This window comes from Primulina eburnea, chromosome 6, assembly GCF_022965805.1.
Source record: "Primulina eburnea isolate SZY01 chromosome 6, ASM2296580v1, whole genome shotgun sequence".
Lineage (NCBI taxonomy): Eukaryota > Viridiplantae > Streptophyta > Magnoliopsida > Lamiales > Gesneriaceae > Primulina > Primulina eburnea.
This window is the reverse complement of record NC_133106.1, coordinates 2,117,355-2,189,443: the sequence shown is the minus strand read 5'-3', so window position 1 is coordinate 2,189,443 and position 72,089 is coordinate 2,117,355. Positions and strand designations below refer to the sequence as shown.

The window sequence follows — 72,089 nt, the reverse complement described above, 5'->3', positions numbered from 1 at the left end:
GTATTGAGGGATACCGGTGCTTCACATATTTTTATTTCTGGAAGATTTGCGTTGATGTATGCATTATCTGTTGAATCCCTAGTTACTGTAGTATTTGTTTCTATTCCTTTGGGAAAAGATCTTGTATCAGCAATTTCTGTTAGATCTTGTATACTACAGTAGGATGAGAAGGAGATCGAGTTAGATTGTGTGGTAGATGATATTGTACTGGTGTTCTATGATTTTGGAACTGCATTACTGATATTGTATGCTGATCAGTACAGAGCTACCATAGATTAGTTCCAGAAGATGGTGAGAATCAGATCTGAGATGACCAAGAGATGAATATTGTACGATAAGAATTCTAGACTGAGAATTCCTTTGATATTCGTACTATGACTCGATTATTACAAGAATGAGCATAGTAACTCCTTATGTATTCAGTTGATTTACTGAAGTTGAGTCTATCATTGGCTGATTTACCAATGATAAGAAAGTTCTCGATGTTTTCTCTGATAAGACTTCAGATCTGATTCCAATCAGCGAGATTGATTTTAGCTTTGAACTGATATTAGAAACGGTTGATATGGTGAATCCTGATTGAGACAGATTGCATTCAGGATGTGTTATATCTGAAGATGATATATTTGCTGATTTAAGCAGAGTTAAACCGTGATTAGTCAGCCGAGGTTGACATCAGTGTCAGACAGTTGCGGTTTATGAGTTTAGCATGTTTTGAATCTGATTGAATATTGATGTCATTCTGAATACGTGTTTGAGACAAATTGTAGACAATGGAGATTATATTGTACCGTCCGAACCAGAGCTGATTTTGAAACATTAAGCAGATCAAGAAGTTGATTAGAATGTTTAGAACTTAATATCGATAGTCAGAACAGAGTGTCGATCAGAATATCAAGTAAGTAATACTGTATTGTATATTAATAACTGACTTGTTAGTGCCTGATATTTCTAATTTGAAATGACAGAATTGTCAGAAGGGTGCAATACTTGATTCAGTAGGCATCCTGATAGCAGAAAATGTTTTGATAGAAACATATGAGATTAGATAAGACAGAGTTTGGACTGAAATGTCTGAACTACAGACAGATAAAGATAGAAAGAAATCAAACCAAGAGATTGGTTAGATAATTTATCGATTCCTGAATGGAAATGAGATTATATTTCCAAGGATATCGTAAGAAAATTACTGCATTCCTCTTGGAATTGAGTATGGATTGAGTTAGGAATGACAGACTGACCCAGTCTGCGAGTGCTAACTCGTACATGAAAATGTACAAATATGATATATGACTGAGATTTTGTCAGAAAAGTAATTAGATTACACGGAGTGTTGAGAATTGATTATATTAGACCGGGATTTTGGTTGATTTTGAATAGTATTCACTATCTGACGGACAGTCAGAGTGGAGTATCCAGATTCCAGAACATAGGCTTAGAATTGTAGAGTTTGATTTAACACTAATTGGCAGGATTTATTGCCATGTTGTGAGTTTTTATATCAGTATGGGAATGACACTATTAGACACGATGTACGTTAAGAGGTACAGATTCCCTCTTTACTAAAATAATATCTCTGAGGTTCCTGAGATTCGACCTGACATGATCAGAGATATGACTGAAAAGATGAAGTTAATTCAGAAGAAAATGAAAATAGCTCATGATAATCAGACTGAATAGGCCAACGTCGGACGATGACTGTTGGTAACTTAGATTAAAGATCGAATATATCTCGGATTGAGATAAACTGACTTAATAACAGTTGATGGTGTTGAGCTGTTACGAACGGTTAGATGAGTATATACAGATGTTGTATAACCGGTATTGCGAGATTGACTTTATCAGAGCTATTTGTAGAAATAGAATTTGATATAAGATTGAGATCTCAAAACAGATTTATTGAGATGAGTTTCTGATTTAAACTCTGTATACATATCTTCTGACATATCTGAATTGATTACTTATGAGTTCGAGGACGAACTCAGATCTAAGAGGGGGAGAAATTTAATGCCCGAGAAATTATCACGGTTAATCAAGGATTATTGATTTATAATTTACCGTGATTACGAAAGGGCCAACTGAGACACGATTTAAGATAATGGGTGGCCATTTATTTTGAATTTCAGAGTGTGTTGCCGAAGCAACACCGCACCCGCGGCCTTGCATGTACCGCACCCGCGGTGCATGGACAGAAACTTGGTCAGTTTTATTGAAGGGTGACCGCACCCCGGTGCAAGCATTACCGCACCCGCGGTCTTGTAATTGCAAAATGGATAAGAATGCCGAAGCATGAGCGCACCCGCGGTGTGACGTGCAGCAAGGAAAATGAGACACGTTTCTTGCATGCGATTTTGATATATATATGTAAGAATTGCTCGAAATCAGAAGGAGAAAGAGGAGGAAATCGAGAAGAAGGCTTCCGAGGAAGGAAGAAAAATCCTTACGCCTTTTGCGAGAAATCCGTCCGTCTGATTTTGAATCCGACTTCGGTATCGAGTTCCTAGCAACGTAGGCTACTACAGGACGTAAGTTTTATTACGTTTTGACATGTCTTGAAATTATGATGTTGTTAGAATTGAATACACGTCATATATGTTGTTCTTGACATGTTAGACAGCGTAGAATCGAAGTCAGATTAAGAAACGGACTGAATATGAACTTGTTATGATTTTCAGAATGAGATTGAATAAGAATTGATATCCAGATTGAGTGATTATCGATATCTCATAGACTTGATATCTGCCTGATATGATATGGCTGGATATATTGAAATTATGCCGTTGAAACAGAATTTGATTGAATTCTGATTTTATCCAGTATTGATTGAGTGGTGTATTGATACCATACCCTCGATATTGTTATTTTCAGACTGAGTATTGACAGGCTTGTGGTTCGAGACTTCGACAGAGCCAGGGTATCAAAAAGAAAGGTATAAATTAATGTTGTGTTAGGATTGCACAACTCGAGGAAGGTTTGACTCGAGTTTCCCTAAATCACATACTTAGTTTATTACATTGATGCTTGTAATTGATGAGATTGATGATTGTTGTCTATTGATTTATAGACACTGCATGTAATGACTGCTGATTCGCTAGTCATTGATTGATTTGCTTAGATACTGACTGTATGTATTGATTTCTGAGTCGTTGAGTCATAGGCTGATTCGCCTAGTCACCGGCTGATTCGTCGGTTATTGACTGATTCGTCTAATCTTAAGCTGATTCGCTTAATTACAGGCTGAGTTGTCTGATTATTGGCTGATTCGCCTAATTACCGGCTGATTCGTCGGGTTATTGATTAAGTCGTCAGTTCTGTGGATGATTCGCCCAGACACTGGAGATATTAATTATATCGATGCCGTTTAGGGATTGATTCATTCCTATCGACTGAGATTCGATATAATTACCTATATCCAGACATCGGGATCCCTAGGATAGAGTTGAGTCGAGTCTGAGACGACGCGTCAGTGGAGTCGAGTCTGAGACGACGCGTCGGTTGAGTTGAGTCTGATACGACATGTTGATTTACATTGTTTATATCATTCATGATTATTGAATGTTTGATATTGATTTATGTTTCTGATTTGAGACATGTTATGAGTAATTCTTATATGCTTTCGTATGTGCTTTTATATGATTGCATGTGTACATTGTTTATACTAGGATATTTATATCTCACCGGAGTTATCCGGCTGCTGTCTTGTTTTGTATGTGTGCATGACAACAGGTGGGGCTGGATCAGGGTCAAGAAAAGGATGAGAGAAGATTAGATAGCGTGGAGATCCGGGCTTCGAAGTAACATAGGATTCAGCAATGATATGTAGTTGAACCTAGTTGAATTCTTGTAGATAACGCAAGATTTGTATGTTCATGTTTAATATGTAATTTGAGTAAATTACATTACGTTTCCGCTTTGTTTTTAAAAAAAAAAAAAATTTAGACCCTGTTTTATAATTGATTAATTAGTCCCAAACATGATTAAGAACTTGATTAGCGTCCGGGTCCCCACACTTATGGTATAGTGGAAATCAAGAGTTTGGATACTGATAAAACATATCGATTGAAGATTTTACATGAAGATGAAAGCGCGTCCCAACTATTAGAAAGCGAGTTGGAAAAACCCCAATATTCTGAAATTTGATGGGACGAAGAATGTCGAGCATAACGACATTAAAAAATTGCGCTTTTGGGAGGCAACCCAAATTTTAGTTCTTGTTTTTTTTTATTTTGTTCCAGTAGAGGTTTTCGCACAAGGCGTGGCCACGCCTTGTTGAAATACCTCTACTGAATTTTAGTTCTTGTTTTTTTATTTTGTTCCAGTAGAGGTTTTTGCACAAGGCATGGCCACGTCTTGTTGAAACAACTCTACTGCTATAAAAAAATCGTTCCAGTAGAGGTTTTCGCATAAGGCGTGGACACGCCTTGTTGAAATACATCTACTGCTGGGAACATATCTTTTTTTAAAATAAATAACTAAATAATAAATAAAAAAATAAAAAAAGGGACCAACACGTAGAAGATGTGTTCGGCTAAGGCGTGATCATGCCCTACCCGAACACCTCTTCTGATACCCACAATACAAAAGGGGTTTGCAAATAGATAGTGACTAATAAAATTGAAATCACGTTTCCCCTCTCCTCCCCCTAATTTCGTTTCTCCTTCCCAAACTTGTTGCAGTTGTTTTTCTTCACGCCGTATCCCTCGTCGACCTCCAGCTCTCGTTTCTCCACAATAGTGCCGGCTCGCAGCTTTCACCCTCAACTTCACTCCTCCGCCCTCCCTCTCTGGGTTCTGCACACACAGCCACGGCGAATAACTTTCATCTGCAAACCATCCCACTTTGCACAGCAGTACCTTTACACTTCGCTCCTCCTGCTCGTGCACGACCGCCGCCCCCATCTCGGTTTTGCACAGCAACATCGCACTACAGCCGCACTACTCTAGGTGAATTCTTTTCTACCCTATCATATTTCGATTATCGTTGTTTGCACGATGTTTGGTTTATTTATTCGTTTCACTATCAATTGGGTATCATCGTGTGCGCCTATTCTTCCTGGCTTAAATTGTGATTGTGCCGTGTTTGTTGTTGGTAGTGGGATAATTGTGTGGAGTGTATAATTTGTTGATAGAATGCAGCGGGGTTCTCAAGAATCGAATAAGACAGTTGGCACCCCCAAGTTCTTCGTCGGGGCAAAAAAGGGCTAGGATGGGGAAATGGATGAATTTGTTACCACCATCTGAATCAGATTTGAATGGTCATTTGACATTCACCAAAAAAGTTGAAAAAGATAGATATAAGGCATTGTGTAACAAAAGAATCATTCCAGGCAAGTATATTCACCACCCTACCATAGAATTTTTGAATATTAAAAATGGAGTGCTTTATTTGAGTCGCAACATTGGGTGGGAATCATATTTTTCTGTCTTATCTCCTTCTTATACAGAACTTGTGCGTGAATTTTATGCTACTTTTGAGTTGGTCAAGCCTGAAAGTTTCACACTTTCCAGTCAATGAGTAGTTCGTTTTAGGTTAATGGGACACACTTTCAAACTTTCAATCAATTAATTTAACATTGCTTTTGGTTTTATTGAAAATGGTTTTGCAAAAACTGATGAATATTTGAATACTGCGTGTGATTTTCATGACCAATTTAATCTCATTGCCCTTTATGGAGCTATGTCCACACAGAACGATTACGACCCGAGTAAATGCAATGATTATTACTTGCATAGCCCAGAGTGAAAATACATTCACATATTCTTTGCTTTTACTTTTTCGGGTCGAAAAGATTCCGGGGGTGTGTTAACAAAAGCAGAATTGTTTTTCTTGTGGTGCATGCAAAACATAATAAGAGTTAATTTGGGTTTTTGGTTGGATTCTCAATTTGCTGGTGTCGTTGCTCATAAACGCCATTTGATTCTTGGTTCATTGATCACTGCATTAGCTGTCAACCTGAAGTTGATTGATCTTGATAATAATGATCTTCATGTTGCTTGTCATATGCTTCCTCTTGATTTGTGTTGTTTAGAGACTATGGGATTGATAGAACAAGTGCATGGAGTTTTTTTCTTTTTGTCCACCAGGTCCAGTGACTACACGACCCGGCCACCAAAATTCTTAATCTGAAGGTCCGGACGAACCTTTGGACTCACGTTCACCTCCACACACATCTGCTACTCCATCACGAAGGCGTATCGACGTAGAAATAGATGAGATCAAGCAGCAATTAACCAGAATGGAACAGAATCAGTTGGCATTCTACAGACACATGGCATTCAAATCACCGTTTCCCCCACCCCAGCAATAGATGATGTCTTTTTACGATGCTCAACAGTTTTCAGGAGAGTTCTCTAACTTTTCATACTATTTTATCGTTTTAGTTGAGCATCTATTTTTTGTAATTGAGGACAATGTCAAGTTTAGGTTTGGGAGTTTTTGATGTTTTGATTTGATTGTGAGAAGTTTGACTTGACTGTGTGATTTTTCTTATTTGATTTTTAGTATGTTTATTTAATTTTTTTTTGCATTTTGGGTTAAATTAAACAAATAGTGACGTTGTTAGTTCCAAGCACCTAGCACCTAGTTCATTTGTTATCTCTTTCTTTTAAATCATGATTGCCTCCGATGCGAATAAAAAAAATGATGTTTTCTTTGCGTGAAAATGTTTTTGCATTCTCACTTTTGCATTATGAATAAGTTGCTCTTGATGATAATTAAAGAGGATAAGTTTGTGGGATTTAACACAATTGCTACTTTTTTTGGTGAGCTTTGAGCCAATGAGCAATCAAGATATCATGCTTCATTTTCTTTGATTGTGTGTTGTCATTGGTTTGTTAATTTTTTTAGAATTTGCATTGTTATACAAGTCTTTGTCAACACTTTGTGGTGGATTATGTGCATAGAAAAAATGATAAGGGCATTAGGTTCAAACCATTTTCTTTCGCATCATCTGAGCCGTTCTTTGAGCCTACCCTGATTCATAGACCCCTAGTGAACCAAGTTTGAGCCTCAGCCTTTTTCTTTGAATAAAAATAACCACATTACAAGCCGTGATAAATCTTTTTTGTTGGTTATCCCCCTTACTGAACCTTGAATTGGAGAATAATGTAATTTTTTTACAAATAGCATCACTCAATCCAAAATAGTGCGAATTGTTGGGATTTAGTCAATCTTGAATCCTTATAGTCCCTGCTACAAAAAAAAAATCAAAAGAAAAAAAAAAGAAAGAGAAAGAAGAGAAGTAGACGAAGTGAGAAAGAAAAGAAGAAAATAAAAAAAAAACAACAAAAAATTGATCTTGATCGTTATAATGAGATATAAGAGTTTTTGGATACATTTTTATTTTTGTGAGAAAAGTTTGTTATGGTTCCTCCAATTCCATAGCTCATTGTTTCCTTTTATTCTACCTTACCCCTAGCCACGTTACAAGCCATTTATAGCCCTTTTTGTTTGTGTATTTTAATTCATTCATTTAGTGGAAAGATGTGATTTATTTGCAAACCTATAGTAAAAAATTTCAATGCATTTGACATGATATTTTGTTGATATATATCCTAGACACTAATGAGCGGAATGAGTGAATCTTGTGAGAAGTTGTTAAATCCCATGTATTTTAATTTCTACACATTTTGATTGCAGTGATTGTTCATGATGTTATTTTTTGAGATGCTAAGAAATTAAAATGTTTTGTTGCATGAAAAATGTTTTGGATAAGTAAAGGAAGCAGAAGGAGGACGAAAATTGAGATAATGAGTTGATCTATTTTATGCTTGAGGACAAGCATCATTTAGGTGTGGGAGATTTAAATAGGTTCGTAATAGTTAGTATTTTTATTTTCATATTTTCCATTATTCCAACCTCCGATATGTTTAATTGATATATTTTTGTGTAATTTTAATGTAGGAGGAACTTTTACGGTCTTGGAGCAAGTTTGAGTTAAAAATGTGATGTTTGTCACATTTGAAGTTTCCAAAATAGAGTTTTGAAAGAGAATGGTCAAACCAGAAGAAGTCCTGGAACAAGGCGTGGCCACGCCTTGTGATTATGTTTCAGCTGCCTAAAATTGCAAGAAGGTAAAATTTTGATTTTGTAAAGATTATGCAAGAATTGAAAGAACTAATTATGGTGTCTGATTTAGTGGAAATTCTTGGAGAGAAAAACTAGATAAGATATTATCTATTATTTTATGTTTTAATATTTAGGGTTAATTAAAAAATTAGTGGGCTTTTTAGCTTAATTTTAGACCCAAATCACCCAAAATCAACTAAGAAGAGGCGGTTGACTCCACAATTCATTTTTAAAAAAACTCCTTGCTCTCCAACAACACATCACACGCACGCACATTGGAAGAAGGAGAAGACATCACACGTGAAGGCTGCGCTGGAATTTTCTTCATCATCTCTTAATTAGTTTGCACTCTCTTTTTCTATTGTTATTTAACTTTCATGGACATTGTATATCAAACTATGTTAGGCTAATTTTCTTAGTATGATTCAAGGGATAGTCTACTATTTTAATTTTATCACTGTGAGGTATTTGCACTTTAATTTATTATTCTTGTTTGCCCAAGTATTCGTTGATTTATGATTTAATTATATGAATGTTATAGTCAATTAACTGACAATTTAATTTGATGTATGATTTTCTTATACTAACCATGAATTCAGTTATCCGTAATTGTCATGAACGATTGGTACGTGAGTAGCAATAGGTTAGATGTGTGGTGCTATCATAATATGTGTAATCTAAATAAATCGACGGTACTAGATCTTCTAATTGCAGCTATCTCGGTTGTTAGATTTTAGGATGAACCGTTTTCACGAAACTAAAATGTTATCTTTATATAATATGGAACGCTATCGTGCCCAGTTGATTATTGGTAAGTTTTGACTGGATGCTGGGTTTGGTCAATTAATTTAGGAAAACACAAGAATTTTAGCGGTTATCCCTATTATTCTAAGGTTAATTGCTTGGAATAACATGAATAAATTATTGGTTAACCGATGAATAGTGAGATAATTAAATAGTAAAATCCTCTTGAATCAATATTTTCTCATAATAAATTCTTCACTTTATTCTCGTCAATTAATTTTCAATTCTAGATTCAATATTTTTCTTGCTTGGTAATTTTAGCTTTAATTATTTTATTTAGTAATTATCAAAACAAATCCCTCCTTTTTATTTTTATTATAAAAAGAAATAAATCTACCGTTCCCTGTGGATTCGACCCTACTCACCATTACAATCGTTTTTATTTAAAAGGGTAGAAATTAATTTGGTAGTCAACGACATCACATCAAATTTTGAAATCCATTTTAAATAAATTTTTGAAACATATTTTAAAATATCAGTTTTCAAATGTCATTTCTTAGAACAGCTAGCTCTGATACCAATTGAAGGATCGTTTGCAGAGCATCTTAAGGTGCTTCAAACAAAATATTCTCCAAGAGCTACAATAGCTCGTGTTCTAAGAAAGTATACACCGATGAATTAGATTGAGTTTGGTATAGAACCAAGCGGAAAACACTCGACATAATCCTTCGTTAAGTAACACTGATATATTTGTATACCATGTGTAACTGAATAACCGAAAAAGGATAGATTAGTTTTTGCATTCATCAGTTCAATTATGGTGAGAACTGAACCGATGGATGCTCTAACTAGTTAAATCAGTTTGAAAATAATAGCCAAACAGTTAAATACACAATATATATTTATGGATGTTCGAAGACTTCAACTGATCCTATGTCACCCCTTCTACCACATAGAGTAAGATTCACTAGAAGACTTTGATTAATTACACCAAGTGTAATAACCCACCCAGCTTAGAACTTACTCAATGCCTAATTGAACTCATAGACTAGACTGAATGCAGTACCTTCCAGTCAACACTTTTTTAACGTCTATGTAAGAAAGATTATATACACAAGTTTATTGTCATTGGGCAAGAGTGTATTTGAGTGGTGTTGTGTGTGTGTGTGTGTGTGTGTGTTAGAACTGATATCTTGAAAACAACCCGAAAGTGTTATCACACACTGTGGGAAATATGCTTCCAAATTAAGCTGATAACACGTTTAAGTGTTCCCTCTGGGCTGATTGCTTTTTGTAAGCTGATAAGTAAATAAACGTGTATATGCTCTATCTTGTTGTTCTTGCTAATGGTCTCGAGCTTGTATAAATAGAGGCATTGAGAACGTACTTCAAGACTCATCACATGTGATCGTTGCAGTTTTGAATGCGTTCCTTGGTATATGTGTCTTGACTTTTCTGACATGCCTTCAGGAATATCTCGGCTTTAATCTTTTTTGCAACGTCCATTATTGTACCTTTGATCGTACAGATATTTGTAACTTTGTGTGTAGCTGGAATCCACTAGGATAAGCTTGTCTTGATCTGCAACTGAATGATTCCTAACTGGTCATCTGAACTGATCTTCAGTTGGGTTGGTGAAATCAATTGACTCGTCTCGTCAGTTAAACTGATTTCACTCTTTCAGTTGAACTGGTCAGCTGGGTTCTTCATTAGTTGAACTCTTCATCAGCTGGCCAGGCTTCTGAAGGTCTTCTGCTGAACTCTTATCAGTTGGACAATCAGTTGAATTGTTCTTTAATATGTCAGTGGAACTGATTCAGTTAGGTCGATCAGTTGGTGTTTTCAGTTAACGTCTCGATAGCTTCAGTTTTACCTCGCTTAACTGATCAATTCGAAGCCTGATTATTTCCAATTACCTGTGCACTAAATTAAATCATTAGAAACAAATTAGCAAGTTTTGTTAACATCAAAATTAATATTGCGAACATGAAACGTTCCAACAATACTTCCCAAGTAAAACTAATTATTTTAAAATTTCGATACTTAGTTGGGAGCTTGTTTTGTTTTGCAACTGAATGATTCCTAACTGGTCATCTGAACTGATCTTCAGTTGGGTTGGTGAAATCAGTTGACTCGTCTCGTCAGTTAAACTGATTTCACTCTTTCAGTTGAACTGGTCAGCTGGGTTCTTCATTAGTTGAACTCTTCATCAGCTGGCCAGGCTTCTGAAGGTCTTCTGCTGAACTCTTATCAGTTGGACAATCAGTTGAATTGTTCTTTAATATGTCAGTGGAACTGATTCAGTTAGATCGATCAGTTGGTGTTTTCAGTTAACGTCTCGATAGCTTCAGTTTTACCTCGCTTAACTGATCAATTCGAAGCCTGATTATTTCCAATTACCTGTGCACTAAATTAAATCATTAGAAACAAATTAGCAAGTTTTGTTAACATCAAAATTAATATTGCGAACATGAAACGTTCCAACAATACTTCTCAAGTAAAACTAATTATTTTAAAATTTCGATACTTAGTTGGGAGCTTGTTTTGTTTTGTTTTGTTTTTTTTACAAAAAAAATATATTAAATGAGATGAATATGTCATCCAAATGCATCTTCCAAGGAAAGATAAACACTTGGTGAGCTTACATTGCATATTCGAATATCCAGTATTCAATTACATATTATGAGTATCTCATGTACCAAATCAAATATTTTCAATCTCATATTATGTACTTTTCAAATAAAAATAAGTACTTTAAAATTTCTATGCTTAGTTGAGAATTTGTTTTTTCTTTTACAAAAAAAATATTAAATGAGATGAATATTTTATCCAAATGCTTATTCCTATAAATATCAATACTTGGTGAACTTACGTTGCATGTTCGAATATCTAGTATTTTAATAAATATTGTGAGTATCTCATTTACGAAATCAAGTATTTCTAAACTCAAACTAGGTACTTCTCAAGTAAATTAAAACTAAATACTTTAAATTTTCATGATTAGTTGAGAATTTGTTTTTTTTTTTAAAATATTAAATGAGATGAATATGTCATCCAAATGTATCTTCCATAAAAATACCAACATTTGGTAAACTTACGTTGCTTATTCGAATATAAAGAATTTTAATACATATTGTAAGTATCTCATTTACGAAATCCAGTATTTGCAAACTCAAATTAAAGTACTTCTCATTTAGGGATTAAAATTAAGTATTGATATATTCAAATTAGATACTTTTTGTACTTATTTAGGTATCATATTTTAACTTCACAAATGACACATCAAAAGTCACTCAATATTAATTGAAACTATATTTTTTTCTATCCAAAAAATAATCAAAATTGAGTTTTAAAAGTGTAAAATCAAGTATATGTGAAATCAAATTAGGTAATATTTGTACCAATCTAGGTAACACGTTTTTTATTCACAAATATCATCATCAAAGAATATTCAATATTATCTTCAAACTATAAATTTTGACACACTCAATCGAATTTCAGTATTTAAAAGGTAAAATCAAGTGTTTGTGGACTCGAATTATATATTATTTGCATTAATTTATGTACCACATTTTTACTTTACGAATATCATCATCGGTGTCACTTAATATTAAGTTCAAATTATATTTGACATCTCAAATAATTGAATATGAGTATTTACGGGATAAAATCATGTATTTATAGACTCTAATTAGATACGCTTTGTATCAATTTAAGTATCACATTTTAACTTCACAAATGACACCATTAAAAGTCACTTAATATTACTTGAAACTTAAGTATTTTCCTACATATTTGAAGCACTCAAATAGCCAAATCTAATATTTGAAACCCCAAAATAGGTATTTTATCGATCAAAATAAATACTTTTCTAATTCAACAATGAGTGAGAAACTGTGTTTTTTCAAAAATTAGCTGACATGAATAAGTCTTCTTAATGCATTTTCAATTAAAAGATCTACAATTATTGAATTTATTGTGATAGCTCGAAGATCCAGTATTTTCCTACACATTTGGAATATTTAAAGAGTCAAATCAAACATTTGGAACTCCAAAATAAGTATTTTGTAGGTCAGAATAAATATTTAATCTTATTTCATGATAAGTGATGACATATGCTTTTTTAAAAAAATAGAATGACATGAATAAGTCATCCTAATGCATTTTTCATGAAAAGACCAACAATGAATGAATATATGGTGAATGCTCGAAAATATAGTATTTTCTTATATATTTAGAGTATTTAAGAGCAAAATCAAGTATCTGAAACCCTATAATAGATACTTTGTATGTCAAAATAAACATATACTTTTATTCCATGATAATTGACAAACAATATTTTTTAAAATTATATTTTAAATGGATAATAGAGATGTAATTTTTGGATAAAATAATATATTTATTTAAATAATAAAAGGAAAAATGTAAATTTTGCTGTATGAGGAGTTAAAATTAAAAATATGGATTTGTCAGGTACTGATTTTTAAAAAATTATGATTAGTTACAGAATCTTAATTGAAACATTGATAGAAGGTATTTTTCTGAAATTTACCGATATTTCAAATATATTATATGTTTACTTTCTCGACTTAATTAAAATTATTTTTCTTTGTTTTTTAAAATAATTTCAAAAATATTTGCCTTCCCAAATAATCGAATTGGTTATTTCTTGTCTTCTCTGAGCTAGGGTTTATCATCAGTTAAGCTATTCATTCACCCCATTTTTCGCCAATGCTCGATTTGTAATTGAATCCTTCACTCAAATTGAAATATTTTTCCTTTGATAAGCTTTTTAGCTTCAATTATCCCCATCGGAATCAAATGTTTCGTCGCACGATTCTATGCAGAATCTGCAAGATTCAATTCTTCGCCAATTTCTGCAGTCTTGAAAATGGTAAACGATCGCTCGTGAACTCGGGATCTGGGATTTCCCTGTCTAAAAGCGAACCGGTCTCCTCCAAAATAATATCACCTGGAAAGGAGCATGTCATCTCCTATCTGGTGAACTCTTGCGGCTTGACTCCGGAAAGGGCTGTTTCTGCTTCAGGTAAGCTGCATTTTGATAGTCCAGATAAAGCAAATGCTGTTCTGTGTTTTCTTGAAAAACATGGATTTAGCAAAACGCAAATCGCTGAGCTGATTTCTAGACGACCCCTTTTTCTTCTAGCCAATCCTGAAAAGTCGTTTCTGCCAAAGATTGAATTTTTATTGCGTTCTGCCGGGTTTTCTGAACCCGATATGGTAGAAGCCGTTGTGAAGCACCCGGCTTACTTGGCAAGAAGTCTGGAAAATCAGTTGGCTCCTGTCTATGAATACCTCGAGGGTATAGTTGGATCTAGAAAAGCTGGTATTCTTTTGAGGCGGGGGTCATGGATTTTTGATCATGGACTTGATAAGAAACTCATGGACAATGTGGCTCTGTTGAGGGAGCTTGGAGTTCCCGAAAGCTGTATTGAATTTGCTCTGTTTCATTATCCAGATGTTGTCACCCGGAAGCATGATTCATTCAAGAAAATTGTTTCTGAGATTGAAGGGATGGGTTTTAATCCTTTGAAAACAGCATTTGTAACTGCAATGCATAGCCGGACTGGGAAGGGCAACATAGATGTCTGGGAAAGATGCTATGAAGCATATAGTAACTGGGGTTGGTCGAAGGATGACATATATATGGCATTTAGGAAACATCCTAATTGTATGCTCTTGTCCGAGAAGAAAATCTCGAGATTCTTGGATTTTGTTACTAAAAAAATGGGGCGTGATTCAAGAACGATTGCACGTGTTCCATATATTATATTTTACAGTATGGAGAAGAGAATTATTCCAAGGTACTCTGTTCTTCATCACTTGTTTTTGAATGGTTTTGTTAAGAAAAACTGGAGCTTGGCTACTGTAATGTGCCCCACTGAGGAGAAATTCCTGGAAAATTACGTGATTCGATACTTAAAGGAACTGCCTCAGCTTCTTCAAATTTATAGAGGGGAGACAAGTGGTGGTGTTTAGGACATAGAGTCGTTTTCCTTTATCATGCATCATTTTGATGTTTAAGACAATACCTGACAAAATTTGATTTAAACTGAGTTTCTTCAGTAGTTTACTAGTGTTGAGCAAACTGAGAGGCTCTAGAGTAAGGTTCCTTTCCCACTTATTGCTGTATGAATAAATTTAAAACTTGCAGCATGTGATTCAAGTTAGTTCTTTTGAACAAGATGGTGCAGACTCTACGCAACCGAGTGAGTATTTGGCATTGATATGGTTACGGGGATCGACTCGAATACCATTTGTTACAATCTTGAACATGTGAAGAACACACCAACTACAAGTTCATGGTGATTATTGAATATATGTTTCGATACAACTCAATTTCTTCTTTCTAATTAGAGATTGGTGTTATATCTTTTGTTGATTTTCGTGATTAACATCGGTTGTGGTTACTCGTGGAAGGCTCATCCACGAAATCTGTAATTGATTGACTTTTATCTATTATAATATATGTATGTTTCCTAAAAAAAAAAAGAAGATCTGAAAAAAATCACCCTCATTCACTTATACATCTTAGAAATGAATTGGATTTTATGATTGGAAGATCGAAGTCGTTCACTTGTCATGTCCCGTTAAACAGTTCTATTGATTTTTCCAACCAAACAGACATTATGTTACTTCAAAAAGCATTATTTTTACGAAATTATATCTTTTTTATAATATAGAAATGTGATTATTTTCCCCTAAAAGTTTTAATTTTACAACTAAAATATAATTTTTAGTGAACATTTTATGAAAACGTTGAGCGCTTTTCGTTTACTTCTTGTTTACCTTGACAAAAAATGAAGTCGAATACATGATGATGCTGTGGAGATGGATTTATCGCTCAACGATTCAATGCTATTCAGATAATTGCAAGTGAGTTTTTTTCAGAAATGGATCTTCTACCGTGGGCATCCCCACAGTAGGGGACCGTGCCACAAATTTTTTTTAAAGCTTTTATATATATATATTTTAAATTTTTTTCGTTCATTTTTTTGGACTTTTTGTTTTAATCATTCTTCTACTCTCACTCAAAATTTTCATTTTTAAATATTTTTTACCCTTTTTAATATATATTATAATTTTTTTTTCCATTTTTGAATTTTTTGTTTTTCTCTTTCTTATTTTTTGTTTTTCTCTTTCTTATTTGTAAGACCAAGTGTTTACCACAAGTGTTCTAAAAAGCTCGTTTAAGCGCGCTTAAGCTTGAAGATCGAACAAAACGTCCTGCTTCGGAGAAAAGCGGAAAAAAACGGTTAAATTGCAGTTTGATCGAATTAAGTGTAATTAATGTGTTTAATTAAGTGTGCTTAACAATTAATCGCATCTATTTATTTTTAAATTTTTTATTTTGAAGGTATGTCTTTTTATTTTAAAATAATAAATTAGGTTTATAATTTAAATGTTTATTTTTAAATTTTAATTATGATTAAATATGTGTGATAATGATTTGACAAATATTTAGCATTTTTAATGTGTTCTAATTGCAAAAACAAATAAAGATTATAATTTTATGATTTTTATGTTTTTATAAATATGAGAATTAATGGATCAAACTTAAATTTATCATATTTATGTGTTATTTTATCTATTTATTAATTTGAGATAATTACAATTACAGTAAAGATAAAAAAATGCTTTTTCATGCTTAAACATGTGTTAATCTCGCTTAAGCTTGAAAAGCTCGGAGCTCAACATCCGTGCTTTGGGGTGGTTCACATTTTTTAGAACCTTGTTTACCACATTGATGAAAATTCGATGTTTTTTTGGTAGAATTGATTGTTGACGAAAACACACATTTTTAATTTTGTTTGAGTAATGATGAAAATGGGCGAATCAAGCGTGCGAAAATAACTAAAATTGAAACATAAAATATGTTTTACTTTCAAAACAAATGAGATAAATAAAATGTCAAAAAAAAGAGAGAGGGAAAGAAAAATTTCAAAAATGGAAAAAGAAAGAATTATATTATATTTTAAAAAGAGCAAAAAATATTTAAAATGAAAATTTTGAGTTGGAGTAAAAGAAAGATTAAAACAAAAAATCCAAAAAGGAAAAAAAATTAAAAATATATAAAAGCTTTTTTAAAAAAAATTTGTGGCACAACATCCCTTAGGACATCCGCATCCGTTGTAATTAATGTACGTTCTTAACTTTCGATCTCTTCAAAAAGTGTGGGGTCTACGAACCACATTATCATTATATTAACACTTTGTCATTATTTATACTCACTCATGTTCATTTAATATCAACTTTCATTATTTATGGGTCTCACTGTCCACTTATTCATATTTTTTAATTTTATATTAATTAAATATTTTTCTAATTTTGTTTAATAATTTGCAATAAATATTATTGAAAATAAATAATATTATTATTTTAAAAATAACTTAATTTCAATATTGATTAAAATATTATTAAAAAAATGAAAAAATAATTGGACTCTTTTGCTATATTTTTTAAACTTCTAAATTATAATTATTTAAAATAACATAATATTATTGATTTATTATTAATTAATGTTTAATAGTTTTATTGATTATTTTATGAGTGCATTTATTTAATTTTAAAAATTTATTACAAATTTGATTGAAACCGTACACATAAGAAAAAAACGGTTAAATAAAATTAAAAACAACATATAAATCGAACATTTGAAATTTGTAATAAACTGATTTCATTGATTGTTGTTGTACTCTGTCCAAATATGCTCAACTAAATCGGCACGAAGTTGGTGATGTATTTCAGAATCACGTAGTTCGGAATTTCTACGGAGATAATCATGAAATCCTCGGTTTGAGCCCTGGACAGGTTGTGCGGGTTCGTCACTTTCGTCGTTAGACCAATTTGTCACGTTATACCCTTCATCTTCAACAATCATGTTGTGCAAAATATTGCATGTTAACATAATATATTTTAATTTTTTCTGTACCAATAACGAGCTGGACCTCTAACAATCGCTAATCAAGATTGGAGCATTCTAAATGCCCGTTCAACATCTTTTCTTGCAGACTCTTGTCTTTCCTTAAACAACCTCCTTTTAGGATCCTCCAGACAAGGAAAAGCCTTCACGAAAGTAACCTATTTCGGATATATTCCATCTGTTAGATAATACATTTGTATAATGAGTGCCATTAATTGTGAAACTGATCTTCGGGGCATTTCCTTTCAAGATATTGCTGAATATGGGAGATTCGTACAACACGTTAATATCATTACGTGAACCTGCGACCCCGAAGAATGCGTGCCATATTATGGATGGCAATGGGTCGGATTTTATACATCTATCCTCATACCCATTTATTAAATTCATCTCCATACCCATCGGGTATTGAATTTCATCATCATCCACATGCCCATCGGATTATGGGATACACATACCCTACCCAAATACCCTATTATCATATACAATTGAATTTTTTCAAATTTAAATTGTTTCAATAGAGTTATGAATATTTAAAAAATTATTTAAATGATCAATATGAAAAATTATTAATGATAAAAATTTGCAAAATAAATTTTATAGAAAAAATAACAAAATATTAAAAATAGTTTATATTAGTTGAATAAAAGTACGCAATTCAATAAAAATAAAATATTTTCAATTTTTGAAGTCAAATATGAAATAAACTTACCAATGGAAAAGATGAAAAATTGAATGAAAAATAAAAGAGCGGTAAAACCTTGAAACGTAAAAGTGAAAGCGAGAGGAAGAGAAAAGAAAAAGTATCGATTTACTTGAATTTGAGAAGATGAATCTTTAATATAAATAAATATAATTACTATATATGTATGATATACTTGAATTTGAGAAGATGAATCTTTAACATAAATAAATATAATTACTATAAATATACACATATATATATATATATATTTAATTTAAACGGGTATTCGTGTCGGGTGTGGGTCGGATTATATCAAACCCGCCTCCATACCCGATTACCCAATTATTTAATCGGGTCTAAAAATCCCTCCATATCCTCTTTTATTCGGGTCGAGTATCGGATCCTCCAACGGGTTCGGAGAAAATTGCCATCCCTATGCCATATCCACAAGTCCTGATATGCGACCGCTTCAAGTACGATTGTCGGTGACCCATGACCTCTTGTAAACTGCCCTTTCCAAGCAACTGGACAATTTTTCCACTGCCAATGCATAAAATCAAGGCTACCCAACATGCCAGGGAACTTGTGCCTCTCTTCATGCATTTGAAAAGGACGTTGAATATCATCAGCATTCGGCCTTCTCAAGTATCGATCACCAAATAATTCAACTAAATTTTGGCAGAATTTGAAAAGACACTTGATAGCAGTTGATTTACCCATACGTAGGTACTCATCAAGATGGTCGGCAGGGATTCCGTAATCCAATTGATGTATAGCAGGTGTGCATTTTTGTAGTGGTGACAATCCTTTCCTTCTAGCAGCATCGTTCCTCAGTTGAAAATACATTGAATTAGCCTCAAATGCATTCACAATGTGAAGGAATAACTCTCTTCGCCTCCGAAATATTCTTCGAAATATATGATATTGATACACTGGGCTCGCGGAAAAATAATCATTGACGAGCCGCAAGTGACCGACTTCACGATTTCTTTGGATGAACCTTCTTCTTCGTCGCATCTCATTGTTACTTTCAGAAGCTTCATGTATTTTTCTGCTTAGTTCAAGCATGCATAACATAATTTCTTCTCCCGGATCATAAATTTCGTCATTAACTTCAACTTGTACTTTGTCTTTGCTTGTTGGGCTAGAGCTGCTCGAATAATGAGACATTTGTATATAAATTAGGATAGAAGAAATAAATATTGAAGCTACAACTAAAAATATGAGAATGGTAGAGAATATATATTGAGTGTGATTGATGAGTAAAAATATGTTGGATGAATGAATAAATTTGTAGAAATTGATTAGTATTTATAGTGATTTTTTATTATTATTTTATTTAACTAGACATTATAGTTTTTATTTTATAGTTTTTTTTAAAAAAATAGCCGATATATTTTTAATTTTATAATAACTAACCATTTGGTTTAATTAAACCAGATATTAGAGATTAAAATTTTATTAAAATTGAAAAATTATTTAAAAAATTATAAACACTGGTGAAATTATATGTTGTAGGTTTGAGATAAATTATTTAAACTCCTGAGAGTCAAAAAAGTTATGGAAACAATCCAATACTAAACCATAAGAAAAAAAAACTTGAATGCTAACAAAGACGAGAATTTTGGACAATTGTTTCTTGCGTACTCTATCCTATCAAGTGTGTTTATAGACAACAGAATAAAAAGAATCCTATAAACTGTTTCTTGCGTGCTCTATCCTATCAAGTTTGTTTCTTAAACCAATTTTGGAAAACGAATTACAATATTTGAAAAGAGAATTACATCAATTGAAAATTACATATTCCATTTCTCTCTAATTTGGTCACATATGTTCATGAACTATAAGCTGCTTCGGCGTCATTTGTGAAGTGTCTTTTGAAAGGATTTTGTATTCCTTAAGCAAATATTTGCTCTTTTTAGCTTCAGATTTTTTCAAAGCCGCTTTTGCTTTCATCTCCTCTATTGCAAGTTCTTTTTGTTTCCATTCAGATTCGTTCTTTTTTATGTCTGTATACTGAGTAAAACTTTCAAACATACTGTCGTATCTTGTCATATCCTCCATCGATGATTTTGCTTTGTTTTTCCCTTTTCTTTTTGCTGCCTTTTGACCAATTAGACGAATCTCTTCTTCATTTATATCTAAATCAACACTCGCATCTTTGTTCAATGAGGTGTTGCTAGCCCCGACTCTGAGTTTATCGCTTTCTTTGTACCAACCAAGTGTTCATCGGACTGTGGAGTAAACAATGGACGTGTTTTCATGATTCTCCACATATGCTCCAGATTAAATGCAACACCATTATTTTCATCACGATATTTTTCATATGCAAGCTGCATTATGTCTTCATCACTATGACCGCTTTGATAAGTATCGTAAACACTATTATAATTTGCATTGAAGTGATTTACCTTTTTTGGATTGTATCGTACCAATGAGATCGAATCACTTTTAAAGCTCTTCGACATGAACCAGCGGGACGATTGTCATTGTAGTAGCTTGCAACACGTCTCCAGGAATCATTCTCCTTCTGATCATTGCCGATGATTGGGTCATCACTCAATATGACATACGATTTTGCTAGGAGCTCGTCTTCTTCCTTTTTCCATATTATTCGCTTCTTCATACCCTCAACATCTATATCAGTATTTTGCACATTTTCGAGATCAACTCGTGTTTCACGTTTGGACAAATGAGTCTCTGGGACAAGGAGTTGGCGGTTCATTTTCGATTGGCATAACGGTGGATTGTGGATTATATAATCCATAAAATATGGCGGCATGAAATCTGGGTTGCCCATACGTTGCCAATATTCGGGAGTAGGCGGTGGATACGGAGCTCGGGAGGCATAATTTGGATGATTCGAAGGATTTTCATAACCTTGGAAATTTGAAACAAACGAGCAATTTGGAAATTGTGATGGATATTGTGTAGAAGAAATAAATCGAGGTCAACATGAAGAAGCATCTGCTTGAGGAGCTTGAATCCGGTGGGGGTGGCTCCCTCAAATAAGAGATTGGCCAGGGAAGGCAGGTTGGGGTGGAAAGGCTCGTTGAGTGGCGGGGTTCGTAGAGGAGGTGTGGATTGGGTTGCCTGAGAGGTGTCTTGATCTCCTCTTTTGTTGCTCTCGAGAAGGACAAGCTCAGGGCTTGTCATAGCTTTTCTCTTCCTCTGGATGAGAGGAACATGGTCCGCTGAATCTTTATGAGAGTTAGCTCGAACCATTTCCTTCTCATTTTGCTGCTCAACCTGAGCATATTCGTCTAGTCAGGTCACCTCCTCCTTGGCTGCAGATGATCAGGCCCTGGAAAGCGAGGGCAAGACCAATTTTTTCTTCTCAGCAACCGCTTTCCAGGCTACCGTTTTCTTTTCCTTAGCCGCTTACTTGCTCACTTCCTACGAAAGCCTCTTTCATTGTTGATTCGCCTATCAAAAACAAGAGAAAGAGAAAATTGGAGTTATTAAAAGTCAAGTATGCAATAGAAGAATAAAGAGAAATAAAGGAAAATATCGGAGTTGAAAGTTACCAGGTTGAGCGCCCAAGCTAGCTACTTCATCTACCACCCGATTTATAGGGTCCTCTACTCGGGCACTCAACCCATAAGCAATCAGATTTTCCTCTGAAATGAGGGTAGAAGAAGAGACTTTTGACCCTCCACCAATTCTTGGCTTCGGGTGTAAATGTTAGAGTAGGTGCACGTCGAGCCAAGTGTTGGTTGAATGTTCACAATGAAACTCTATGTATAAACAGTCTTTATTTTAATAATATTTGAAATTATTGTTTTAGCACTTCTTTATCTGTATACCCATGCTAGTTGCATAGATAAAGTCCTTGAATATACAAATAGTAGAAATAATATGAGATGCTCATATGATGAGTATCCTGAAACTCATATTTGTGATACTGTATATTCTAAACAGTTCCTAGTCGATTCAGCCGCCGCTAAGAAGGATATAGGGTGCTCGAGTTCGAGACTAGTATCTGCGATGTGAGTACCATGTTTCATTTGTAGGGGACATTGTGATGTCCGAGCATGCAGATAGGTGCTCCTGGTAGAGCGCACTGAACAACCTTCCATAAAGAACTTTTCAAGTGGTTCTCACTTATCGAGTGGAAACGTCCTAGTTTATGATTGTACACCATTAGTCTTTATGACCCGGGACAACATTGAGACTCTATGTTCTAGCATTACACTTTGAATTGTTTACCGACTCTCATGAGGTCATCAGGTGGCAAGGTTGGGTGTTCTGTTGAAACATATAGGAGTTGATGCATTGTAGTCGGAGATTCACCGCTTACCTTCGGGTATGTATATCCTATGTGATATCATGTGTATGTAGTTTGAAATCTCTGATCAGAATATGGTGATAATTATGAAAGGGGTTTCATAGATTACACCATCGATGCAACTACAACATGACACATAGTATCGATACATTGACAACTCTCGATATACCAATAGTTGTTGAATCGGTCGGGGTATATGAGTTGAAGGGACCGTACTGTACGCTAACCATAATTGAATGGTTCTTGCAGGCACTATCATTTGATACCTAGGGAATCATGTAAGCGATGCTGCTAGGCGTTTAACATGATTGGCTGGGTACTATCAGACTTGAGTTTTGACGTTCTTGTTATAAGGAGTTGATAAGTAAGAATGGAGCAATTGAATAAGGACATGTTTAGTCTGAATCACATGGAGATGTGAACCCACGGCTAGTTGTATCAATGAACCATTGGGGCCACACAAGTGCTAGCCTTATAGAACTCGTTGAGAAGTAAAATAGTTCAATGTGTTGAACGGCTTATAAAGGAGTTTATAAGCGTAAGAAAAATAGAAGTATGAATTCTATAAGGAGAATGTAACTTTTAATTTGAGGAAGTGTTCCTAAATTAAAAGTTGGCTAAATAAATAATGTATTTGAAAATTGTGATTTTCATAAACATTATTATGGACTAAATTAAATTAATTCAAGTGTTGAATTAATTAAACACTAGTGGGCCTAGTAGAGTCCAAATAATTAAATTACGTCCATGGATTTTTAATTGATAAAAATCAAATAACATCGCATGCATGAGAGGTGAAGGGTTGGAGATTACTTTTTCAATCTCCAATGCTTGGCATTCTAAAAGTGGTTTTAGCTTTTTACACTACCAAGACTAGTCAGCCTTCTCCCCTTCACTACTCACTTGACCGAATTGTCTCATTCATTTTTCTCAAAAATTTTCTCTCAATTTCTTCTTCAATTGTTGAGGAAAGAAAGAAAACTTCTCAAAGAAAATGCCTTACATTTTCTAGTGCAAATGTGAGGTGGATCTAGCTTGCAAGTGGTGGGCCTAATTTTGAAGGAAAGAAGGAAGCTTGTAGATCAACTCATCCCTTCAAGAGCTTAGTTGTTTGACAACTAAGTTGGAGCCAAATATCAATCTTTGAGATTGATAGGTAAAAAATTCTAAACACCCTATGTATACACACTAGTACATTAGGGTGCTCGGTTTTATTTTCAAAAACAAATTTTGAAACTTCCGTTGCGCTTTCGGGCACCTTAATCGATCCCCTTTCAAGTGGTATCAGAGCTAAGGGTACTAGTTTGTGTAGCATATACATAATATTATATTGAGGTCGATTTCTAACCGCATGAGATGTATTTTTGCAACAAAATCAAGGCCAAGACAAAGGGGATTTACGGGCTTTGTGGGCCTTGAAGTTTTTGGGCCATGAGATGGCTAACATATTTGTGAAATTTAAATGGGCTAAAATGTTTTTGGTGAAAAATGATTTTTTGCGCCCTTAAGTTTAAATTTACAAAAGTTGCGAATATTTTCTCATGAAATAAATAGTTGAAGGTGGACTTTAATTATTTATAGTAAATTGTGATTTACAAAAAATTCGGTAATAAATAAATTAATTAGAAAGTATACAAATGTGTTTGTATACTTTGTTAATTTAGTTTATAATCGTGTCGGTTAGTGATTTGATCAAGATATATAATATTGGATCAATTAATTATTGTGATAATTAATTGATGGTGGATATGTGATATTATGTATGAAGTATGATCAAAAGATCAAGCCCAATTTGCTAGATGTATACTAGGATATTTTGTGTTGAATGATTGTAATAATTATCAAATTTAAAGTGCGCTTGGTTTATGGCCCGTTCCCACCCATGAGATATATCCCTATTTGCCATGGATATTTATTTGTAAATATTAGTATAGTGGAAGATCAAGATTGGAAGATGGTGGCTTTGATGATTATGAAGATCGAAGACATGTAAATATTGGAAGCATATGTAATAGTTGCATTTGCATCCCATGCATTTCCCTAGGATTGGACCTAGGCCCGTGTTTAGCTCACACGGGCCATTAGTTTTGGGGCGATTTATCATCCTTGTTTTGTTTACTATTTATAATATATGCATGATATGTTATAAATAATGAGTATGTGCGTTATTATTATGATAATAACAAAGTTGCATGAATTCGGAAAACATACGATCAAATATGGCGAGCTTTTAAATAAAATTAATGATGAGACCTTTCAAAATTAAAAACCCTCATTTTGAATAAGATTCAAAATTAATATCAAGCCCGAAAAGGGGAATTATAAAGTTGTTTATAATTTCTATGTCTTCCATCGACAATGGGTGCATGATGAACGCTACCCGTGCTTGGGGCTCGGCTCATATTATTGGGGGACCCTGGGTGCCGGAAAGCTGTGACATCCATTGACATGGTGATGTGAACTATGTGGAACTCCTATGATTTCGGTTCATATTATTGAGGGAACTCATGGCGACCGTCCATTAAGGTTTAACATCGATGGGTAAGGCTTGACACGTAAAGATGAACAACGTCATATTATTGGGTCCTAATCAAATGTGAGACAAAAGTTTACGTAGAGGATTGCATGGAGATGCAATTGGAAACTACCTTTTAGGAATTGTGATTGGCTGATATTATTAAGGATCATAATTCGCTAATTGGACCTTGCGTACCTATTGAGGAAAGGAGTTTCCCGTTATCAGTAGAGGTTAGTGAAAATGTCAAAACAGTGGGAGCAAAAATTTATAAAGTAAAAGTCAATACTTTATATCTTACTAAATATTTTAAAATAGTCATTAACATTTACTTACTTTTCAGTACAACTTTTGACAATGTCTTCGATTCGCAATCCGCTGTTTGCTATACTCGAAAAACACGTATTAACCAGACCTAATTATCTCACTTGGCTAAGAAACCTGAAAATCGTCTTGAACTCGGAAAAGATTGCATATACACTGACTGAGTCGCCCCCTATTGAGGCTCCGACTAGCTGCACTCTTGAGGAATTGCAGACTTACAAGAATTGGTGTGACCATGACTTGAAAGCCAGGTGTTATATGCAGGCTTCTATGAATGATGAGCTATAGAGGTGTTTTGAGGATGCAAAGAATGCTGCTGACATTCATTTGCATCTCAAGGAGCTCCTTGGTGAGCAGACTCGACCTCTGAGGCATGCTACCGTCAAGGAGCTGATCACTTTGCGCATGCGAGATGGGGCCTCGATCCATGAGCATGGCCTAAAGATGATTGGGCTCGTGGACAAGCTCGTTGGTATGGATTTGATGTTGCCTTCGGAGCTGACAACCGTCGTGTTGCTGTTGTCATTGCCTAGCTCATTTGATCCTTTTGTGGTGAACTTCAACATGAACAAGATGGAGCCGACCCTTGAGGAGTTGGTGAACATGCTTGTGACCTTTGAGTCCACCATCAAGAAAGAGAAGCCGGTTCTTTATGTGGGCTCTTAATTTGGTACGAAGATTGATCCACCTGGGAAGGGAAAGAAGCGTTCTTTCCAGCGTCCCAAGAAGAACGTGCCCTTTAAGAGGCAATCTCCGAGTCCCGTTGTGGCAGCCATACCAGTGACGGCTGACAAGACTGTTGAAATTTGTCATCACTGCAAGAAGCCTGAACATTGGAGGCGTAACTGCAGGGAATATCTTTCCCAGAAGAGTTCTGGAAACGGTATGTTTTATATTGAAGTAAACATTTCAATTAACTCTACTTCTTGGGTATTGGATACCGGTTGTGACTCACATATCTGTAATGAGTTACAGGTGATGGGAAGAAGTAGAAGGCTTAGGGAAGGTGAGACCTTCTTGAGGGTGGGCGATGGAGCAAGAGTTGCTGCCAAGGCCATAGGAGATGTTTACTTGCTTTAGAACAATGATTTTAAGTTAATTTTAAGAGATGTTTTTTTTTAACCTGATTTGGTGAAAAACATTGTTTCCATTTCTATGCTAGATAAAGATGGATATTCTTGCTTATTTAACAAAGGTGTTTGCAACATTTACAAGAATGAATGTTTAATTGGTACTGGAGAACTTGAAAACGATCTCTATAACTAAAACTTGAAAGATATTCCACTAAACAATGTCCAAGCTATAACAACAACAAACAAGCGAAAACAAGATATTCTAAATTCGGCACAATTATGGCATGCTCGATTAGGACATATTTCCCTAAGAAGGATGAACAAGCTAGTGGGAGTAGACATATTTGATATGTCTGATATTAATGCTCTCACGGCTTGTAAATCCTGTCTGAAAGGAAAGATGACTAAAATACCCTTTAAGGGCCATGTGGAGCGAGCCAAAGGGTTATTGGATTTGGTCCATATCATTGTGTGCGATCCGCTTAGCATCACCACTAAGCATGGACATTCCTACTTCATCATCTTTACCAATGACTTTTCGAGGTATGGGTATGTGTATTTGATGAAATACAAGTCTGAAGCCTTTGAAAGGTTCAAAGAATTCAAAAGTGAAGTACAGAAACAGTTGGGACGAAGCATCAAGACACTTCGATCGGATCGAGGTGATGAGTACTTGAGTGCCGAGTTCAAGAGTATCTTAGGGAGAATGAGATTCTCTCGCAGTGGACTCCGTCCGCTACACCACAGTTGAATGGTGTTTCGGAACGTCGTAACCGGACTTTGATGGACATGGTTCGGTCTATGATGAGGTTCACGGAGTTGCCGCCATCCTTTTGGAGATATGCGCTTGAGACAGCGGCATTGTTGTTGAACAATGTCCATTCAAAGGCAGTTGACAAGACACCATATGAGGTATGGATGGGTAAGCTTCCAAAATATTCTTATCTTAGAATAGGGGGTGCCCTGCTTATGTGAAGCAGGTAGTGGGAGATAAATTGGACGGTCGATCCATTTTATGTTACTTTGTGGGATATCCAAAGAATTCAATTGGATACTATTTCTATCATCCTCAAGAAACAAAAGTGTTTGTTTATAGGAATGCGACCTTTTTGGAAAAGGAATTTCTATTAGATAGAAAAGGGGAGATGATAGAACTCGAAGAGGTTCGAGAAACGCCCAAAATTATATAACCCACACCCGAAGAGCTAAGAGAGGAGATACAAGCTCCTAGAAGATTCGAGAGAGTCTCGAGACCACCTATGAGGTATGGTCTGCTTCTTGAAGAGGGCTGTGATGAGCCAAACCATGGATGTGATCCAAGGACCTTCAAAGAAGCGTTATTTGATGCCGATTCATCCAAGTGGCTCGAAGCAATGAAATCTGAGATGAATTCCATGCATTCGAACCAAGTGTAGAATCTCGTGGATCCACCTGAGGGAATTATTCCCATAGGGTGTAAATGGATTTACAAGAGGAAATTTGGGGCGGCTGGGAAAGTATTGACCTTCAAGGCGCGATTGGTAGCAAAAGGATAAACTCAAAGACAAGGAGTTGACTTTGAGGAAACCTTTTCTCCATTTGCAATGTTCAAGTCTATAAGGATATTGCTAGCCATAGTTGCATGGTATGACTATGAGATATGACAGACAGATGTCAAGACAGCCTTTCTTAATTGAGATATTAAGGAAGAGATTTACATGTCTCAATCTGAAGGGTTTACATCTGTCGGAAGTGAGCATATGGTATGCAAACTTCAGAGATCTATTTATGGTCTAAAGCAGGCATCTAGGAGTTGGAACCTTAGATTCGATAGTACAATCAAAGAGTTTGGTTTTACTAAAAATCCTGAGGAACCCTGTGTGTATAAGAAGGTCAGTGGGAGTGTTGTGACATTCCTGGTGCTGTATGTTGATGACATTCTACTCATTGGGAATGATGTAGGAATGTTGCAATCAACTAAGATATAGTTAGCGAGTAAGTTCTTGATGCAGGACTTGGGTGAAGCATCTTTTGTATTGGGAATACAGATCTATAGAGATAGATAAAAAAGATTGCTTTGTCTCACCCAGTCCACATACATTGATACCATCGTGAAGCGGTTCTCGATGGATGAGTCCAAGAGAGGACATCTACCAATGTGTCATGGCGTGTCCCTATCCAAGTCTATGTCTCCCAAGACTGATGTAGAGATAGCGGCGATGACAAGCATTTCTTATGCATCTGCGATTGGTAGCATCATGTATGGGATGATATCTACACGTCTTGACGTGGCTTTCGCACTAAGTTTAGTGAGTAGATATCAATCCAACCCTGGCCTTCCACATTGGAAAGCTGTGAAAGACGTCCTCAAGTATTTGAGAATGACCAATAAGTTGTTCTTGGTCTATGGGGGTGGAGAACTGAGATTGGAAGGCTATACCGACTCTAGCTTCCAAAGCGATATCGATGACTCGAAGTCAACCTCTGGATTCATATTCATGCTCAATGGTGCTGTTGTCTCTTGGAAGAGTTCCAAGCAAAACAGTACTGCGGATTCCACCACTGAGGCAGAATATATTGTTGCATCAGCTGCAGCAAAGGAGGCTGTTTGGATAAGGAATTTCGTCCAAGAGTTGGACGTCATTCCTAATGGAGTTGCTCCTGTCCCGGTGTTTTTTGACAACACGGGATCCATTGCTCAAGCAAAGGAGCTGAGGTCTCATCAGAAGTCCAAACACGTATTGAGAAAGTACCACATCCTCCGAGAGATCGTGGAAAGAGGAGATGTCTCGATTGACAAAGTCGGCTCCGCAAATAATGTTGCTGATCCACTAACTAAGCCTTTACCTGGACCATTATTCGAGAAGCATCGCGAATCAATGGGTTTGAAGCATATGGGTAGTTGGCTCTAGTGCAAGTGGGAGATTTTCAGAGTAGGTGCAGGTCGAGCCAAGTGTTGGCCGAGTGTTCACAATGAAACTCTATGTATAAACAGTCTTTATTTTAATAATATTTGAAATTATTTTTTTGGTACTTCTTTATCTGTATACCCATGCTAGTTGCATAGATAAAGTCCTTGAATATACAAATAGTAGAAAGAATATGAGATGCTCATATGACGAGTATCTTGAAACTCATATTTGTAATACTGTATATTCTAAACAGTTCCTAGTCGATTCAGCCGCCGCTAAGAAGGATATAGGCCGCTCGAGTTCGAGACTAGTATCTGCGATGTGAGTACCATGTTTCATTTGTAGGGGACATTGTGATGTCCGAGCATGCAGATAGGTGCTCCTGGTAGAGCGCACTGAACAACCTTCCATAAAGAACTTTTCAAGTGGTTCTCACTTATCGAGTGGAAACGTCCTAGTTTATGATTGTACACCATTAGTCCTTTATGACCCGGGACAACATTGAGACTCTATGTTCTAGCATTACACTTTGAATTGTTTACCGACTCTCATGAGGTCATCAGGTGGCAAGGTTGGGTGTCCTGTTGAAACATATAGGAGTTGATGCATTGTAGTCGGAGATTCACCGCTTACCTTCGGGTATGTATATCCTATGTGATATCATGTGTATGTAGTTTGAAATCTCTGATCAGAATATGGTGATAATTATGAAAGGGGTTTCATAGATTACACCATCGATGCAACTACAACATGACACATAGTATCGATACATTGACAACTCTCGATATACCAATAGTTGTTGAATCGGTCGGGGTATATGAGTTGAAGGGACCGTACTGTACGCTAACCATAATTGAATGGTTCTTGCAGGCACTATCATTTGATACCTAGGGAATCATGTAAGCGATGCTGCTAGGCGTTTAACATGATTGGCTGGGTACTATCAGACTTGAGTTTTGACGTTCTTGTTATCAAGGAGTTGATAACTAAGAATGGAGCAATTGGGGTATGCTCGTATAAGGACATGTTTAGTCCGAATCACATGGAGATGCGAACGTACGGCTAGTTGTATCAATGAACCATTGAGGGCCACACAAGTGCTAGCTTTCTATATCCCGTTGAGAAGTAAAATAGTTCAATGTGTTGAACGGCTTATAAAAGAGTTTATAAGCATAAGGAAAATAGAAGTATGACTTCTATAAGGAGAATGTAACTTTTAATTTTAGGAAGTGTTCCTAAATTAAAAGTTGGTCAAATAAATAATGTATTTGAAAATTGTGATTTTCATAAATATTATTATGGACTAAATTAAATTAATTTAAGTGTTGAATTAATTAAACACTAATAGGCCTAGTAGAATCCAAATAATTAAATTAATTCAAGTGTTGAATTAATTAAATCATATTGGGTCTTGTAGAGCCCAATAGTAAAATAATTATTCAACTAGTGACTTGAGTAAATTCAAGTAATGTTTAATTAGTCTCAAATTTGTTTAAGATAATTAAATTAAATTCATGGATTTTTAATTGTTAAAAATCAAATAACATTGCATGCATGGGAGGTGAAGGGTTGGAGATTACTTTTTCAATCTCCAAGGCTTGGCATGCTAAAAGTGGTTTTAGCGTTTTACACTACCAAGACTAGTCATCCTTCTCCCCTTCACTACTCACTTGGCCGAATTCTTTCATTAATTTTTTCAAAAAATTTCTCTCAATTTCTTCTTAAATTGTTGAGGAAAGAAAGAAAACTTCTCAAAGAAAATGCCGTACATTTTCTAGTGCAAGTGTGAGATGGATCTAGCTTGCAAGTGGTGGGCCTAATTTTGAAGGAAAGAAGAAAGCTTGTAGATCAACTCATCCCTTCAAGAGCTTAGTTGTTTGACAACAAAGTTGGAGCCAAACATCAATATTTGAGATTGATAAGTAAAAACTTCTAAACACCCTATGTATGACCTATTGTGTTTTGTATTTGCTACACACTAGTACATTACGATGCTCGGTTTTCTTTTCAAAAACAAATTTTGAAACTTTCGTTGCGCTTTCGGGTACCTTAATCGATCCCCTTTCAGTAAAGCTCCTCAAATTTATAAGATTCAGGAATAGGGGATTGTGGAGGGAGACTGGGGAGGAAACTGGTCAAGCAGGGAAGAGGAGCCGGGAGGTGAACAAAGAAGAAACACCCTTTCCATCCCTTCTAGGAAGAAGGGATATCATCAAGGAATCGAGATTTTAGCCGAGCAGGTAATGATAAGACATTATCACCTATCCGACAGATGAAAAAAATAATGAAGAATGAGGGGGTTGATGAAAAGATTGTGCATTTTAAAGAGGATATAGGTTGATGCCATAATCTAGAAAGAATTAGGGTGAAATTGATTTACATGTACAAAAAAGAATTTGGCAACCTCGATATAGAAAGAAAGAATGGGGAATCGGAAGTCATTCCTAACCTGATCTCGGAAGAAGATATTGAAACCAGGAAGAGGGTGATCGGCACTATCAGAAGGACCGAGAATCAAAATAGTAAAAGAAGAAAGGATATAACCGAGAACCCTGAGTTCTTCATCCATTCTTGAACGAAAAGTGCTGCTCATTGAAGCGAACCAAGGAGCTCCAGGATTCTCAGAATGAGGAGGATTGGAATCCCGAGCTTTGCCCTTACCCTTGCCCTTTTTCAGAGCTCGGGACGCGCCAGCAGAGGAAGGTTTGGATTTTAGGGTTTTGGTTGTTAAAGAAAGGTGGGTGGAAAAAAATTTGGGGGAGGAGGATGAGGTGAATCGAAGCATATCGCGGTGGACTCGTAACTAGACGAGCCTCACGCATTCGCTCCAGAGGTAGAAGAAATGGAATTTGACATTTTTGAAGAAAAATGGAAGAAGAAAATTAAAAGATTGATCGATTGAAGGACTTGTTGGTTGGAAAGCACCGGAGTGGAGAAGCGCGATACGACAGAGAGAGGAGTAGAAATTCTTGGAGAGAATGATAAATTGTAAAAGTGACAAATGAAGGGGGTTCATCATTTTATATAAACGAAGGGGAATGATCTCAACTGTTGATCTAAAGATAAGTCAAACGATCAGGAGGTCCCTTGGAAATTGTGCGGGTAGAAGAAAGGACAGGCTCGAAAATCGAGTGTATCAGACTGATAGCATTCTCATAATTCGAAGCGTTTTGGGTCGTTCAAATTCTAGGGTACGCGTCATCATGACATCAGCCCTACTATCCGAGAATATGAAACGACAAAAATATTCTAAGTCCAAGAGACATGAGGCCCGACATCTTATTCTAAAACCCGAGAGACATAAAGCCCCGAAATCTAATTCTAAGCTCAGGAGACATGAGGCCCCGACACCTTATTTCATGTCCAAGAGGCATGAACCTTCGATGCTTTTATAAGAATTGATTATTTTTCTATTGATGTCCAAACATGATTGATCGGGACATCGAATAAAAATTTAGCCCGACTATTTAAGGGAGGGTGGTGATACCACCGGAAGAGCCCGGGTCATGGATGACCAGTATGGAGATCCGGATGCTAATTTGTTTCTTAATCATCTTTGGGAATAAATGGATCAATTAAATAAACTGAGTCTAAATTTTTTTCAAAAAATACATAAGTGCGGAATATATGATAATCAATCTTATATATACATAAAGAGTAAAGGTACAAGTCTTGTACAAAATACATTCATATCAAACTAGGTTTCAACAACTACATATTCAGTGCTGAAACCAATTCTACTTCTGGGTTCGGATCTCCACGCTAAACTTGATCTCTCATCCTCTTCTCGACCCTGATCATGTCACACCTGTTGTCATGCACACATACAAACACAACAACAGCCGGATAACTCCGGTGAGAATATAATTCTCAGTATAAACAACGTATACATGCATTTCATATAAACATATACAAAAGCATATAACAGCTATCAATAACATGTATCAAATATGAAAGACATGAATCGATATAAAGCTGCAAATCAAACTCTTAATCTCTGACTCGACTCTTCTCTAGTCTAGGGATCCCGGTTCCCGGGCATTAGCACATTATATCGAATCTCTGCAATATGAGTCGATCTACTCTTAAGAATATCAATAGAAACCAAACATCAAGTGTCTTGGCACCTCTGTCGAAGACTTGGCACCTCTGCCAAAGACTCGTTCTCAATATCTATCTTCTTTTCTCTGTTTTTCTATAAATCAACAGAATAAGCATACACAATCAATGAATTCAAAGGTAGTAAAACAATACAAATAAGTATGTGGTTTTGGGAAACTCAAGTCGAATCTAACTCGAATCGTATCTCCCGGTTTAACATTGATTTATACCTTTATTTTTGTCAATCTGACGAAGTCGAAGTCTTGAATTCGAAGTTGTCAATACTCAATCTGGTAATGACATTCGAAATATATTGTATTACTATTCCATTCAATCAGGACATCTCAATCTTATCAAATTCTGACGGAATAACAGTACAATCTCGAAATACCGGCAATACAGTATCAATAACATCAATCTCAATAACTCATAATCAATCAACAACACAATCTGATACCAAATCTGTATAATCTCAATCAAATCAAATCTGAAAAATCATAACAATTTCATACGGTATCTGTTCTTCAATCCGGTTTCGATTATACATTGACTAATATCTCAAGAACATATCATAGAAATCAAATGATGACTCCTCCAAAATATAAATTTCGAACCATGCTAGAAATTAATAAAACTTACATCCAAATCTTGTCTCGGCGCGGTCCTTCTAATCGCAACAATTCATAAATCAATAATCTCATATTAACATGATATAAATCTCGGGCATTACAACCCGGGACATTAAATGGGTAGCCCAAATCATGGTGAGTTTGCAGCAGGAGCTTATAAGTAGCCGGGCAGGTGAATGCCTGAGACATCTTCACCCCAGGCTACCATAAGCTCGGGCTTTCAGACAAGCTCCGGGTGATTTCTACCCAGGCCATCTTGAAAGTATTACCTCACTCGAGTGCACCAGTATGAGATACCTTATGCTTGACAATCATTACTGTCAGAATCACAGGTGTTTGGAGTGTCAAAAAAATTGTCAGAAGTAGGGTATGAGCAACCATATTGTCCTAATTAGTAAGTGGGCACTGAAAATAAGGTAATCATTGATTTTCTTCCTACAAATAGCAGGTTTGATCTCTATTCAAACATCTTTCGCATAGTCACAAATTCATGTATACTCATACACCAACACGCAGAGTCGTTTTCATCATCTTCACCTGCTGACTTAAGCATCAGAGTAGTCACGCTGGACACTTCTATGACGCTCATTCACGAGTTCATCTTCTTGTTTGCAAGACACGGATGCAGCCATAATATACATATATATCTTCGTCTCAAGATATATTTTCTTGCTCATGTTTCCTTAACAACACTCTTATCTGATTCGGTGGATTGCCCCGACTGAGCTCACTCAATTCACTAGGATCACATTAACCTTGTATATCACAATTATGACATATAGGTAGATTATTAACAGAATGCCAAGGTGTAATACCACCACGATTATTCCGACATCGACCACGGCCACTGAGAGCTGGTCCTTGAGATTGGGACGAATTATACTGCTTGCTATTTTGAGGGAGAGTAGCTGTATTTGCAGTGGGGTGGGACGCTAGATCAATGTTATGGAAAGATTTGATATGCGACTGTCATGAGCCAACAGAAGAGCTCCAACGTCTGAGAGATTAAGAGAGTCAACTTTAGAGGTGACATGAACACCATTGAATCACATTCAAGGCAGATACCAATGCGTACATAGAATATTTGATCTTACTCAGAGATTTCATGCCCACAAACGGTAAGGATATCGACACATGCTTTCATTTTAGAGAGGTATTCCCTCATGCTTAAAATTCATTTCTTCTGGGTTTGAAGTTGCAATAGCTTTAGATCGAGTGACAAACAACCGGGAGACCCTTGTCCAGAGTTGCGCAGAGCTTTCACAACCAATCATCTTAGCTTGAACGCCCTCAGACATTGAAGCAAGCAGAAATGAAAAAAACAACTGGAGTTGCCTACACCAGGCAATAATGATGGGGTTAACCATTTTGGGACCGTCTTTTTCAGAGATAATAGCTGGAGGAACAAGAGGATGATCTAGAATGTATGGATCTTAACTAAGACCATGAATCCCAGCTAAAACCTGGAGATTCCAAAGAAAAAATTATCGTCATTCAGTTTGACAGAGTTGATCTAGTTCGCCGAGTTTATGATGATGATGGGCTCAGAGTTGTCGGCCGTAGGATTGGGGGAAGTCATTGTTGGAAGTGGCGTCGCCCATTGGCTCACTGATACCCAGTGAGAAATCAAGAATGAGACTGAAGAATCATCATCGCTTTTCATAAAATGGTCTTATATACACTTAATAAAATCTGAGAAAATGGAATCAAATCTAACATTGTTAGGATCAAATAACATAAACAAACGAGACAAAATTTAGTTCCAACAAATTCGGGTTTTTATCATTGTAGCTCTGGTGTTGATACACAATATCTATCTATTATAACCCCAAACAAGTTTTGGCCAAATCATATATTAACTGAGTAACGATTTAATTTACCCGAATAATTATGTTCATATCATAATATTATCAGATTATGTAAATGCTTCATGTTTTTTTTTTTTAGGAAATATACATCATATTCACTATACTATTAGGCATAGTTTGGTACACATGATAGGATAAAAATGTGATATATAATATAAAGATAAATTAAGGATAAATAGGATGTAGGATACTATATTTAATGTTTGGTATTATTTTAATAAGAGTGATTAAATTTATATATTAAATTGTAATGACAAATTAACCTTATTATAATAAATTTTATAATTTCAAAGTTGTTGCTTGAGTTCATATTTTTTATCTGTTCATGCGTCGATAGTGGTTGCATGATTTATTTATTTTTACCTAATTTTATATATTATATAATTTGTTAATTTAGCCCTTTATTTTGTGAGTCAAGTCAAATATCAATTTTTAAGGTTAAAAGGATGATACTAATAATTTTATTGAGATTTATATTAATTATTTATATAATTATCTCGAATTCATTTATATAATTATCATATTATATAATGTATAAAAATAAATAAAAATATTTATTTGATTTTAATTTTTACTTACTAGCATAGATTTATAAAAATCATTTATAAATTAAGGGTAATTAAGTCATTTGTAGTGCATTTTATCATTAAATTAAAATTATCACACTTAATAGAATGAATATTTTATCCTTCTAAAAAACTATTTATCAAGAGCTCATGATATTATCATGGGCTTTTTAAAAATGTACCAAACATGAGATAAGGAGGATTATTTATCAATCCATCCCTTATCTCTTGTACCAAATTATGCCATAGTAGATAATCACTCTCGTAGCACAGAAAAATTTGTTAACAAGATCTTTTGTATTTTAATATATAGTATAGTAAAGTATAGTTTGATACACATGATAGGATAAACATGTAATATATAATATAAGGATAAGTCAAGGATAAATAAGATATAGGATATTATATTTAATGTTTGGTATGATTTTAATAAGAGTGATTAAATTTATATATTAGATTGTAATGACAAAATTAACCTTATCATAATAAATTTTATAATTTCAAAGTTGTTGCTTGAGATCATATTTTTTATCTGTTCATGTGTCGATAGTACTTGCATGATTTATTTATTTTTACCTAATTTTATATATTATATAATATGATAATTGAGCCCTTGATTTTTTGAGTCAAGTCAAATATCAATTTTTAAGGTTAATCGAGTGATAATAATAATTTTATTGAGATTTATAAAAATTATTTATATAATTATCTCGAATTCATTTATATAATTATCATATTATATAATATATAAAAATTAATAAAATATTTATTTGATTTTAATTTCTACCTACTAGCATAGATTTATAAAAAAATCATTTATAAATTGAGAGTAATTAAGTAATTTGTAGTGTATTTTATCATTAAATTAAAACTATCACACCTCTTACTAAGGATGTTTTATCATTCTAAAAATGTATTTATCAAGGGCTCGTGATATTATCATGGGCTTTTTAAAAACGTACCAAACGTGAGATAAGGCAGATTATTTATCAATCTCACTCTTATTTCGTGTACCAAACAGTGCCTAAGTATATTATTGAGAGAGGGCGGGGCATATGGCTATGGGTCTTGGAGCCCGTGGCAAATAGCAAGTGAAGAACACTTCTAAAAAAATATGAATAAATCTGTGGAAAACCTCGTACTGTCTACGAAGTAACTTGGTGAAAATGCAGCTGTGGTCATGGATTTGTCACTCAATGATTCATTGCTATTGAGGAAAATACAAGTGAGTTTTTTTCCCTATAAAGTTTTTAAACGTCTAGGTTTTCAGATATGTCTTCTGCTTACCGTAAAATCTTCCCCATCAAGATTACCGCGACGGATTCAATTTCTTTCTCGCTTGCTCACAAAAATCATCTGGGCCATGAACCCACTATATTGAGAAGCTGTGGAGTTCAGTTCTTGGTCAATCTGTGTAGTCTTGTAGAGGCGGACTCAAAGACTGGGCGAAAGAGTTGTGAATCTGAAAACAAATTAGAGAATCAGAAATCTTGCACGGTTTCTTTCTTGATCAATTCATGTGGGTTGTCTCGAGAAATGGCTGTTTCTGCTTCTGAGAAAGTGCGGTTTGAAAATCTGGACAAACCTAAGTTTGTTTTAGAAATGTTCAGAAAATATGGTTTTTGTCAGAAACAGATTGCTAGTATTGTCCGTAGGAGACCCGGGATGCTTTTGTCAAACGAGGAGACCCTTTTGCCCAAGCTCGAATTTTTCGACTCTTTTGGGTCTCCAAGGACTAATCTTGCAGCCTTATCGGCGGACCCTGCTTTGTTGAATAGAAGTTTGGAGCATCGACTAATTCCTATCTATAATTTTCTCAAGAGCGTGCTTTTGACTGATGAAAGGGTAGCTGTTGCCATGAAGCAATCATCGAGGGTTTTTAAGCAGCATCCGAATAAGAATATGGCTCCGAATGTTGCATTTTTAAGGGAACTTGAAGTGCCAGACTCGTGTATCATGTTGTTGTTGACACATTATCCCGAGACCATCGTGGAACAAACTGATGATTTTAAAGAATCTGTGGAAAAAGTATTGGAAATGGGATTTGATCCGTTGAGGTCTATGTTTATGTTAGCTTTACATGTTGTCGCTGAAAAAGGTAATAGAAGGATTTGGGATCGGTGTTACAAGACTTACAGTAGCTGGGGATGGTCAAAAGATGATATCTACTCAGCCTTTAGGAAGCATCCTAATTGCATGATCATGTCTCAAAATAAGATCTCTAGGATTATGGATTTTCTTGTTAACAAGATGGGATGGGAGTCCCGAAAGCTTTCAAGTTTCCCAGAAATTCTGCTTTATAGTTTGGAAAATAGGATAATTCCCAGATGCACTGTCATTAAGGTTTTGTTATCCAGGGGTTTGATTGCCAAAGAAGTTAAACCAAGTTACTTTTTGAAACTTACGGAGACTCATTTCTTGGCGAAATTTGTGACTAAATATGAGAAGGAAGTGCCTGAATTCTATGATGTTTACGAGGGGAAGATCGGCCTTCCGGAAATAACGATCCCTGAGAAATCTAATTAAAGTATCACTTTTTGTGTATGTCATGTCATTGAATTTTGTCTAATAATACTCACTCTTGTGCATGCAATTTTCAGAATAATGGTCTAGTTCTGTTCTTCGCCTTGCCAGTCAGAGGAAGCATATGTTGTTGATTTCACCAGAAAGTTTATTTCTAAATTCTGTCTTCTCTTGATTTTTCTTTCATTTGACTGGATTGTACCATTTATAACATTTCCCTAACCTGAACTTTGATAGTTTTCAGGTGAGGAGCATGTTTCGATGAAGCTTCAATTCTTATATTATCTCAGATGTTCAACTATTAAAATTTTTGTTGTATGAAAGAGGTGTTTCTCAAGACAAAAGATTAGCATTTTTTCGACTATTTTCTTCCCGTTACGAGAGGTGAAACACTCTTGAGCCACCTTTTTGAATCAACTTGATTAAGTTCATTTTGGGTATATTTCCAGGAAGCATGTGAATATACTAGATATTGATCTCATATTTGGATCTGATTAAGGTGGTGTTGCAATTTAATGCGATGCTTGATCAGTGGATGAACTTCCGTCGTCCCGGTCAACTTTGATTTCTTGTCTAGCCGATACAGCTAATCTATTTTACATGTCCTGATGGGCCTCATGTTGGTTTTCAAGAAGTGAAGTGGAAGGAGCAGCTGACAAGGTGTTACAATATTCGATACCAGCTTTAATTCTACTGCTTTCTTGCATGGGTTTGGTTTAACCTATATCGTCCTCGAAGAAGATCTAATGATCGTCATCGATCCAAAAATTGTTTTATGTTGGATCAAGCACTCCACATGTTTGGATCAGTGGTGATCATTGGACGAGCAGCGGTTAATACCCCGACTATGATTATCATCTGTTGCGATGTGTTAAATGAGTTCATTTCAGGAATTCAAAGACCTTTGTTGTAGTGTGTGGGTGTCCTGGTCTGCTACAACTATAGATATAAAAATTTTGGTAGAATAAAGAATATTTTAATTTACTTGAAATGAAATATGAACATGCATTTCAAACTCCATGTTCCAACATCTAATATAAAAGGAAAATACCATTTTGTTTAGCATAACAAAGACTCAAAAGTCTTTGGATACTCCCAGATTACTTAAAAATATTCAATCTTCTGAATTCAATTAATAAAAAAAACCGCACAATGTCGGCTGCCTCGTTCGATTTGTCGAAGAATTAAGGCGAACTCGAATGATGCAATATGATTCAAAATTTGAAGGCGCGAGATTCATATGTTCAAACCACTGTTCTAAAAAAGCGTGCTTAAGTGGAGCTTGAAGCTCGGCAAAAACGTCCCGTTTCGGAGAAAAACAGAAAAAAGCGGTCAAATTACATTTTGTCCAAATTAAGACGTTTAATTAAGCGTGCTTAAGCACAATTAATCATATCTTCTTTTTTTAAATTTTTTTATTTTGAAGGTATTTCGTTTTATTTTAATAATAAATTAGGTTTATAATTTAGATGTTTATTTTTTAATTTTAATTATGATTAAGTGTGTCTGACAATGATTTGACAAATATTTAGCAATTTTTAATGTAGTCTAGTTGCAAAAACAAATAAAGATTGTAATTTTGAGATTTTTATGTTTTATAAATATGAGAATTAATGTATCATACTTAAATTTACCATATTTATGTATTATTTTATTTATTTATTGGTTTGAGATAATTATAATTACACTAAAGATAAAATAAAAAACGTTTTTTTACGCTTAAGCCCGTGCTAATCTCGCTTAAGCTTGAAAACCCTTGGAGTTCGACATCTACACTTCGGGACGCTTCACGCTTTTAAGAACCTTGGTTCAAACCATTGATTGTTGATGTGTGGAGCCAATTTTAAAAACTTTAGGGATTGAATATATTGAATTGACTTAATTCCCACACTACAAACAAGTTAACTCAAGCGGATTACTTAAAAAAAAGAATCAAGGAATCCGATTTAAATCTTTTATTTCGTGAAGGTTTTATTAAAAAAGCGCTTTTCACAGGTAAACGCGTTTTTTAACCTCGAAATGGTTTCGGTCCGCTAGGCCTAGGAACACTGGCAATGTGCCAATTGGGTTGGGACTGTACTGTTATGGCTCCATCTCTACCATGGCTGGGCCGATCTTTACCATTCTCGAGATTCTTCAGGTTCTATAATTTGCATGTGTTAATTTTGTGCAAGTTCCCGGTTCAATTATTGTGGGTTACGTGTTCGAAGGTCAATACTTTTTCTTGTTTATTATCTGACATTATTTTTTCGTTTTACGATCATGGTTGTTGATTGATGGTACTTTTGAGATCTTGTAAACAATTTTATAGTCACTGAAAGAAGGACGATGCTCGCGTAGGTTCGTTAAAAGGGTTGGTAGAAAATCTTGGGATTTTTTTATGGAACTGTAGATGCGTATTCAACTGTTTCATTTGACAAGGGGACAACAGCATCCATCGGGCTGTTTTGGTTTGTAGCTTCGGTCAAATTTTTTTTAAAAAAAATAGTCTCACGTAGTGTATTTGTTCACGGGAAGTCATTTTTTTAATTGACCAGATCTATTTCCCGATTATTCCAGTAGGGTGTCAAATTGCAAAATTTTTGAAATAAATAAGTAATTTTTCTTGAGAGATTGAGGATATTGGTGGAGTAGTTCAATACGAAATGTCCTTGGAGTGTAGATTTGTTGTATAGACATAGAGTAGACAGAAGTTGAATTTGGAAGTTTGTGGGCACAGGTGTTACCGAGTTTTTTAGTAGAAATATTCACTCTGAAGCTGAGGAAAACGTAGTTGTGAGATTGACCAACTAAGTTCTTTGTTTCTAATCATAATCATGGCTGTGAAATGCTGGAAGGGGAAATTTTTCCTGTATTGTCATGTATATATTTCATGTTGCTAGTTTTCTATGTTGAAGAAAGATTGCCATGTATGTAATTCGACTCCATGTGTCCGGAAAGGTGCTACGATTTTCCGATATTAGACTCAACCGAACATTCTTTGGTTAATTGCCATGATGTTGAGATACATGGGGCTTCAGTAGTCAAAAAATTTTGAAACAAAACTTAAATGAGGTGCATTTGTTGTCTTGTTTTTATCCTAATGAAGAACCAACATTACTTTTTCTTCTAACATTATCCCGGTAAATTTCAGTAACAGAAGGAAAAAAACTCCTTAATATTTTATATGTTGCTGCATGGTTTCAAAAAATGGTGTTTGAGTTGCATTACAGGTTAAAAGATTTGAGATACACCCATGACTCTCGGTTATAATATGTTTTAGTATAAGGACAGATGTTATGTTCTATAATTAATATTAAAGCCAAGATTAGATATTTGATTCCTACAAATTGCAAGTTAAAACAATTGTTGGCACATCAGTCGAAGCATGACACTTGAATTGTTGACTGTCATATGATTTGAAATACTTGAATAGTTGAATTATACCATTACCACAAGTTATAAGCTAGGGCCTAAGGTACAACGACAAGCTTTCAGTCCTCATGTTGGGACAAGTAATACATTCTTTGTTTCTTCTTTATGCAGGCAGTTGGAGCAGGATATGGAAACTGTTGTTAAGGTGTTGCAACCTGGGCCTTTGGGAATTATAGAACTCAAGTTTACTGCCGAGGAGATTGACAAAGCTAAGTCAATTGTGAACCGAGCAGTGGAAAACTGTCGAAGAAATGCTTATGTTGAGCGGAACAGCCCTTTCTTTAGAGATTTCATAGCCCATGACAGAACGTAATTTCTCCAGAAAATTGTTAAATCCTCTGTGCATTGGTTTAACTTGTAAGTGCCTCCCAATTTTGTGAGCACGGTTCTGTTTAAGTTGAATGACATCAGATTCTAGCTGCAGATGCCATAGGATTACAGGATAAATGCGTTATAAGTTTTCTTGATTTTGAATGGATGTTAAAGTATGTGATTTATGATATATATTACTATTTTAAAAGAATAGAAGTTCAAATTGAAAATAATAATAATAATAATTTCTCGAAACTCGAGTACTCAACAAGTACTTGAGCTTGAGACATTAGAGCTCAAGTTGAGCTCTGCTCGCAAGCAGCTCAGCTCGATTACCTCCCTTGTTCTAGGACCCTGAGTGTTTGATTATTGAAAGAAACAAGTAATCATGTGAACATAATAAGGATAAGGACCAAAAATGGCAAATTTATGAGACTAGGGTCCTAAAAAGTACCACAAAGGTTGGCATCTGTCTGTCTCATGTTTTTCTGTTTCAGACACGCTTGATTGGCGTGGATGGGCACAGGAATCCTGAGAAGATAACAACCTGAGTTGTGATGCTAGAGATGACATAATATGCTTAAATTTGGAATTTTTGGGGGTGCATTTGATTTTTTTACAAAAATCACATTAATCTACAAGTGTTTTTTAATTGATAAGACAAGCTCTTACACGCCCCATCGAGTCCGCTCCAGCGCCCTCGACACAATAGATATATAGCTGTGTCAATTTCATCTTCTATGACATTGTCATCGCTTGTAAGGCCCGAGATAATAAAGATGATATTATTTTAATCCGAGGGTATGTAATTGGAAACTTTTGGAGTGTTGAATTATATTCCAAGATGTTTGCAATTATTTAGGATTGAAATGGAATTATTTAGGATTGAATTGAATTAAAAAGATTGAGCGGGGGCCAATTTGCAATTAGTGAAAAGTTGAGGGACTAAAGTGCAAATATGAAAATTTGAGTGGGACACTTGTCTTTGTCATAAATTTGGACGTGTATTTCCTCATGCAATTCAGAATTTTGAGCCAAGAAAACCAAAACCCTCCATGGCTATCATCCTCAAGCTTATTTCTTTATTAAAAATTTGGTTGTGCAAGATCCGGCCATCAGAATTTTGATCCGAATGCAGTATCGTGTTCCTCTCGACACGAGCTACATAAGGACGTAAGTTTTGTTACGTTTTGAGATGATTTGGATTTATGATATTGTCAGAATTAAATATGAATCAGATATGATGTTTCTACTACCGTAGACAGTGTAGAATTGAAGTCAGACTGAAGAACAGATTGTTTATGTATTTGTTATGATTTTTGAAAGATATTGACTGAGATTCTATATCAGAATTGTGTTAATATTCAGAGTAGGAATTATGTTGACACAGATTACGAGTTCCAGTATTATATTTGTGATGTTCAGATTGACAGGGTTATTCAGATTGTATTAGTATGCCGTCGAAACATCAGTTGATTTAGATTAATCAAATTCAGATATGATTCAGATTGTATTGTGATATCGATGACATGAATTGAATTGTATCTTGTTCAGATATTGATCAGATTAGGTACTGAGTTGAGTATTGATCAGAACAGATTGTGTATTGAGTTATGTACTGATACGTTGTATTCGATATTGTCATTTCAGATTTGAGATGGACAGAGTTGAATACAGGTCATCGTTTTCGTCAGACAGGGACGACAAAGGTATAATTCATGTGATATCTGGGAAGATATAACTCAAATCAGATCTCATTTGAGTTTCCCAATAAAATTTCATACTTGATTATTGTTTATCTTTTGACATAATTTTGATTTGTTTATAGATTTATATTCAAATCTTTTGAAAAGAACATGCTTTGTTTATAGATTGTATTCATTGCATTTGAGATAGGAAAGTTTGACAGATAGTCAGGCTTCTAGACGTTCGGTGTATCGTTACATAGGAGCAGACACCCTCCTATTGTAGATTATTCGATACAGATATGACCGAAGTCTAGGAATAAGACGTACGTCACCCCGATTGGGAGGGTAGGTGACAGACAGTGACGTCTTATTCACACCGGGATCCCTAGAGTTATAGTTGAGTCGAGTCTAGACATGATTTGACTAGAACTGCATGTGTTTAGAAATGTGGTTTCATAGATTATGAAACTCATGTTTAGTGCTTTCAGACATGATAGCCTATGTTTATATGAGTTGATATAGATAGCATGTTTAGCTGATTTGAGCTGCATGCTTATTTTGATTTAATTTTCATAGACTATGAAATCTATTGCTTTAATTGTTATTCATGATAGAATATTTCATGATATGTTTATGTATATGCATGTTTACCATGTTTTATACTGGGATTTATTCTCACCGGAGTTATCCGGCTGTTGTCTTGTTTTGTATGTGTGCATGACAACAGGTGGGACAAGATCGGGGTCAGAAGATGATGAGAGAAGACGAGTTTAGCGTGGTGATTCCGGACTTATTGTAGAGTTGGTTAATACTTGACATTTAGTATTTAAACCTTAGACTAGTTTGAACTAGAAACATGTTGTACAAGAAATGTATTATTACTATACTGATTTGTATAATAGATTGATTTAATTACCTTCTGCACTTACATTTTAAAAGAAAAAAAAATTTTAGACCCTGTTTTATCTTAATTGATAATTAAATCCCAAAGATGATTAATAAGAAAGATTAGCGTCCGGGTCCCCACATCACTGAAAAAAGCTTGTGGTATAGTTATCATCACTTTATCAGCTATTTTATTTCTGCTTTGCTGCATGACTAATATAATTAAGAAGCATTGACTTGAAAATGTTTTTGTTTTAGCTCAGATTTCTTGTTTCTTTTTTTACCGGGATATGATGCAAAAGGTATGATCCATGAGTCAGATTCTAAAGTTGCAATGAATTGGATAAGTTCTTATCGTGATAGTTTTTACACATCAGCCAAGAATCCATCCAACAGCTCAAACCAGAAGAAGAATAAAGTAGCAAACACTCAAATTGCAGTACCATCTGTGTGTTAAATCCTAATTTATACACTGCTGAATCTTCGATTTTCATTTGCACTTTAAATAAAATTTATTTTTGGGTGAACTTTACTGATTCTGAGGTAACTGGTTGGTGCTACACTAGGTACGTTGGCATGATAACATTGGTTTACAAAAGATAGAATTTCTCCCACAAAACTAAGGAATACCGAATATATATCCCAAACTTTCTGCCCCTTCCACACATTCAAAATTATTATCTTCTTTTTCCATCTAAAATCTAGGTCTGATAATGATTCGAATGTACGGAAACTAGATGTCAACCAGCACAAATCGTCGCTGCATAGGTTATACGAGTGACATGCGTGCGAGCAAGACTTGTTACTTAGGCTGCTGCACAATCAGAAAAGCAAGACATTTTCATTGAAAATCTTGTGGAAACTTTCCCTGAGTTAGCTGTAATCTCAAGTTTCTATCATAAGAAAATATGGATAGGCTAATGTGCTAGGAAGCATGGCGGAGCCAAAAATATGGCTCTGTCCGAGCTAGAACTTTATACTCTAGAATATTTAATATTTTAAATTGATCTACCTGAACTAATATCATATTATTTCAAAATTATACAAAATTTACGTATATTTTTTTTTTAAAAAAAATGGTTTAGCCCGGGTACATAAGCATGTGGCTCCGCCACTGCTAGGAAGGTTATCCACCTACAAGGCTGATGCTTTAGTATTTTGCTTATCTTTGGGGGTTATGGCATAATATTGATGTGACACAATGGAAGAAGCAGCTTTCCTTTGGGAGGATAGATCGTCATGAACATCGCCTTTTCAAAAGGGGTGCAATTTTATGGGAAAGGAGATGCTACACTAGGATATTTTAAGAGAGCTTATAGAAAGCTCAGATTCTAGCTAGGTTTTGAGGTGTTTTTGAATATCACTTATTCTTAAAAAACTGATCATATTCAACAATTATCTTCAATTATTTTTTATTTACTTTTCTCTCGGATTCACACCCGGCCCTTCTAAAAGTATTTTACATCTTTTTATATTTTTTATTTACAGAAATTTTTTGTATTATTCTTATATAAATTTTCAAGATTCATGTTATAAAGATAAATTATTTTTAATATAAAATATTCAAAAAATAATAATAATTATGTTGATGGTGTTAGTACAAAAATTTAGATAATTAAAATAGACAAGTTTTATATAGGTTGAGGATATTGTTGCTATTTAGCTAAAAATTAAACTTGAAAGTAATTTTTCTCCAAACCCTCAAACTTTAACTTGTATTAATTTTGGATTTTTATTTCCAACTGTTGGCACCAATGGAATCCGGATATCTCCACGTTGGTATGATATTGTCTACTTTGGGTTTAACCCTCATGGTTTTGCTTTTGGAACCACCCAAAAGGCCTCATACCAATGGAGATATCATTACATCTTTATTAACCAATGATCTTTCTCTAGATCTTCCAAAGTGGGACTTTGGTTGCATCCCAACACCAACGATCACTAATTTTCCTTCTCACCAACTTCATTATAATATCTAAAAGAATCACTTCAAAATAAATAAAAATAACCTCTTACAAACACTCCTTTACTATTGGTACAATCTCATCTATTAGATTGGAAAAAGATATTACACTATCTACCTCATCCAATGTCTAAATCTCTCGATGTAGCATAGCTAAATACCAATTTTATAATTTATATTGCCCCTTCGAGACATTATAGTGACTAATAAAATTAGTCTTTTACATGTGGGTTTTTATCATAATAATAATAATAATAATATCAATATCATGCTTGCTGCTTTCGAATAATCATGTGAAAGCTGGTTATTGAGATTCTAAGAATATGGGATATGACCCACACCGTAGGCAGTGGCGGAGCCAAGTTTTCATTTTTACTCGGGTTAGAATTTTTTAAATCATGGTTGAGCTAATATTGACAAATGGGGTCCGGGCTAAACCGTGAAAGCTAACAGAAACTTGACAATAATAAATTTCGAGTTGAATGACTTGGGAGTTGATTCTCTTGACGTTATATCTCTTTATTTATCTTTATCTGGAACAAGTATCGTTTTCAATGAAGATGCACAAACATGATCCAAAACTGTCAACTGCCCTCTATAAATAAGGACAGACACACAAACAACACACCCTCAAAATTCAAACCAACTCTAGCTTAATTGTTTGACAGAAGTCTTGGAAACTTATGGACAGAATAAGGGATTTAGCTTCCCAGAAAGCTGCAGTCATCTTCACGAAGAGCTCTTGTTGCATGTGTCACAGTATCAAAGCTTTGTTCTATGATCTAGGCGCGAGCCCAGCAATACACGAGGTCGATCAAGATGAAAACGGGAGGGAGATGGAGTTGGCCTTGAGAGTATTAGGCTGCAACCCAATTGTCCCTTCTGTATTTATTGGCGGACAATTGGTCGGTTCGACCAAAGATGTCATCTCCCTCCATGTTGATGGATCTCTAAAGAAAATGTTGATTAATGCTAAGGCCATCTGGTTTTAGACTTGGGAGGGGAGCTGATTGTTGGAATGTTTTCTTGGCTCGAGTCTATTTTTAGAGACTTTTGCTAAAGACTATGACTTGGTGAAAATGATTGTGCCCCATGCATGTTTTACATTTGATTTTTGTTTGAAACTTATTAGAATTATCTAAAATGACAATATCCAACTTTTTTTGGTGAACTTCTTCAACTTTGTTTGGGTTTTTAGATTCAATATTGCAACTATTTAATTTGTTGATGATAATTGTCGCAAATTAGCGACAGGTTTCGACAGTTCCCATGCAATATTGCTAATGAGCGACGGTTTATCATAAATTAGCGCTAATTAGCGACGTTTTTTTATATAATGTCGCTAATATTTGCGACGGTTTTGTATTAACCGTCGCAAATATTTTATTTAAGACGATTTTTGTATAAACCGTCGCAAATTTCAAAACCGTCGCTAAAAAATGATTTTTTTTGCAGTGTCTAGTCTACATGCATTTTAGATTAATTTAGTTTTTTTTTGTGGCTCCCTCCAATAAATAATTGTAGAGAAATGTTATACGTATAATGGAGGTTATACACGTTTATTTTTGAAATTACAAAACTACCTCAAATGTGTTTTGATTAAAAAAAAAAAAAAACTCTTTCAAAAGTGCCATCTGATTTACTTTTGGTGGTTTATAATTTTATAGGCTAATTACACGTATTTAACAACAATGAAATCGGTATGTATATCTGTTTGTCACGAAAATTGCGGGCGTGCCAGGCACGTGTTCGTGCCAAATTTGTGAAAATAATTTGACTTCTTTTACCAAACGTTGTGTTTCTCGATTCGATCGTTCGTTCTAATTCCCTCGAAATGTCTCCAAAAATAAGAACATAAAATGAAGAATATACTGAAATTAAAGGTGGAATTCATAAACAACATCAATATTCATTATGCTGCCATGAATTTGATCGACATTTTTACAAGAAAGTCGGAGGAATATGCGAAATATGAAGAAACTAAAATACTGGAAAATGAAAAATGAGCGTGCAATTGATGATAGAATTCTGCAGAGCTTTTACTGTAGATTTTTTGTGTGTAGTTGTTGAGTCCTTTTCTGATCGTCTTCCTCCACTTTTGTTCCACTCTGCACGACAATTTTCCCTTCTCCCGTCACTCCACGTTCTTCCACTTCCTTCCACGTCGGGCCGTGGCAGCGAACTGCTATCACGTTTCTTCATTGGGCCATTGGGCTTTTTCTCTGTTTGGGCTTTATCTCTTGGGCTCCCAAGACTTTGGCCAAATCACTATAAGTTGGGTAATGCCTATCTGTTTAGGCTAAACAATTGTCCCCCGTAGCCAATTTGGCCCATGGGCCAATTTGGCTATGTTTTTGCACGTCCCTTTTCAAACACGTAGAATTCCCTCGCACATTTCCAAGCATTTTTATTTCCTTGGAGTTCTTCTAAAATGAGTTTAAAAACGTACCCCCTTCACAATACAAGATCCTGGCTTGTTTATATTTCTACCAAAAACCTTATTCCCCAACTATCTTCCTCGATCTCCGCACCAAATCCCTAAACCTCCTACACATTCCCTTCGTTCCTTCTATTATACCCTCACCACCACACTTCTTCGCTGGAACACAGAAACAAAGCCCCCTCCTACCGCCCTTCGTTCCTTGATTTTGCCCACTGTCCGGACGCTTTTAATCGATTGCGAACCTCAGAGTGTGGACCGATCTGGGCGCAACCGAGGTTTGTTCTCCCTTTGCGTGGTTTGGTTTCTCCGCCTCGCACCTTGCTGCCCGCGCGACTCCAGGAAGCAGGTAAGGTCTTGGGTTCATACTTTCCTTCAATATGGTGGAATTAATTGTGTGAACACCCTCTGTTTTTGTTCGAAACTTTGCACTGATACCTTCATGTGGGCGTTGTTCGGGCACTCGTGGCAATGAAATCAATATGTTGTTTAATGCTCTTTCCTGTCAATGTTAATTTTTCCTTTGAAGAAGTTTCCTGATTTAAGATATGAAGTAGCTCGTGCGTATTAACTCACAGGGACAAGCAGTGAGTCTTTACTGGTGCGCACCTATCGTTTTACCCGTAGGAGCCAACCTCTTTCCCCTAGTAGCAGATTTGTAACTGGGATGTCTACTTCTGGGTATGTTTATTCTTTATCTGGGTGTACTTTGATAAGTCTCAGTTCATCTCACTTTGAATTTAATGCCATTTGCAGACCCTCAACGATCGTCGAGGAAGACTCGACCTCGGTGGAAATTTTTAATCATATCATTGATCCTTCCTATTTTCATATTCCCTTATCCACCGAGGCCACCAACATGCTCTTTCCTCTGCCCATCCTTGAGCCAAACGCCTTACTGCTAAATCGCACTGTTGTACCACCCTTTGAGTTTGCCAAATTTAAATCTTTACCCAGAGGAGACGTTAACTGGAATGTTTGGGTGGAGAGGTTGAAAAAATTTGATGGGGGAATGTGGCGAAAGCAAGGCCTTTATCAATTCATCCAAATGTCCACCACCGACCGTACTTTTAATCTTGACCTTCTTGAGGGTGCCATTCGGCTGTGGGCACCGCATTGTAATTCCTTTATTCTTCCATGCGGCCCTATGTCCATCACTCTTCAAGATGTTTTGCACCTCACTGGTCTCCCCATTCTAGGAAACGACTTTGCTAGTCTGGTAGATGTCCGGGACTTACCCCAGCTCCCTGAACAATATTGGAGCCCTTCTTCTTACTCTCAGATTATCAAGTCTTGGTGCGCTCTCAAGAGGACTTCTCCTACCAGCGAAGAACGTATATCCTTTATGTGGGTATTGATATGTAAGTATCTTTTTTGTCCTTCTTCTGGTAAGCCGACTATGGAATATCTGGCCCTCGCTCGGTCTCTGAGCACTGGAAATGTACACGGTCTTGGTGTGATGTTTCTGGGATCACTCTACCATTGGCTGAATGCTGCCGTGAATGATGTGCCACTCTCTAGACTTAACGGGGTGATGTGGTTCCTTCAGATGTGGCTGTTCTCTTATTTCCCTGAGTTAAAATCCCCACCCGGCCTTCTTTCTGAGAGGTTGTCATGGAGGGAACTAATGGCTTGTCAGAGTACTTTCACTGTTGCAGGGGTGTGTGCTTTTATGCGATCTCTGCCCTTCTCGAGAGCTGTTCACCGGCCACCATTCCTCACCATCACAGCCGAGGATTACCCGTGGATTGGGTATATGGCTACCAGTAAAGCGACAGACATAATTTCCTTAGTTAACAATGTGCGTATTGCCACCCTTCATCCTCGTTTCCTTGTACATGATGGGGTGTCCCCCCGTGATCAGAGTACCCATGTTTTTGAGTTCTACAATCCAACCTTGTACCCCTCCCAGCTAGGTTTGTGTCCAACCGTGCCCTCAAACGCTTTGTATCTGCCTCGCCCCCTGAACGAAATGTTGAAAGCGGAGTTGTCTCAAAAAAAATTCACTTCCCTATCGTTGATTGAATTATCGGAGCAAGTCGAATATTTTAAGACTCCTGTTGTGGAGGCCCCCATTTCAATCTCCGATGACTACTTTGCATGGTGAACTGCGAGATACAATTGTATTATCCCTGCAGAGTTGGACATATCAGGTATATTTTCCCTTGCTTTTGTATGATTTGCTACTCTGAGATTTTAAATATTACGTATTTGGACATGTAGATCCTCAAAGTCCTCGACCAGTCTTGGATCTGTCGATTGCAAGGAATGATAAAAAAGGCAAGGAAGGGAAGCCCAATCCTACCCCAGTGATTCCGTCTGTTCAAGTGAAACAAGTATCTGTTCATTCGCCGTCGAGACGGCGGACTCGATCTGCCACTCATTTGTCTCGGGCGATCCAACCACTCATCTCCATTCCTCCAGCTGGCCTTGTGACGGTGGAAGAACTTGATTCCTCCTCAACCTCCAGTCCTTCGAGAGAAACCGAGTCGGATGAGCGCATCCCTTTGGCCACTCCTCTGTCCTCATTAAAGCGTAGAAAAGTCCTTCCCGGGGGTCATTCTGATGATGTGGTAGAGAAATCTCCCTCGGCTGGCTCCCACTGTCAGGTAATAGCCATTCTACTCTCCCTTTCATTGCCAGTTATTGTTTGGGTCTCACCTTCTCTTTGGCTTTGTAGGATTTATCGGCACGGAGGGCGATGGTCTCTTTGGTTGAAGAGAATCAGGAATTTGACTTTAGCTTTTTAGATTCCGGGGCCTCCCCTATGGTTTCTTCTTCTCATATTCCTACTGGCTTGGAAGTAGCCACCGCCAAGGCTTCGCTGCGGCATTTTCTAAATATAAATCTTGATGCCTTAGGAACCATGGAGAGGAGCACCGTTCTGTCTGCCATGTCCATACTGCAGAGTAGCCCTGACTTTTCCTCCACGTCCCCGTTGCATGACATACTGAATACTCTGCCATCTATGTTTTCTGCTTTTCAGGCTTCGAGTTCCACTTGTTCCGAGACATTGACTCAGGTAAGAAATTTCAAGGGACAGAAAGAAAGATTGGATAGCCTACTCTCCGAGAGAACAACTGCCTTATCCATTTTGCATCAAAAGACTACAGAGTTTGATGCCAAGGAGGAACTGGTGAAGAAACTAGAAACGGAACTCGCTCAACACAAAGCTGATATGGTAACTCTTCTGCACGAGAGTGAGGTTGTAAAAGCCTCCTCCGATAAACTCAAGCTTGACATTCAATGTCTGGGTGATGATTTGATGACTCAGAAACAAGCCTATCAACAATGGGAGGACGACTTGAGGGCTGCTGAACAAACTCGAGCCGAGTGCCTGTCCAAATGGGAAGAATTGCGCCAACTTGATCTTTCTTAATCTTTATGGCGACTTTATCTTAGGTTTTTGGTAACTTTATGGCATTTTTGGACCATTGTATAGTATTTCTTTGACATGTTGCATCTGCTTTTGAATTTGCCATGATTTGGCTTGTCCTTTTCGTTATGTGTATGTTGGGGGAATGATTAGAGACTTGTTTGGTTATGACATCTGCTGCTTGGGATTTATTTGCAGGCGTTTATATTTTTGGCATATCTTTATTTACAAAGGAAACTCTGCCAAAATTTTCTAAAAAACAAACACTTAATAACGACCCAAACAACGCAAATCACACGCATTCCCATCTAACGGTCAACCATATTTCTCCAAATAAAGCTCAATGAATTTTCATGACCTGTACTAAACAAACCTTACTTTGTCAACGATTTGGCCAACTAACAAAACGAACACTTGACCTGAATTAATTACGATGAGCACCGTAAGCCGGTATTTTTATTTATTTACAAATGCTCCAGCATCATTTACAAACAAGATTAGCAAGAAATGGCTTAACAGCCTATTCCTCCCATATTTACACAAACTTCTTACAATTTATTATGACAAATTCAAACAAAGTGGCCGTCTAGCCTACTCTGCACCAGATTCCCTCATACCCTGCTTCATGGATCATTCAAGTCTGATACACCCACCCAACTACTGGGGTAGTAATGCTTCAAGTACTTCCCATTGATGCACCTCCTGTGTGGCTCTCCATCTAGACTCGCCAACCAATAAGCATTTCCATCCAACACCCGATGAACTTTAAACGGTCCTTCCCAATTGGGCGACCATTTGCCGAATTCTCTGTCTTTGGATCCGAGGGGCAGAATCACCTTCCAAACCACATCCCCCTCCTCGAACATTTTCTTATTCACGCGTTTGTTGTAACTTCTGGCCACCTTGGACTTCTGAAGCATTAAGGCATTATATGTTTGCATTCTCAGCTCGTCCAGATCTTCAAGTTCCATGATCATGGCTTCCGTGTAGAGCTCCGGTTCCAATTCATTATGCTTCATTACTCTCAAGGAAGGGACCACAACTTCCATTGGCAGTACTGCATCATGCCCATAAGTCAGGGTGAAAGGACTTAGACCAGTGGCACTCCTCTTTGACGTCCGATAAGCCCACAAAGTTTCTGATAGCAAATGGTGCCAATCTCGGGGGTTATCCTCCATCATCTTTTTCAACATTTTGATCAATACTTGGTTCGAAGCCTCAGCTTGACCGTTAGATTGGGGATAGTGAGGTGAAGAATTAATTAACTGGATCCCATATTCCTCGGCAAATTCTTTCATTTCTGACCCCACGAACATAGTTCCCTGGTCAGTCGTGATCGATTGCGGGATTCCAAATCTGTGAATAATGTACTCCTTCACAAACGTAACGACATCTCTCTGTTCTACCTTCTTCATGGGGAGGGCTTCAACCCATTTCGTGAAGAAATCAGTAGCCACAATTATGAAGGAATGCCCTTTAGATGAAGGGGGATAAATTTTTCCTATCAGATCCATAGCCCATCCCTGGAATGGCCACGGTTTTATGACGGCATGCATTTCATCAGCTGGTATTCTCTGGATATTCCCGTGTTTTTGGCACTTTTGGCACCCTCTTGAATATCTTACGCAATCTTTTAACATCGATGGCCAGTAATGGCCATGTCTGCGGATTAACCACCTCATTTTGATCCCTTACTGGTGTGCTCCACATATCCCTTCATGTACTTGCTGCATAACTCTCATGGATTCTGGGAAACCCAAACACCGCAACAATAAACCATCGTCCCCTTTCCTGTACAGTTCATCTCCCATCAAGATATAATGCAGAATTCTCATCTTCAAACCATAATGCAACTTCTGCTCAGGATTCTTCAATGCATCTTTTATTTCATCCCTCCAATCCCCAGCGAGGTCAACATCAATGTCAAAGGTATCTACTTGTATTCCTCGCTGCTGAATGGAAGGATGGTTTCTTTTTTGTATCAACAAGGGTTTGTGGGTGAGCTCGGGCGACATCTTTAAGCCAGAAGCAATTTGAGCTAATTCATCAGCTTCCCAATTGTCTTGCCTTGGCACATGTTGGAATGTCACATCTTCAAAATCATCAAGAAGCTGTGAAGCGGCAGTGAAGTAAGGTGCCAATGTCAAACTCGCACATTTATATTCTCCTGACATTTGCTTGAGAACTAACTGAGAATCCCCAATGATCAGTACATCTCTAGCTCCTAGATCTCATAAAATCTCTAAGCCAATCACTAATGCTTCATATTCAGCCTGATTATTGGTGCAAGGGAAATCTAGGTTGAATGACAAAGCGGTCTTTACTCCCGTCGGGGATGCTATCACGACTCCCACCCCTGATGCCCTCTCTGTGCTGGAGCCATCAAATTTTAAAGTCCAAGGCTGATTCACATAAAACACTGGGATATCCACTGGTGCACTCACTGCAGCATCAACCATAGGGTGGTCTGCCAGAAAATCAGCAACGGCTTGGCCTTTCACCGATTTTTGTGGGCAATAGATCAAGGTGAATTCGGCCAATGCCAGCGACCATTTGCCAATCCTTCCAGTCAAAATCGGTCTGTGAAGCATGTACTTGACGAGATCTGTCTGTGAAATCACGTAAACTCTTGAATGGATCAGATAATGCCTCAGTTTAGTACATGAATAATACAATGCCAAACATAACTTTTCTATGACTGAATATCTGACCTCCACCTCGGTTAGTGATCGACTCAGATAATAAATGGCCTGCTCGTGATTCTCTTGGTTATTCTGTGCCAAAAGACACCCAATAGAATCCTGAGCGGCCGATATATATAATTTGAGGGGAAGACCATGTTTTGGGGGCATCAGAACAGGAGGTTTAGACAAATACTCTTTTATTTTATCAAAGGCTTCTTGGTGACATTCTTCCCAGTTAAATTCCTCCAAGTCTTTCAGTTTTAATAATAGAGAAAATTCACGAGTTTTACCTGCCAGATTTGAAATAAATCTTCTTAAATAATTTACCTGGCCGAGGAATCTTTGTAACTCCTTCTTATTCTTCGGTGGCATTGCTGCCATAATGGCTTTAGCCTTATTCTTGTCCACCTCTACTCCCTGCTGGTGAACTAAAAACCCCAGAAAATTCCCAGCCTGTACACCGAAAGCACATTTTAAAGGGTTTAGCTTCAAGTTGTGCTGCCTCATCCTTATAAAACTCTTCTTAAGATGACCAAGGTGATCTGCCGCTTTTTTCGATTTTACAACAATGTCGTCAATATATACCTCTAAGCACTGACCGATCATGTCATGGAAAATGGTATTCATGGCCCTTTGGTAGGTTGCTCCAGCGTTTTTCAATCCAAATGGCATAACAAGCCATTCGAACGTGCCGATCGCTCCAGGGCATCTAAAAGCTGTCTTAGATACATCCTCCTCTGCTATTTTTATTTGGTTGTATCCTGAAAATCCATCCATAAATGACATCAACTCGTTTTTTGCCACTGCATCGATTAACATATCAGCTACTGGCATGACATAAACATCTTTCGGGGTGGCACAATTTAAATCTCTAAAATCTATGCAAACTCGAAGCTTCCCATTCTTTTTCATGACAGGGACTATGTTTTCCAACCACTCCGTGTACCTTACTGGGCGGATGAATTTTGCTTTGAGCAATTTTTCAATTTTTTCTTTTACTCTTGCTTCAATCACCTTGGACATTCTTCTAGCCGGCTGTTGGTACGGTTTGAAACCATCTTTAATTGGTAGTCGATGTTCCACCAATTTACGGTCTATACCCGGCATATCTTCATATTCCCATGCGAAACAATCTTTGAATTCCATGAGAAGTTTCACCATTTCCCCTTTCATCTCTTCCTCCAATAAATCACTGATGTAAGTTGGTTTAGGGCATTCCACAGTTCCCAAATTCACTTCTTTCAAAGGGTCCTGAGTCTCTGGCTGTCGATCTTCCATCTGAACCGGAGCTAAGACTAAATCTTCCAGCTGTAACTCTATTTCTTCCCCGTTGTCAAATTCATCTTCAAATACTACTTCAGTTCCGTCAATGTCCCATAATTCCTGAGATTGTACTTCACTCACTAGCTGCTGCAATGTGGCTTTCCATTCGGAAGTTGCAGCCACTTCCATTTCTTCTTTAGTGAATTTAATCATCGACCCCCTCGATAATAGGTCGAACCATAGGTCTGGGAGAGACCATGGCAGTGGGTTTGAGAATCTTTTCAACCGCTTCCTTTACTTTCTTGGTGTCCATGTAGACTGCTCCTTGCTGTCCATTCACCTTGTAATCACGGATTTTGATAGGTCCGAAGGCTCCATCATAATATCTAGCCTCTACGGCGTTGGAGTTAGACTGATACGGCCGTGAATCAGCCTGTATCACTTCCACCTCCTCTCCTTTCCACATCAACAGCAACTGATGCATGGATGATGGCACACAATGATTGGTGTGAATCCAATCCCTTCCTAACAAAGCATGGAAACTTGCACTGGAATTTACCACAAAAAAGGCGGATAATGAAGACCGGGACCCTACTGTGATGTTAGCTGGCAACACTCCCAAAGTTTTGGTAGACTCCCCAGTAAAAGCCGCCACCGAAACTTCAGTGGGAATCAAATCCTCCACACTCTTACCCAATTTCTGAAGAATCCTGTACGGCAAGATATTCACGGCGGAACCATTATCTATTAACACTCTGGATAACGGCTTTCCATTCACATGCCCTACAATGTAGAGGGGCTTGATATGCTGAGTCATCTCGTTTGTGGGTCGTTTCATCAATACTCTTTTCTCTTCATCAACAAAAACACTGATGCTTTCATTTAAAATATCGGTCTGAGCAGGTTGTGTACCATTTTGACTTTCAGTGAATACTTCGGATTCATCCATCTTTTTGCGTTTGAATTCCTCTGGCAGCATCAACGAGCCAGTGGCACACTCAAATGAAACCAAAATCTGCCCCACTTTGAAAGTAGCCCTCTTGACTGTTTCATTATCTTCATCCGACAATAGATCATCATCTTCCTCCTCATTATCTTCAGTAGCCTTCCTCCCAAATTTTTTCTTCTCTTTAAACGAATCCTCTACCCCAGCCCTACGTTCAGCAGCTTTTTCCCTCAACAAACGTCGTTTTTCGGTTCTAGAAAGAGGCTTTGGGAATTTTGGATGTTCTACTCGCCTCCACACACCATCAGGGATTGCTCTGGTAGGAACAACAAAGCGGGAATTCCTCTCATATTTTTTATCGGTGTTCATAAGAGATGGCCTCTGTATGATCTTATGAAATGACTGCTGGCCACTTCTTTTCTCGTTAGTCATCGACCAGGAATATGAGCTCCTTCTGAGGTACTGGTTCACCGGCCTTTTGGCCATGGATTCCCTGTTACACCTCATATTCCTTCCAGTATAATGCAGATCCTCCTTACTGTAATAGCGGTCTTTTCCATGAAAAGCTTCTGTTTTCTTCTCTTTAACCTCAAACATCATTTCCCGAGGCACCCAACATTTCTTTACAGTAATTCTTGGTCTAATGGACATGTCCCTGTTTCCACTCCTCCTCCTCTCATTGATCAAGAAGCGCAAGTCAGTACTGCTCATGTTCACATTGGCTATCGGGGGAAAAGGATCTTCATCCACGATCATTGCTTCCTTTTTCTCGGGGAATTTTAGGATTCCCTTGTTTATTCTTTCCTGCAAGACATTCTTGAAAGCCCAACAAGCATTAGTATTATGATTGAAGGAATTGTGGTACTTACAGTAATCTCTTCCTTTCAATTCCTCCCTAGTGGGAAGCTTGTGGTCTGAGGGGAATGTTATAAACTTCTCTTTCACCAAGTGATCGAAAATTTCCTCCGTCCTTGATGCATCGAAAGTATAGGGATTTTGTACCGGAGTCATGTTTTTCTTGGAAAATTCTTCATTCTTGCGCTTCAACAGAGGGACAGTGCGTGATCCGGAATTTGCTACTTCTGCCAACGCAATTTCCTCCACTTCCTGGAAATAAGAGCCCACTGTAGACTTTCTTTTATGACTCTCCTCTCGTAACAATTCCTCATACTCTGACACTTTGGCAGCAAGTTCATAAAAATCACGGAATTCCATCCCTTGGAACTTCTTTCTAAGTTCAAAATCAAGTCCTCGCTGTGCCATCTTCACGTACTCTGATTCGGGGAGGAAAACTCGGCATATGCTTCTCACCTTCTTGACTTCGCAAATAAAATCATTGGCAGATTCCCCCGGTTTTTGGACCACCCTTGACAATTCCGCTATACTGATCTCCGGCATTGTTCTGAAGAATTGTGTATGGAACTGACGTTCCATATCATGCCAAGTCATTATAGAGTTCCGAGGCAGCGTTGCATACCATGTGAAAGCAGTGCTGGTCAAGGAATTGGGGAACAAACGTAACTTGTAATTACAGAAGTTCTCCAAATTTGCCAATTCCCCGCACTGAATTGTAAACCTGGCCACATGTTCTACGCTGGACTGATCGTCTTCCCCGGAGTATAATGTGAAGTCTGGAATGCGGTATCCTCTTGGATAAGGGTTGTCACGATCCACAACATCAGGATACGGCTTATGGAATTCTGGTCGGTTGATTGGCCTCACTCCTGGGCCATACAACTCTTGAATAACATCACGTACCATCTCAAAATCCACAACTGGAGTTTGTCGTAACTGGTAAGAAGGATAAATTGCCCCCCGAGTGTTATTCCCTGAACCTGGCGCTGGAAATCCATGCATTCCCCCATCACTATACATCCCTGGATGTGAGTTAGGAGACGTCACGGAGAACACATTACCAGCCATTTGTTGGCCATTGTTGCAGTTTTGGAACTTCAATCCCAATTCTTCATCCCTCTTGTGCGGAGGAGTGTATCTCCCTCCCCTGGCAGATTCTGGAATTCGTGTTTCCCCTAAGCGGCGATTTTCACCTGCTTGAGAAGTTCCTGATCCTTGGCCTTGATCTTTTAGCAATTTAACGTCAGTTTCTTGGAGTTCAGCATTTTCTGGTGTAACAGCCTCTCCTTTTGCAGACTTCCTCCATTCCTTCATTTCTGCCACAAATTCCTTCATAACAGTAGAAAAAGTTTGGGTCATTTCTTTGAGATCACAGCGGATATTTTTCTCCATAGTCAACAAAAAGTTCAGTGAAGGCCCGCCAACACCAGAAACATCAATTCCTTCCTTCATATTCTCTTCCTCGAACTGCTGCACTAGCCTTTCAACTATTCTGCCCTCTGCATCAGTTTCTTCTTCCTGTGAGCGATGAATTTTCCCATGTGATGGAGGAATTCCCTCATTCTTCTTAGTACGCTTTGGAGGCATTCGGGTCCCACCGGGCGTGCCAACTTGTTTGTCACGAAAATTTGCGGGCGTGCCAGGCACGTGTTCGTGCCAAATTTGTGAAAATAATTTGACTTCTTTTACCAAACGTTGTGTTTCTCGATTCGATCGTTCGTTCTAATTCCCTCGAAATGTCTCCAAAAATAAGAACATAAAATGAAGAATATACTGAAATTAAAGGTGGAATTCATAAACAACATCAATATTCATTATGCTGCCATGAATTTGATCGACATTTTTACAAGAAAGTCGGAGGAATATGCGAAATATGAAGAAACTAAAATACTGGAAAATGAAAAATGAGCGTGCAATTGATGATAGAATTCTGCAGAGCTTTTACTGTAAATTTTTTGTGTGTAGTTGTTGAGTCCTTTTCTGATCGTCTTCCTCCACTTTTGTTCCACTCTGCACGACAGTTTTCCCTTCCCCCGTCACTCCACATTCTTCCACTTCCTTCCACGTCGGGCCGTGGCAGCGAACTGCTATCACGTTTCTTCATTGGGCCATTGGGCTTTTTCTCTGTTTGGGCTTTATCTCTTGGGCTCCCAAGACTTTGGCCAAATCACTATAAGTTGGGTAATGCCTATCTGTTTGGGCTAAACAATATCATTAATTAATACTCCAATTTTTATAATGCTAAAAATTTGTTAAATTTAATTATTTAGAAACCGAAAAAAATATATTATTATTTTTAAATTTCTTGTAATGTTTAAAAAACAATACAAAGTGTTATCGCACAAAAAAGTACTCGAAATATCAACACCATAAATTCTTATTACAACTTGATTAGTCAACTCTTTTTTTTTTTATGCAATAAACAAAATTAAATAAGACCTAAATGAATTAAATTTCGAGAAGTTATATTTTTTCAAAGTGTTCGTTTATTAAGTTTTTAATCAAAGATGGAATGAAGAAATTTATTATGTAATAAATTATATTCATGTATAAAGGACATTTAATATTCAAACTAAAATTTATATATTCCACTAGTATTTAACCCGTGCGATGCACGGGATGATATTATTAAAAATTAGTGAAAAATGAATAGATATTTAAATTTAAAAAACAATATATTTATAAAAAAATATACAAAAATTAATTTTTCGTTAATTTAAAAAACTTTCTTAAATATAACACATGTTGATTAATTTTTTTTGGCAAATAATCACTATCATATATCAAAATTTTAGATTGTGTTAGCCTAAGGCAATGACATGATGCTTATCGTATTTAGCGTACTGATGTCGACCACCAACCTTAATACATATTTAATTCTTTAATTTTTGAGAAGCTACATATTATTATTTTTAAAATGTGAAAAAAATATATTTTTAAATCACATTCAATCAAATTAATGAGACATAATTTTTTAAAAATTCAGTAATTTTGTATAAATCCACATTCACAAACAATTTTGTAACATGACATTTGTTTGACACATTTGAAAGATAACAATAATTGTTTCATCAATATCTTTGTCCATATGTGTTGTGATTTTATTTACAAAATCTCTTCAAAATATACACAACAAACTATTATTACGAATGAAAAATGAAACTTGTGATCATAAGTAAATTATGTATAAATCAGAATATTTATTTTATTAACATTTATTATGTGTATTCCATAACAATGTCAATAAATTTTATAATGTCTCTTCTAATAAGATGCTTACTTTCTTTAGAATTGGTTTAATCATTTACATTATGAGACATTTTATATTACCATGTATCCGTGAACTTTGTAATATAGAAGAAAATTATCACATTAGTAATACGTAATAATTAAAATTTTGTACAAATAGAAAAATAATATTTTTTACTTTTCGATCATGAAAGATAGATTTCAAACTTAATGTCTCGTTGTTCTCGTTGTTTCCATTTGTATGTAGTTCATAACAAAGAACAATCTAAATTTAAACGAACATTACCGCTTGGAAGGATTCAACTCATATATGTTGCTGAAAAGAGAAGTCGTTTCAGAATTCAATTTTGGAGTAGATAAATTTAGTAAGATAAATAGAATAAAATTGGTTTCTAATTTAATATGCAATATTTCATTATTTATAATTTAAAATTCAAATAAAACATCACAATTGGACAAAAATTATATATTGGATGCTTCTGACAGAATTATATCATACATTAACTATTTCCAATTATGGAAATCTCGAATTGCATGCATTGTGTATCAAAGATTTCTGATTATTGAGGGATACTATACATGCTTATTGAGAGTAATTTAATGTTCATTTGAAACTCTTTTGAATCTATCTTTTTTAATTTTCTTGTGCTATCTTATTTGAATTTTTAAGAAGACATATGGTTTTGGAAGAAAACTACAAATCATTAATTCTTTCAAATTAAGGTAATTTCGAAATAATATGTATTTAAGATAAAAAAAAAATTATGATTATTAAATGATAACTTAATGTCTATTGAAAAACCTTGTTGTTGGGATAACTTTTAACATTCAACCAATTTTATTTTTGGAAAAAATAAATAAACTAATTAAATATTTTATTTATTTATTAGTCAGTAATTTTGTAGGAAATTATTTCAAATAAAAAAATGTATTTTTGAATAAATTACCTCATGAGTGATACCGAATATTGCAATCAATTGTATTTTAAATTTATTTATACACTTTTTAATTAAACTGATTGATATAATCAATTTAAAAATTTTAATATAGTTTACGTTTTCAATAAAGTTTAGTTTTAATTTGAGTAAAAAAATAAAAAAAACATATAAAAGATAAATTACATTTGAATTAATATAAAAATTATTTTAAATTCAAAATTGAATTAAGCGAATTGATACAATCAATGCAAATAATAATTAAAGTGATAATTTATTGCAGTACATATATTTCAATATTTTTCTTTTTTAGAAATTACATTTTGGCTGGAAATTACTATTTTTAAGAAAAACTCCGCTTTTATATTTATATATATATATATATATATATATATATATATATATATATATATATATATATATATTTATAGATATGTATTTAAGATAAAAAAAATTATGATTATTAAATGATAACTTAATGTCTATTGAAAAACCTTGTTGTTGTGATAACTTTTAACACTCAACCAATTTTATTTTTAGAAAAAATAAATAAACTAATTAAATACTTTATTTATTTTTTAGTGAGTAATTTGGTAGGAAATTATTAATAGCAAAATGTATTTTTGAATAAATTACCTCATGAATGATACTGAACATTGCAATCAATTGTATTTTAAATTTATTTATACATTTTTTAATTAAACTGATTGATATAATCAATGCAAAAATTTTAACATAGTTTAAGTTTTCAATAAAGTTTAGTTTTAATTTGAGTAAAAAAATAAAAAAACATATAAAAGATATATTACATTTGAATTAATATAAAAATTATTTTAAATTCAAAATTGAATTAAGTGAATTGATACAATCAATGCAAACAATAATTAAAGTGATAATTTATTGCAGTACACATATTTCAATATTTTCTCTTTTTAGAGATGACATTTTGGCGGAAAATTATTAATTTTAGCAAAAACTTTGCTTATATATATATATATATATATATATACATATATATATATATATATATATATATATATATATATAGATAGATATGTATTTAAGATAAAAAAAATTATGATTATATAATGATAACTTAATGTCTATTGAAAAACGTTGTTGTTGTGATAACTTTTAACACTCAACCAATTTTATTTTTAGAAAAAATAAATAAACTAATTAAATATTTTATTTATTTTTTAGTGAGTAATTTGGTAGGAAATTATTTCAAATAGCAAAATGTATTTTTGAATAAATTACCTCATTAGTGATACCGAACATTGCAATCAATTGTATTTTAAATTTATTTATACATTTTTTAATTAAACTGATTGATATAATCAATGAAAAAATTTAATATAATTTAAGTTTTCAATAAAGTTTAGTTTTAATTTGAGTAAAAAAATAAAAAACATATAAAAGATAAATTACATTTGAATTAATATAAAAATTATTTTAAATTCAAAATTGAATTAAGTGAATTGATACAATCAATGCAAACAATAATTAAAGTGATAATTTATAGCAGTACACATATTTCAATATTTTTCTTTTTTAGAAATGACATTTTGGCGGGAAATTACTATTTTTAGTAAAAACTCTGCTTTTATATATATATATATATATATATATATATATATATAGATATATATATATATATATATATATATATATATATATATAGATATGTCCCATATATTTATGTGTTTTCGCACATTTTAAGAAAATTATTGAAAAAATAAATTTTACAATGAAAATTTTCATTTTACTCTTATTCAATTAATGATTTAATAGAATGAAAAAATTATAGAAAATAGTTAATATACTTAGGCAAAAACTTATGTGAGACGGTCTCACGGGTCATATTTTATTTGAGTCATTCATGAAAAAATATTACTTTTTATGCTAAAAGTATTACTTTTTATGGTGGATATAGATAGGGTTGACCCGTCTCACAGATAAATATTCGTGAAACCGTCTCACAAAAGACCTACTCATATACTTAATGATGATGGAAATTTGGTAAAATAATACTAACTATGAAAAATAGGCTATATATATTTGGGACGACCGAAAAAAAATATCTGTTTGGTTTTTATATTTAGAATGAAATAAAAAAAGAATTTTTCTTTCTTTATGGGAATATCAAAAATGTGATTGGCCCTACTTATTACTTGGCCACCCAAGATTCACCGTGAGCCGAAAGTCTTTCCTTAGGGAAGAATATTAAATATCGATCGTGATAAGGTATGCTCGAACAATTGGAAGAATCTGCAGACAAATTTTTACAATGTTTGTCTCTCCGACATGATACCTTAATGCAACAATATTACTAGTCAAACATTCGATAAAATACAACAATCTCGTCTTGCTCGAAAGTTACATGCATTATTCGAACTGGTTAATACTACGATTTACGACGAACAATTCATATACCTATTGGGAAATGCAGAAATATTTTACGGGTTAAGATGACAAAATGATAATTTATCATCTTATCTCATATTTAATTAATCAAATCAAATACTATATTCACTATCATTATTTATTTATTTTTTATTATGCTAGATTGTTTATCTGCATATTATTAGTCTATCTTTAATTTCAAATGGTGTCTAAGTGTTTGTCGTCGGCATGCTTTACCCAGAACTATACTTAGTTGTAATGATATAACTCAAATCTTTTAAATTGGATCATAATCCAACTGTCACATTTCAATCGTTCTCCTAGCTGGGAGACAATTATTGCACCTCTAACACTCTATTTTATATGTTTCATGTGTATTGTAATTAATGTATACTAGGATATTGTCTAATAAGAGGTTAAAAACATAAGAGTAACCTAAAATAATCGGAAACGAAGCTCATTGCTCTCGATTTTAAAACAGTTGTTCTGGACATAAAAGATTGAATGGAAATTAAAGACATAATCAAATAAGTGATTTTTGGAAATTTATAAAAGGAAACATGACCGTTGGGAAACACTACAAAAAAACATGTGTTACGGTTTTTGAGACAGTCGCAATTAGCGACGGTTTATCCTTCGTGAATTAGCCACGGTTTTTTAAAAACCGTCGCAATATGATAGCGACGATGACTTTAACGACGGTTTTAAGTTCTGTCGCTGAAACCGTCACTAATTTGATTATCTGTCGCTAAAATCGTCGCTAATCCCAAAATTTTTTTGTGGTGAAATGAATAAATTGATTGTATGACATTTTCCCTACACATTTCCACTATTGCCCAGATTATCAATATTATCAAGAGTTGAGGTTGATAAACAGAATTTGTTCAAACTTGGTACCTAACAACTTCATTAGTGAAGGGAAATATAATTTCCATATTAAATTGATTTTCCTAATATTATCTTTTCTTTGTTGATTTGATTGAGTATAATATTTAATTATGGTTTTGCCTTCTAGATAATTATGTTAAGATTTTATTGTGATATAATATCATGTGGAATATCGAATTTTACCTTTCTAGATATTATTTTTATGATAATGATTTTCTAGATATTATATTTATGATAAAGATCTTGGAGATATGGTATGAATGTTTAAAAGTAGTTTATTTCTTATTAAACTCTCGCTTTCCTTGTGAAATAGGTTTCCTTGTGAAGATAAAGTCTACATCTATAAATAAGAGACCAAGGACATCATTGAAGCGCTCTCTCTTCTCAATCAATATACACGCACTGTGCACGTCATGATTCTCATAGAAAAAACATTCAACAAAGACGTTGTTTTAAAGAGCACTCATCCGTTTTGTTTTTCACTCTTCGCTTGGAGGTTTTCATGAATGCATAACTGATCCACTTTTGCACGTTCAGGAATCCAGAGAAAACCTTTTTCAAGAGACGTGATGTGAAGAGTGTGATAGAGTGTTGCTGTGAATGTTAAGAACATCTGTGGACAACATCTGGGAAAAAGTGTGCGATGAACCAGATTAAGGATGCTTACTTCCAAATTCGAGATGATGAGGATGGAAGAATCTGAGAACATACTCGAGTACGATCGCCGCCTACGGGAAATTGCTGATGAGGTATTCAGTGTTGGAGAGTCTATCTCTAATGAGCGCCTAGTTATCAAAGCCCTCCGCTCTTTGCCTGAAAGATTCAACATAAAAATTTGCACAATAGATGAGGCTAAGGACACTTCTAAGATGGCATTGGAAGACCTTATTAGTTCATTACGTACTTTCGAAATGAATCTGGACATAAGGGAAGACAATTGCACTCCAAGCTTCAAATGATTCCTACAATGAACTCCTTCAAATATCTCAAGAACACAATGATTCTGATCTCTGCGAGGATTCTAGCTAATTTATCACAGAAAAATTTGGTGACTACTTGAAAAGAATCCGAGATAAGAAGAAGGATGCACAACCTTCTAAATTATCTAGTCTTCCTACACCTAAAAAGTCACAAAGGTTCCCTGCAAAGCAACAATTTCAACCAAGGAATGAAGGCAAGGGACAATACAATTCAAAAAAGTATATTCGGTGCAGTGTAGAGAGTGCAAGGGCTTTGGACACTACGCCAATGAATGTGCTAACCGATTGCGAAAAAACAAAGGCTACAATGTGTCTCTAAGCAATGAAGAATTTGATGCTGAGGAGAAATCCATTGATGAAGAAAATCAAACCTCCTTGAATGCACTATTTACAGAAAATCGCTGGCTGCAGGTGAACCCTTTAGGCGTTGCCCTAGGTGTTGCCACACCTGGCCGCAACATCTGCAAAAATTCAGTATGTTTAAAATCCACAACATCTGGAAATTTGAGCGGAGATGATGAGTCAGAAGCTGATTATGAAGAACTCACTCTGGAGAGTGTACAAAAGCTTTATGAAGAGCTGTTTGAAGATTGGACAAAAGAAACAAGTTGAACTCAAGTCTCATGAAAGAGAACGCTGAACTAAAAGCCGCAGTTGCCAAACTTGAAAGAGGTATCAACTGAAACCTTGTCCAAGTTTAACTCAAGCACATCTAAGCTTGAATCCATACTTTTGATGGGAAGAGATGACAAGAAAGGCTTAGGGTTCAAAAACAGTGTGTTTAAGATAGGTGAATCCTCCAAGTCTACTGTTTTCGTGAAGGGAAAAGTTGATACCTCTTCACAACCACAATCCAATTCACCAATCAAAAGCTCTTCATCAAAAAGACAACCTGCTGCACCAATTTCTAAGAAACGAAAATGCAGGTATGTATGTCATTACTGCTCTAAGCCTGGTCATATCAGGCCCTACTGTTTTAAACTCAGGGATGATCGCTTGAATCAAAAGTTGAGTCGAATGTTGCCCCGAAGGTTGTCCAACATGTCCCGCAACACCTCCCACCATCGACCTACAGTAAGACAAATTTGGGTACCAAAGGTAAAAACTCACTGTAATGTTGTCTATACTTCATTGAAAACTAATATTGCAGGTCATTGGTAGTTTGATAGTGGAAGCTCACGCCACATGACGGGTTCAAGAGAGCATCTCATCGATTATGTTGAACAAAAATGTGGTAGAGTAACGTATGGAGGAGGAGCTAAAGGAAAGATTGTGGGAAAGGGAACTTTGAATGTGGAAGGACTATCAAAACTCCACAATGTACTTCATGTTGAAGGATTAAATTCGAATTTGATAAGCATAAGCCAATTGTGTGATGATAATTTGCTTGTTAAGTTTGATAGACATAATTGTGAAGTGTTTGATGAAACTAATATGTGCATTATGACAGGTACAAGGTCTTCGGATAATTTCTACTAAATAGATGAAGATCTTTCATGCAAACATGTGCAAATCACCGAACTTTGCCTTTGGCATAAAAAACTCGGACATGCACACTTCAAAACCTTAAAGAACTTGAGTAAGTACGATGCAGTACGAGGTATGCATAATCTTTCATTTGGTATACCATTTGTGTGCGGAGATTGTCAAAAAGATAAGCAGACTCGCGCGTCACACCCAGTGTTGCCATCATCTGGGACAACACGCTGTCTGGAGTTACTACATATGGATCTTATGGGTCCTATGGAAGTTGAAAGTTTCGTAGGTAAGAAATATACCTTTGTGTGTGTAGATGACTTTTCACAATTTTCATGGATTATTTTTATTAGGGAAAAGTCAGACACTTTCGATGTGTTTAAAAAATTGATCACAAGGATTACAAACTTTCATAATTTGAAGGTGAGAAGGATAAGGACTGACCATGGTAAGAAATTCAAAAACACTTCATTCTCATCTTTTTGTGACAAAAGAGGTATTTCACATGAGTTTTCTGCTCCAAAGACACCACAACAAAATAGGATAGCCGGACGTAAGAATAGAACACTACAAGAAATGGCAAGGGGATGTTGACTTCAAAGTGTATTTCAAAGCATTTTTGGGCAGAAACCCTTAACACCGCTTGCCACATTTCAAATAGGGTGTATTTGATAAGTGATTCGACTATGAAATCGTATGAGATAATTATGGGAAAGAAGCCTAACATTAAATATTTTCATGTTTTTGGTTGTGTGTGCTATGTTTTGAATGACAGGGATAAACTTGCAAAATTTGATTCAAAGAGTGATAAGTATTTATTTTTGGGATATGCAACTAATAGTCGAGCTTACCGCATGTTTAATTTACGAACTAGAACTATTATGGAATCCATTAATGTTGTTTTTGATGAATGTGCAGATTTGAAAAAGAAAACGGATGAAGATAATGTGGAAGACCTACTGGAAATTCCAATCATACTGGAAAATGCAGATGTTGCTCCAGATGTTGCAACACCTAGCACAACACTTGACACTGAAATCACTGAAGCTGAGGACGAAACGAATAACAAGTGATTACGCAGTAGATGATGGACATAATATTCCAAATAAAATTCAGAAAAATCATCCATCATCTCAAATAATTGGAAGTATGCATGAAGGTGTCCAAACTCGAAAGAAAGAAAAAGTGGATTACCGAAAGATGGATGGACTTATTTGCATGAGCTCCTTATACTCACAGATTAAGTGAATATCTACTGGAAATTGGCTTCAAACGAAGTGAGGTAGAAAAAACTCTTTTTATTCAGAAATCTAAAGGTGAGATTCTTATTTGTCACGTCTATGTTGATGATTTCTCACAATTTTCACGGATTAGTTTCATTAGAGAGAAATTGTGTACTGTGATAATTCTTGTACAACTGATATTTCAAAAAATCCAGTAAAACACTCTCGAACAACACATTGACATTAGACATCACTTTATTCGAAATTTAGTAGAAAAAGGATTGATTCGATTTGAATTTTTTGGTACAAATAACCAACTGACTGACATATTCACAAAAGCATTAGATTTTTAGAGATTCTCCAACCTTAGGAAATCTCTCAGCATGTGTTCAGTATAAACATACATAGATGTTGTCTCAGATGTTACAACATCTCGGACAACACCTAACATGCATGTGCATTTCTAAAACTTAGACATACTGCATTTGCATTCATATTGTTATATGATGTGTTATCACAATGTTGCATAAATCTTCTGGTGCACTTACAATTTCTTGTTCTATCTAAACTTAACACAATTGGATATGATTAATAATCTGATTAAATCACAAAGTAGTTGAAGGATGATCATGTACTCCATGACATTATCCCATACGAAGAGTGACTTGAAAAGATTGAGTAAAAAGAAAAATCAATTATGCATATGCTCTGTATCAGAAGAAAAGATGGGAAAAAGCTACCTAAAAGAGTCCAGTGAAGACCGTGCTTTTAGTGTGGGAGCTACCTCTTCTGAATTTAATACAATGGGCAAAAATAGAGGAAAATGAAAAAAGCTACCTAGAGGAGTCCTAAAGAAGACCGTTCTTCTAGTGTGGGAGCTACCACTTCTTTGATCAGAAAGTTGATAAGTCTTTAAGTGTGCAGAAAAATCGAAATATATTTTGAAATTGGAATTGTTGTCAGAAGATGTTGTCAACATTTGTGACAACATTTTATTTGTGAACATATCTCATATTTGTTTTCATGTTCTATTTCTGTTACATTCTGTTATTAGGGATAAATAGGTCATGCATAAACATAACATTGTGAATATTGTTGATCAAGAGGGTATGCGTATTTCAATAGAGAAAATTCGATGGAAATCCGGATTTTGCTAGAAATCCAATATTTGTGATTTTTGATGGTTCAGTGGTGTTAATTCGATGTGGGTTTCAATTCTGGAATTATTTTTGAAATGATTCTTGACGCAATTATTCAGTAATTTTTTTATAGTGATTACGAGCTAAAGCTGATCTTGTCTCCTATGAGAACTTAGTTTCTGACTATCATTTGGCTATGGAGGTAGATGTCTATTCTGGACAAAAAGGGGGAGAAGATGCGACTCAAATCAAAGGACTGTGAATTGAAAGGATCACATGATACCATCTATCTGATACCTTTGCTTGATTTCGTTTTTAATGTTCTGCTTTGTTAAGGTTCTGTTGCCCTGATGTGTTTCTGTTTTAATGAACTGTTAATGATTTTTGCAGGTGTTGTCTCAGGTGTTGCCAACACAACGAATAACACCCGTACCAATTTGATTTTATTCAGGGGGAGAAAAATTCTCATATTAAGGGGGAGTTAACTGGAGCTTAACTGAGAAATTGAGTTTGATTTGATTTTGTCCAGAAAGGCAAAAAGGGGGAGATTGAAGGGAAATATAATTTCCATATTAAATTTATTTCCCTAATATTATCTTTTACTTGTTGATTTGATTGAGTATAATATTTAATTATGGTTTTGCCTTTTTAGATAATTATGTTAAGATTTTATTGTGATATAGTATCATGTGCAATAATGAGTTTTACCTTTCTAGATATTATTTTTATGATAAAGATTTTCTAGATAT

The 72,089-nt window shown here is 35.5% G+C and overlaps 6 protein-coding genes and 1 long non-coding RNA gene across 8 annotated transcripts; 4 read left to right on the top strand and 3 right to left on the bottom strand.

The window, feature by feature from the left end:
• Positions 1-13,456: 13,456 nt before the first annotated feature.
• LOC140833303 (uncharacterized) lies at positions 13,457-15,151 on the top strand. Its single transcript, XM_073197680.1, has one exon. It carries the CDS (start codon positions 13,633-13,635, stop codon positions 14,809-14,811), a length of 1,179 nt encoding a protein of 392 aa, XP_073053781.1. The 5' UTR covers positions 13,457-13,632; the 3' UTR covers positions 14,812-15,151.
• Positions 15,152-18,782: 3,631 nt separating this feature from the next.
• LOC140833681 (uncharacterized) lies at positions 18,783-19,610 on the bottom strand. The gene is made up of 2 exons (XM_073198005.1): positions 19,016-19,610; positions 18,783-18,952 (listed from the first exon to the last, which is right to left on the bottom strand). Exons 1-2 carry the CDS (start codon positions 19,608-19,610, stop codon positions 18,783-18,785), a joined length of 765 nt encoding a protein of 254 aa, XP_073054106.1.
• Positions 19,611-20,264: 654 nt separating this feature from the next.
• Positions 20,265-21,165, bottom strand: LOC140833679 (uncharacterized). The gene is made up of 2 exons (XM_073198004.1): positions 20,852-21,165; positions 20,265-20,631 (listed from the first exon to the last, which is right to left on the bottom strand). Exons 1-2 carry the CDS (start codon positions 21,163-21,165, stop codon positions 20,265-20,267), a joined length of 681 nt encoding a protein of 226 aa, XP_073054105.1.
• A 16,579-nt stretch (positions 21,166-37,744) lies between these two features.
• On the top strand, positions 37,745-43,067 carry LOC140833747 (transcription termination factor MTERF8, chloroplastic-like). Of its 2 annotated transcripts, XM_073198110.1 has the most exons (5): positions 37,745-39,236; positions 39,456-39,602; positions 39,718-39,878; positions 41,214-41,358; positions 42,744-43,067. In XM_073198110.1, exon 1 carries the CDS (start codon positions 37,968-37,970, stop codon positions 39,219-39,221), a length of 1,254 nt encoding a protein of 417 aa, XP_073054211.1. In that variant the 5' UTR covers positions 37,745-37,967; the 3' UTR covers positions 39,222-39,236; positions 39,456-39,602; positions 39,718-39,878; positions 41,214-41,358; positions 42,744-43,067. The 2 variants fall into 2 exon arrangements, with proteins under 2 accessions (XP_073054211.1, XP_073054210.1); XM_073198109.1 differs by having other exon boundaries at positions 39,463-39,878.
• A 920-nt stretch (positions 43,068-43,987) lies between these two features.
• On the top strand, positions 43,988-45,481 carry LOC140833689 (uncharacterized). Its single transcript, XR_012118525.1, has 3 exons — positions 43,988-44,117; positions 44,595-44,653; positions 45,360-45,481. It is a non-coding gene; the product is annotated as an uncharacterized lncRNA (long non-coding RNA).
• Positions 45,482-48,091: 2,610 nt separating this feature from the next.
• LOC140833302 (glutaredoxin-C11-like) lies at positions 48,092-48,690 on the top strand. Its single transcript, XM_073197679.1, has one exon. It carries the CDS (start codon positions 48,164-48,166, stop codon positions 48,470-48,472), a length of 309 nt encoding a protein of 102 aa, XP_073053780.1. The 5' UTR covers positions 48,092-48,163; the 3' UTR covers positions 48,473-48,690.
• A 6,297-nt stretch (positions 48,691-54,987) lies between these two features.
• Positions 54,988-55,470, bottom strand: LOC140833678 (uncharacterized). The gene has a single exon (XM_073198003.1). It carries the CDS (start codon positions 55,468-55,470, stop codon positions 54,988-54,990), a length of 483 nt encoding a protein of 160 aa, XP_073054104.1.
• Positions 55,471-72,089: the final 16,619 nt, after the last annotated feature.

Bases quoted from the DNA above. Each gene is read 5' to 3' on its own strand.
- LOC140833681 (XM_073198005.1), bottom strand. From the start codon at position 19,610: ATGTCTCATTATTCGAGCAGCTCTAGCCCAACAAGCAAAGACAAAGTA. The intron at 18,953-19,015 runs GCATGTTGGGTA...TTGCTTGGAAAG, and splicing joins AGAGAGGCACAAGTTCCCTG to GGCAGTTTACAAGAGGTCAT.
- LOC140833303 (XM_073197680.1), top strand. From the start codon at position 13,633: ATGTTTCGTCGCACGATTCTATGCAGAATCTGCAAGATTCAATTCTTC.
- LOC140833679 (XM_073198004.1), bottom strand. From the start codon at position 21,165: ATGAACCGCCAACTCCTTGTCCCAGAGACTCATTTGTCCAAACGTGAA. The intron at 20,632-20,851 runs GTAAATCACTTC...CGATAAACTCAG, and splicing joins TACGATACAATCCAAAAAAG to AGTCGGGGCTAGCAACACCT.
- LOC140833747 (XM_073198109.1), top strand. From the start codon at position 37,968: ATGTCTTCTGCTTACCGTAAAATCTTCCCCATCAAGATTACCGCGACG.
- LOC140833302 (XM_073197679.1), top strand. From the start codon at position 48,164: ATGGACAGAATAAGGGATTTAGCTTCCCAGAAAGCTGCAGTCATCTTC.
- LOC140833678 (XM_073198003.1), bottom strand. From the start codon at position 55,470: ATGTCAGGAGAATATAAATGTGCGAGTTTGACATTGGCACCTTACTTC.